This window comes from Mus caroli, unplaced genomic scaffold (genome assembly GCF_978045245.1).
Source record: "Mus caroli unplaced genomic scaffold, Mus_caroli_1 scaffold_8, whole genome shotgun sequence".
Taxonomy (NCBI): domain Eukaryota; kingdom Metazoa; phylum Chordata; class Mammalia; order Rodentia; family Muridae; genus Mus; species Mus caroli.
Window position 1 is genome coordinate 4,533,064 of NW_028227263.1, and position 70,287 is coordinate 4,603,350.

The 70,287-nt window shown below is 43.9% G+C and overlaps 4 protein-coding genes across 7 annotated transcripts in view; 2 read left to right on the forward strand and 2 right to left on the reverse strand.

Annotated features, from left to right (window-relative positions):
• Positions 1–4,241: 4,241 nt before the first annotated feature.
• Positions 4,242–7,119, reverse strand: LOC110298313 (5-hydroxyisourate hydrolase). Of its 4 annotated transcripts, XM_021167482.3 has the most exons (5): positions 6,971–7,119; positions 6,478–6,617; positions 5,347–5,482; positions 5,127–5,192; positions 4,441–4,527 (listed from the first exon to the last, which is right to left on the reverse strand). In XM_021167482.3, exons 1-4 carry the CDS (start codon positions 7,028–7,030, stop codon positions 5,151–5,153), a joined length of 378 nt encoding a protein of 125 aa, XP_021023141.1. In that variant the 5' UTR covers positions 7,031–7,119; the 3' UTR covers positions 4,441–4,527; positions 5,127–5,150. The 4 variants fall into 4 exon arrangements, with proteins under 4 accessions (XP_021023139.1, XP_021023140.1, XP_021023141.1 ...); XM_021167480.3 differs by lacking the exon at positions 5,127–5,192 and having other exon boundaries at positions 4,242–4,527; positions 6,971–7,118; XM_021167481.3 differs by lacking the exons at positions 5,127–5,192; positions 6,971–7,119 and adding an exon at positions 6,827–6,958 and having other exon boundaries at positions 4,242–4,527.
• Positions 7,120–19,387: 12,268 nt separating this feature from the next.
• On the forward strand, positions 19,388–33,334 carry LOC110298312 (uncharacterized). The gene is made up of 3 exons (XM_021167479.2): positions 19,388–19,534; positions 22,868–22,994; positions 30,776–33,334. The coding sequence occupies exons 1-3, from the start codon at positions 19,532–19,534 to the stop codon at positions 32,824–32,826; spliced, it is 2,181 nt and encodes a 726-aa protein (XP_021023138.1). The 5' UTR covers positions 19,388–19,531; the 3' UTR covers positions 32,827–33,334.
• Positions 33,335–52,053: 18,719 nt separating this feature from the next.
• Syce1 (synaptonemal complex central element protein 1) lies at positions 52,054–62,716 on the forward strand. Its single transcript, XM_021167960.2, has 13 exons — positions 52,054–52,165; positions 57,883–57,945; positions 59,016–59,075; positions 59,420–59,494; positions 60,029–60,076; positions 60,311–60,365; positions 60,533–60,622; positions 60,831–60,894; positions 61,382–61,448; positions 61,526–61,649; positions 61,713–61,823; positions 61,960–62,041; positions 62,225–62,716. The coding sequence occupies exons 1-13, from the start codon at positions 52,087–52,089 to the stop codon at positions 62,288–62,290; spliced, it is 984 nt and encodes a 327-aa protein (XP_021023619.1). The 5' UTR covers positions 52,054–52,086; the 3' UTR covers positions 62,291–62,716.
• A 2,250-nt stretch (positions 62,717–64,966) lies between these two features.
• Positions 64,967–70,287, reverse strand: part of Cyp2e1 (cytochrome P450 family 2 subfamily E member 1) — an 11,274-nt gene continuing 5,953 nt past the window's right edge. Inside the window, exons 5-9 of the mRNA XM_021166003.2 lie at positions 69,817–69,993; positions 68,936–69,077; positions 66,841–67,028; positions 66,197–66,338; positions 64,967–65,408 (exon numbers count right to left, since the gene is read on the reverse strand). Of these exons, the coding sequence (XP_021021662.1) occupies positions 65,224–65,408; positions 66,197–66,338; positions 66,841–67,028; positions 68,936–69,077; positions 69,817–69,993 (834 nt within the window). The 3' untranslated portion in view covers positions 64,967–65,223. The remainder of the gene's footprint in view (positions 65,409–66,196; positions 66,339–66,840; positions 67,029–68,935; positions 69,078–69,816; positions 69,994–70,287) is intronic.

The window sequence follows — 70,287 nt, forward strand, 5'->3', positions numbered from 1 at the left end:
ACAAGGCTCTCTATGAAGTCCTGGCTGCCCCAGAACTGGTCTCAAACTCTCAGAGATCCTCCTACTTGTACCTCCTGAGTGCTGAGATCAAAGGCGTGTACCACCATGCCCAGCCTCTTGTGAAAATTTTAGCATCATTAAAATATTGAGGGTATGGACCAAGTCCGTTTCTCATTGCTGTTAATAAGTTGGGACCAAACTGGCTTTGTTCACAGAAATACTCATTGTACAGGTCGTCGTCTTGTAAGAAGGCTGTCTTTTGAGCCCACGGCCATTACCACCTTCACGGGAAGCAGCTATGACTGTTCATGAATGATCCCCAAGGTTGGTCCTGTTGACATTTCCTCATAGACGGGTGTTGTGGGCCATCCAGCGGCTTTCGAGGAATGGGGTATGGCTGAAGCGGCAGACTCGGGCTGAAAGAGAGGGAACTAGATGGAAGAGAGAAAGAATGGAGCTAGGACAAGATTTTGATCAAAGCTCAGTTTTACTATTCGGAAACATGGGGTTATGAAGAAGGGGGGAGGGGCCTATTCCCGCCAAATCATCTTCAGAGTTCAGCTGCAGGTGACCACTTGAATACTCTGGAACAGCTAGGCGGCAGGTAGCAGCGGTGGGAGTGGCAGAACGATAGGGTGGCAGACTCCACCCCCCCCCCCATGATCTCCTGGTGATAACAGTCAAGCCTGATCAGCCAGATTTCAGGCTGGGGGGGGGGAGGTTACAAACGGGAAAGGGTGGGGTCCTCAAACCCTTGCCAGAGATCCCAGCTGCTCCTTCCTGTACTTCCCTGCCAGCTGTTTGTAACTCTGTCCTAATTGCATGTGTTCTTGTGCAATTCTTATGCAGAATACATAGCTCATGGAAGAGTAACCTGATGGGAAACCCCATCTATTCAGCTCTGGGGATGTCAGGATCTATGCTGGGCAGTGCCTTGTTGGTCAAACAGATGTTTGAGTCACCCATATTCTTGTAACTCCTCACCCATGTCCTGTTATGTAGGCCCAGTAAATTCCCTGGATTGCCAAGTTGAACTTGTGTGGAACTGCACTGTGGTCTGACATTGGCACCCCATGTGGGGTGCGTAGGTGTAGGAAAAGCTCATGTAACAAGTCTTGAAAGAACCTTTCCGGTAACCAGCACACCTAAAACTGCACTGGCAGTTGTTTATGGCTACCGTTCATACGATCATAACAGCTTGTCTCTAACGCAAGGCATAGCTTTCTGTGGCAGTCACATTTTGGGTACACTCACAGGCACCCCATTCTGACCAGCTGGTGCCACATTTATAACAGAGTACTGTTAAAATGAAGGAGACAGAGAGTCCACTGACTTAGAGCTCAAGATTCCCTCCACAGTGGCTGTGCCAAAAGAAAATAGCACAAGGCTAAGCTTCAAATCACACCTTTTGGGAATGGAATTCTGCATGGGATCCTACACCGCAGGGCTACTCATTTCAGTGGTAACGAAACTGAAGGTAAATTTACTCCAAGTCAACATTATATTCAAGTAACATACATGATAGAGGCTGATATCAAGAATGGCATTACAATTGCAGAGGAAAGGTTGGCTAGGGTTCTGTGAGTAGGTGGTGTGGTCTCAGTAGCCACGTTCTTGGTATGTTGAGCTACGGAGTCTCACGAGAAGATGCTCAAACTTCTTTCTGGCATAGTTTCTGTGCTATGGATCACTCAGGTGTTTAGGTTATTGTTTGATTTATTTGTTGTTTGATTTATTTGGGGGGGGTGGCATTTGGGACAGGGTTTCTCTGTGTAGCCCTAGCTGTCATGGAACTCACTCTGTAGACCAGGCTGCCCATGAACTCATAGAGATCCGCCTGCCTCTGCCTCCGTGTGCTGGGATTAAAGGTGTGCGCTGTTGTCCACCACCGTGGGGCTGGATTCACCAGCATTTGACGCTTTCAGGCTTTAGTAGAGGTTTCCTCGGTGTCTGAACACTGTTGTTCCAGCTCAGCAACCTGAACCCTACTTTGTAGAACGGGCATAAAAGACACATTATATATAAAATACTGAAAATCTGTTTTGCTAACTTTTTGAGCAGGTTTAACATAAATTTACTAAGGAAGTGTGAGAAAGTGCTCCCCACTGTCCGTGTATTGGGTGTGTCCAAGGGAGAAGAAATTCCTCCTTTGCTGACTGGACACTTGGTGCCTTTTCTTCAGAGAACTCCCTGGGAAGCGTGTGAGCCACAGGAGGAAGCAGAGAAGGCTGAAGTACTTTCAGAACCTTATTTCCAAATAAATTCTTGTCAGGGTCATTCAACAAACTCTCTCTCCTCACTCTCACTGACCCCTGCAGGGCCTTACCCTTCTTTATTTTGCCTCTCTTCAAAGCCCTCTGTTAGCTGCCATTCCTCCCCATCCTCATTTGGCACTGTCCCACCCCCATTACAGCCCACTTGTCCCCATGACCAGCCAAATCCTCTTGGGAACCAAAGTCAAATTCTCTCAACCTCTCCACACCAAGCCCCCCCAAACCTGTTACAGACCCCTCACTCTCACCGTCTGCTAAGACCCTATGCTCCTAAAACATCTCAGTTTCAGAACCCGTTTGAACCTCAGAAAAGACGATTCTGATGTAACAAAAGCTCTCAAATTAGGTTCTCCCCAACACAACCATACCCGGGTTTCAGATAACAGATTTTTCCCAATTAACCTTATGTAGCCAATCTCAATTTCCCTGGCTCCTCTAACAAATTCCCAGACAGACCCCAGAGAAGTATCCCTGCCACCCGACACCCTAGTTTTCCTGTCTATTGCTTATTCCAGAGGGTAGGATCATTCTGTCTTCCCTGGTTTTGGGACTCCTCTTCCCAACGATCAGAACCACAAAACTTGTGCATCCAAAATAGAAAAACCATTTCTAAACTCCTTAAACTTTACCTCCGTCCCTAGTCTGTCTGTTCCAATAGATTTCAAATCCACTATAGATGGTTCCAGTGACTCCAGCCATTTCCTCTCCAGCCATCCTGGTCCAGTCTTACAGACTATACTTTCCTGTGGTACACAACTGAAACAGCCTGTTCTTCCTGGCCTTGCCAGTAGCCCAGCTTCCTTGGGGGGCGGGGGGAGCCACTCTCCTGTCAGACTCAGCCCAATGGACATGCTGAGAGGGGAGCCAACTAGAGAGGCCTGGTAGAAAATAAAGACTCCAACTGCCTTATGCCAGGCTGACAGCTGAACACTTATTTCTCCTCTCTCTATTTTTTTTTTTTTAAAGTATAGAGTAGAGTTTATTCAGGGCATGGGGAGGGGAGTTAAGAGGGCAGAGAGAGAGTAGAGAAATAAAGGCCGGCCATGGCCACGAGCACATGGAGAGAGGGTTGGGGGAAGGGGAGAGGAAGAGCAAGAGAGAAGCAAGAGGGAAGCAAGAACCTCTCTATTCTTAATAGCTGTGAACTTGTAATTAATCTCCTTTACAGAGAGAGGCTGAGATAATAGGACTGAGGTAAAACCTAAGACTCACTGCCAGTGGAGAACTTCCTGCTCTTTGAAGGACCTCAGGGGTGGCCTGTTTCCCTATCCGTACCATGCCCACCTCTGCACACCCACTTGTGACCTCAGTGGCTTCTCATCAGAAGCCTCCTCGATTACCTGGTATGATGATTAGCGTTGTCAGTTTGACAGAATTTACAATTACCCGAGAGAAGAGCCTCTGGGCGTGCCTGTGGGATGCCAGCTTATGTTCATAGATGTGGGAAAGCACATTAATTTTGGGGAGGGCCTTCCCTGGGCAGGGGATCCTGAACTGTATAAGAGAGAAAGCCATGGAGTACTAGCAGTGCATTGCTCTTTCCTTATCTTCTCTCTCTCTTTATCTCTTTCTCTTTTCTCTTTGGCTTTTTGAGACAGGGTTTCTCAGTACAGCCCTGGCTGTCCTGAAATATTGTAGGCCAGCTGTGTAGATCAGGCTTGAATGCAGAGATCTGCCTGCCTTTGTCTTCCAAGCACTGGGATGAAAGACATGCACTACCAACTGCCTGGCATTGCTCTCTGCTTCTTGACTGTGGCCACAATGTGAGGGAGCCCAGCTCCTTCAGCCTTCCTTTCCTGTGTCTGCCCTCCCACAAAGAACTGTGACTTGAACTAATCCAGAGTAAAACCCTTTCTCAGACTGCTTCTGTCAAGAGTATTTTATCACAGCAACAGGAAAAGAAACTAAGACACTTGGAGCAGAAGCAAAGCTCCGACGTATTGTCCCTATCCCAAAGATAGGTTCAGATTGGCAGGTGTTGAAACTCTCTTTATTGACACCCAAGTCACAGCTTCCCATTATAAAACTCCAGGGCAGCTAGAATATCTTCAGCAAGAAGCAACTTCATGTCCTTTGATGAGAACAAAGCCCATGATTTGTGTGGGTGGCTAAGTCTGGGAAAGAAACAGGCAGATAGATGGCTTTCTTCAGGTAACACATCACTTTAACTCCCCCGGTAGGTGGTGTAGGACCATGGGCTCAGCAGCAGAGGTACGTGGAACTTCTGGGTCTCCTTTGTAATAGTGAAAACCACCTGTGAGAAGCAGAGAAGGTTCTTGAAGACACTGAAGATGGTGAGTCCTTCCTGCAATAGCCCCTGGGTCTTCCAGACATCAGGAGGTCAGGTGCCATGCCGGCTAAGAAGCGAGAGATGCTTATATAAGATCTGATGTTACCGTTTGAATAGTGTCTCCTATAAGAGATGTTAGTTGGTAGGCTTTGGGGGATGTGATTTGACACTGAGGGCTCTGCTCTGGTTGAATCAACTGGTTAAACTTTTGGGATTAACTGGATCCATCATGTGATACACTATTAGTAGGTATTGAAACTTGGAGGAAGGTCCCTGAGTAGAGTCCTAGGGGACATTGTCTTCCCTTGTGTTCATTTCTTCTGCTTGTCCCCCATGAGGTGACAGCTCTCCTCTTTTATATGCCCCCACTGCCGTAGTGAGTGTGTGGAGCCAAGAAATCATGGGCTGAGATAATGAGACCAAATAAATAATTCTCCCTTAAGCTGCATCAGGGCTGCAGAAGTTACTAACACACCCAGTGTTCCTGGGTCTGGGTTCCGATAAGAATCTGTCTACAAAGGAAGATGAGACACACTCAGCCTGGCCTCTTCCCTCCCACCCACCTGATCCAGGGGCAGCTCAGTGTGTCATCCTGAAGTATCATAGTGCCTCAGGTCCCTGGACACCTTCTGAGAGGACAAAACAGGTTGAGTTTACTCACTTGCTACCACCCTGGGAGAGGTGGGGCCAGTCTGTCCCTGGTCTGGAGGAGGCCTGGCTGCAGGATCTGGCTGTGGTCAAAGTGAATCAGGGTCCACCTGCTTCACCCACCCCGACACTCACCTCTACATAGGGGTAAAAGCTCTCTTGACCCCGCTCTTTCCAGTAGCTCTCTGTGTCGAAGAACAGCTTATAGGTGCCTGGCTTTATCTGGCTTGGTGTCAGGAGCCCAGGACAGCGACCATCCAGGTTTGTGTAGCTGTGAAGAGACGAAGTGGAGAGAAGAGCTGAGAAACCTCCCTCCCTAGCTTTTCTGATCCTTATGCCAGCATCTACAGATGACTCCCACAGTCTCACAGAAGGAGCACAGATGGGGCAGGGGGACAGCTCCTAAGGATATCACCATGCTGCCTATTTAGGAAATCATAAAGCAGAGAAGCAAAAGATAAAACCTCTCCAGGTTGGTGAAGGACTGAGCTAAGAGGGGGCAAGCCACACGCTGTTCTCACAGGCCAGTCAGAAGGAGATGTGTGAGCCTGGCTCCCTTAAATAGAACCTGCTTTCAAGGCCACAGACCCACCAGCGTTGGCTGGCTAAACCTGAAAGAGGCCCCCAACAAAGCATGTACCAGGGGCATGCCAGAGCCTGGCTCACTGAGGTTGAAAGGCCCAGTACTGGACTGGAGTGGAGTCTTGGGTTTTACCTCAGTCCTATTATCTCAGCCTCTCTCTATAAAGGAGATTAATTACAAGTTCACAGCTATTAAGAATAGAGAGGAGAAATAAGTGCTCCGCTGTCAGTCAGGTACAAAGCGATTGATGTCTTTATTTTTGACCAGGCCACTCTAGTTGGCTCCCCTCCTCGAAGCATGTTTTTGGGTTGAGTCTGACAGGCAAGTGGTTACCCTCCCAGCAGGCTCATTGGACTGAGTCTGACAGGCAAGAAGGACCCAACAAAGCTGTCTCAGACCTTCAATGACATTGTCCCAGCTATGCACATCTGGTGAAAAAGCTGTTTTGTCACCATTCCTGTTATCTCAGATGAGGAAAACAAGGTTCAGGGATCAATAGGGCAATGATCTGTCCTGCCTTCCAGCCCCCAGCAGCCACACAGACTCAGCCCTGCTCAGTGTTATCCTGGCCTTACTGCTCCACCTCAGTACCATGGTCTAAGGTCTTCCTTCCCCAGGTGGGAAGGTCACTGTGCTGCTGGGGGCTGGCACTTATGGATCCCAGCCCAGAAACTGTCTCCTACCTTGTCCTCAGCTCCATCCACTGCTGGCAGGGGGCCTCCAGGCGGGACAGCCGGAGGCAGAGGCCTTGGGCAGGGAGCCCTGAGGCAGTGTCTAGAACGTGAGTAGTCAGGGGACTGCTCTCGGTAGCCATGTTGCCAGCCTGTGCAGAGAGAATGAGAGTGATCAGCCAGTACGTAGAGGCCCAAGTGCGTCTTCGATCCAGTTCTGAGGAGAGCAAACAAAGGGCCGCACTGCCCCGAGACAGGCTGAACTGCTGAGCGGCAGAATTGGGTGCCAAGTGCTAAACAAAGCTGACCTGTGCCCTCCTTTGCCCCTGCCTGGACACCACCCCTCTCCCTTGTATGAGACCTTCAGTTTTAGCTGGTCCATGACTTTAGTGTCCCAGAACTCAGCTCTCCTGTGCCTCTGACTCCTAGCAACACCCTTGTTCCCAAGCTCCCACACACTCTTCGGTCTCTGTCTCCTTAAGTATGGTACAAGACAGCTCCTTACCTGCGGCCAGCCTAAGTGTCTCTGGAGCGTCATCAGCCGCGGGGCGGTCCTGGAACTCATGCCCTGCCCTGAAGCTCTGGTCTGTGCAACTTCCACAGGCAGTCGTCCTGCCAGCCTCAACAAGCTCTCTAGTCAGCCTGGACCTGCTCCACCCAAGGCCCCGCCCCAACTCCTGGGGCCACCTATCTGAACACTTCTGGGAAAGACACCTTTCCTTCTGCCAGATGAGCCCTGGCAGCCTGCTTGGTTTTTGGGCCTGAGGGGTGTTGATTTAAAGGAAAAGAATGGACCAGGTTGGGAACATGCTGTGGGGAGGAGTGGAAGGGCAAGTCTGGGGAAGGAGGGATACTGAGGGGGAGGGGCAGTTCTGAGAGGAGGGGGGCAGTGGGGCCTACTGCAAAGACTGGTGGAAAAGTGGTTAAGTGGCTGGGTCAGGGAGGGGGAAATAATTCAGTGGTTAAAACACTGAGGATGCTCAGAGTCATTTTGATTTGCATTTCCTTGGTGACTAAGGCCATAGAACATTTCTGGAAACAGCCTAGAAGTCCCTCAACAGAAGAATGGATAAAGAAAATGTGGTACATTTACACAATGGAATACTAACCAGCTATTAAAAACAATGACATCATGAAATTTGTAGGCAAATGGGTGGAACTAGAAAATATCATCCTGAGTGAGGTAACCCAGACACAGAGAGACACACATGGTATGTACTCACTTACAAGTGGATATTAGCCATAAAGTACAGGATAACCACACTATAATCCACAGACCTAAAGAAACTGGGTAACAAGGAGGGCCCAAGGGAGGATGGATGAATCTCACTCAGAAAGGGGAATACAATAGACATGGGAGGTGGATAGGGTGAGGGAACTAGGTGGGATGGGGATGGGGAGGGGAACAGGAGGGATGAAGTGTGAGGAGGGCTGAGGGAGAGAGAACTGGGAGAAAGAGCAGAAGGTGGTGGTGGTGGGCAGCTCCGGGATGGGCCACCTCTCCGGAGCCACAGCATGCTCCCCTGGGCTCCACGCTTTTCCTGTAAGTCAGCACCTCTCAGGTCCCAAAACTGAGTAGGTTTCCAAGGGCTCATTTGGCAGAAGGCGGCTTTCCCAGACACATTCAAATAGGGACAAGGGAAACTCCCAGGAATCTATGAGGGTGACCCTAGCTAGGACTCCTAGCAACAGGGGATGTCAAACCTGAGATGGCTACTTCCCATAACCAGGCAAGACTTCCAATGGAGGGATGGCGACACCAACCCACCCACAAAACTTTCAACCCAAAATTTGTCCTGCCTACAAGATGTGCAGGGATAAAGATGGAGCAGAAATTGAGGGAACGGCCAACCAATGAATCGCCCACCGTGAGACCCATCCCATGAGAGAGAGCCTACCCCTGACACTGTTAGTGACATTCTGCTGTACTTGTAGACAGGAACCAAGCTAGCATAACAGTCCTGTGAGAGACTTCACCCAGCAGCAGATGCAAACATGCAGAGATCCACAGGCAAACATTAGGTGGAGCTTGGGGAATCTTGTGGAAGAAGGGGAGGAGGGACTGAAGGAGCCAGAGAAGTCAAGGACAACACAAGAAAACCTACAGAATCAACTAACCTGGGCCATAGGGGCTCACAGGGACTGGACTGCCACCCAAAGAGCAAGCATGGGAAGGACCTAGGCCTCCTACACACATGCAACTCATGTGGAGCTTCCTGTGCATGCTGGTGTCTCAACAGCTGGAGTAGGGGCCGTCTCTGACTCTGCTGCCTTCCTTTGGAACTCTTTCCTCTAACTGAGATACCTTGTCCATCCTCAATAGGAGAAGATGCACCTACTCCTACTACAACTTGATAGGCCAAGGTGCCGTTGCTATCCACAGGAGGCCTCCCCTTCACTGAGGAGAAGAGGAGGAGAGACTGGGAGGAGAGGAGGGAGCAGAAGCTGTGATTGGGATGTAAAGTAAATTAATTAATTAATTAATTAATTAATTAATTAATTAATTAATTAATGGGTAGGGGGAAGCACCGAGGAGGAGAGTGCAAATCCTGGAACCCAGGAATTGTAACAGTAGAAGTTGAGAACTGACTCCACAAAGTTGTCATTTGACTTCAAGTGGCACTCCCCCCCCTCCCCCACCCCCCCACCCCCCGCCCTGGCCATACAACATGTGGTGTTAAGTTTTGAAAAAAAAATCAAGGCATTAGTCAGCCCAGGTTAGCCTCCCTGCTAACATTTGACAAGGCCACACTGAAGAGGGCAGGAAAGATTCCCGGTCTTGACGGCTGATGGGTCATGTGACCTTGCTTCAGTTTTCTCATGGGTACTGCCAGTAAGCACTCCCAGTATGGTTGGGATTCCAAGCAAAGCTCTCCGATTCCTCAAGACCCTCTGCCTAGTCTTTGTTTTTGGTGCAGTTGGGTGGGAGGGCAAGGCTGTCTGAACCTGTGACTTTACCCTAACTCCTCTGTGTTAGGGATATATATATATATATACTCTCTCTCTCTTTCTCTCTCTCTCTCTTTCTCTCTCTCTCTCTCACACACACATTCTCAAGGTATCATGTGATCTATAAAAAACAAAGGTGGGCTTCTGAGATAACTCAACAGGCAGAGGCTGTTGCTGGCAGGCCTGATGACTGGAGTTTGATCCCAGAATCCTGCAAGGTGGCAGAAAAGAACTGACTCCCCAGAGCTGTCATCCATCTCTCCGACCCCTGCTGCCTAGAGAAGAAGCTGAGAGGCCATCCTTAGAATATTCCCTAGAAGGACCAATCACCTTAGACATGACAGAGTAAACTGAGCAGGGTGTAAAGTTGGCAACTGATCACTCAGCAGACTTTTCTCTGAGGGAACCATGCTTGATTCTCTGGGGCCATTGAAATGCTCTCTGGGGCCATCAGAAAATTTGATAGGTAAACTCCCTGGGGCCAGCAGTAAACCCCCAGGGACCAGGGAAAAGGGTGAGGGAAAAATCACACACACATGCATGCACACACTTTGTGGATGAAGCAAGGTCCAACAGATGCCAACAACTTTACATCTATACACTACATACATTTGGTGGGCGGAGCAAAGCTTTTACCATTTTACACATATACATACATACATGCATACATACATACATACATACACACATACACATTTGATGGGTGCAGTGAAGCACCAACAATTTTATTTTTTCTCCCGCAGTTTATATAGCCCAGCAGAATCTTTCAGGCAGCACAAAAATCACAATGTGGTTACATTCTATTTTTCTTTAAGTGAATGATTACAATGCATATACATAAGAAAAAAAAAACCATGTTCCCCAATACCCTCACATGATCAAATGCTTTACTTATGGATAAAAAAAATCCAAATTATTCTCAAGAACTCACGTACATTTGTAACTAAGCAATTTGGTATAGATTAACAAAATATAAGCAAGCAAGGTAATTTTCTCAGTTTCTCTTACTGGCAGGCTGCAATTTGCAGTGACAAAGAAAGGGTCGATTATTTTATTACTCATCTTAAAAAGTAATCTTATAAAAATCTTAAAAGAATCACAAATCTCAACTTTTATATAAAAACCAATCAGCCGTCTCTCCCTTTTTTCCCTTTTTAAATATTTTTTATTAGGTATTTTCCTCATTTACATTTCCAATGCTATCCCAAAAGTCCCCCATACCCTCCCCCCCACTCCCCTACCCACCCACTCCCACTTTTTGGCCCTGGCGTTCCCCTGTACTGGGGCATATAAAGTTTGCATGTCCAATGGGCATCTCTTTCCAGTGATGGCCGACTAGCCACCTTTTGATACATATGCAGCTAGAATCAAGAGCTCTGGGGTACTGGTTATTTCATATTGTTGTTCCACCTATAGGGTTGCAGATCCCTTTAGCTCCTTGGGTACTTTCTCTAGCTCCTCCATTGGGGGCCCTGTGATCTATCCAATAGCTGACTGTGAGCATCCACTTCTGTGTTTGCTAGGCCCCGGCATAGTCTCACAAGAGACAGCTATATCAGGGTCCTTTCAGCAAAATCTTGCTAGTGTATGCAATGGTGTCAGCGTTTGGAGGCTGATTATGGGATGGATCCCTGGATATGGCAGACTCTAGATGGTCCATCCTTTTGTCTCAGCTCTAAACTTTGTCTCTCTGTAACTCCTTCCATGGGTGTTTTGTTCCCAATTTTAAGAAGGGGCACAGTGTCCACATTTTGGTCTTCGTTCTTCTTGAGTTTCATGTGTTTCACAAATTGTATCTCATATCTTGGGTATTCTTAGTTTCTGGGATAATATCCACTTATCAGTGAGAACATATCATTTGAGTTCTTTTGTGATTGGGTCACCTCACTCAGGATGATGCCCTCCAGGTCCAACCATTTGCCTAGGAATTTCATAAATTCATTCTTTTTAATAGCTGAGTAGTACTCCATTGTGTAAATGTACCACATTTTTTGTATCCATTCCTCTGTTGAGGGGCATCTGGGTTCTTTCCAGCTTCTGGCTATCATAAATAAGGCTGCTATGAACATAGTGGAGCATGTGTCTTTCTTACTAGTTGGAACATCTTCTGGATATATGCCCAGGAGAGGTATTGTGGGATCCTCCGGTAGTACTATGTTCAATTTTCTGAGGAACCGCCAGACTGATTTCCAGAGTGGTTGTACAAGCTTGTAAGTCCTCGGGGTGAGCACTGATTCACTAGCCACTCCTTATGAAATCATATCAGGAAGCTGAGGGCAAAAACGGATGCAAGAAATGAATCATCCCCCGATCACCAGCCCAGCTTCAGCAAGAGGCAGGTCAGGCGGCACCAGTTGGGCTGCCGTTGTTCTTGTTCCCTGACCTCAAAAAAATCCCTAGCTCAGCTATTAAGAGTGCATTTCTGAATTTTAAATTGTTCCCTAGAATTTTCTATGTCAAAGCCACTAGCAAAAATCTAACTTTAACGGCAATCTACTTCTCCAAATTCTTTCTAAGGGTGGCGGATGAATCATTAATCTGCTCCAGCCATAATGCATGAAAAAGATCAATCACTGTTATTGTGAGTGCCAATGACACTGCTCAGTGAGGGGCTGGAAACCCCTTAGAATGTTCACACATCTCACAGACGAGGAGGGAGCCAAGGGCAGAAAGCAGGGCAAAGCTTCATAGCAGAATGAAGTCCTCAGGGCATGTAGTCCTCGAGGCTCTGCCTCAGCAGGGCACATCCATCATGCTCGTGCTGAATGGTGGGTCACATTACAGGAGTTCCGAAGCGGTTTTGCTGCTCCTTTCGCAGGGATCCCAACACAGAAGGAAGCCTAGAAAGGTGGAAGCGGTGGCCATGGCCATGGCCACGATGAGTCTTTGTGGACTCTGACCCTTAGTTTTTCTCTTTGCCCTTTGTGCTCTTGGCCCCTTTTCTTTTAGATTCACTTATTTTTTATTTTATGTGTATGGGTGGTTTTGCCTGCATGCTATGTTTGTGTGCCACATGTTTACAGAAGTGTGTGATTGATCCTCTGGACCTGGAGTTAGAGACCACTGTTAGCTGCCACGTGGGTGCAGAAACCAAACCCAGGTTCTCTGCAAAACCAGCCAGTGCTCTTAGCTCCCGAGCCGTTTCTCCAGCCCCTCTTGGCACTTTTTCAATATGGTCTCAGCTCACTTCTTGTAAAGTCTCGAATGTAAGTAAACTACCAAACAGCAGTCAACTCTTTTTGAAAGTCTCTTTAAACACTCCCTAAAAGAGGCCTCATGTTGTCTACTTGGACCAGATGGTGTAGAATAGGGGTTGTCAGAACACCACAGCTGTTCTGGGCCTCCTGGTACCTGGCCCTTTTCAAGAATCAACCAGGTTCATCACACTGAGACTTCCCCTCTTTCTTACATGCTTGTTTTTTTTTTTTTTAATTTTTTTACTGTGCTCTTTTAAGAAAGGATTTATTTATTATTATATGTAAGTATACTGTAGCTGTCTTCAGACACACTAGAGGAGGGTGTCAGATCTCATTGTGGATGGTTGTGAGCCACCATGTGGTTGCTAGTATTTGAACTCAGAACCTTCAGAAGAGCAGTCAGTGTTCTTAACCACTGAGCCACTTCTCCAGCCCCACAAAGACACGTTCTCATACAGAGACTTCCAGGGAGGGTCTGCCTCCAAGCTTGCTCAGGTGTTGCAGGAATCTTTCTTGATAAGTACCCTGATACCCAAGAGAGTGGAATTGCGGGATTGTCATCAGCACAGGGAAGCCAGGACAGCTCTTGAGAAGCGTTGACAGGTCTAGTCTTATTCCTGTTTTATACTCTAAGACCACAAGGTGGGGTAGGCAAGCAAGCAAGATTTCACAGAAGCCTGTGTGGCAGTCATGAGATTGTTCACGGCAGAGATGCAGTGTTTTAGCTCTGTCTCCAGGTCATTTTGTTCCAGGTAGCAAGTGAAATCATGCTTTGCAAATAGTATAAGCAGCGCTTTAAGTAAATCACCACATAATTCGACAAACGGTATCTATATTTTGGTATTTTCTACCTTATTCTACTCCCCAGTTTGTTGGCAGGATTCATTTCCTTGTGGGTGTCAGATGGAAGCTTTCTGTTTTCTGGTTGGCCGACGGCTGGAGAGTGTCCTTGGCTCTTGCTCATGGCTCCCTCCACAGGCTGTTGATGATACTGGTACTTGTTTCTCCTGGCAGAAGGCTCTTGGGCTTCAGATGAGACAATCTTATATAACATCAGCCCAGAAGTGACATCGTGCCGTTTGTGCTGTGTTCTCATGGCTAGAAGCACACCCACTCTCAAGGAGGAGATTATGCAAGGGTTTGCCTCACTGGATCACCACACTCTCTGCCTAGCCATCCTCTTCCCAGCCATGCCCCCTTTCACCATCCATCCTCTGACAAGTTATGACAACAGGTGAATTATCAACCCTTGAAAACGGCCAATGTCAGGACTCTGCTCCTCAGCATCCATATGCATTTCCCAAAGAACCTTCTCATAGTCTCTTATAGTAGCATTTCCTCCCGTGGGAAACCGGACAGCATTCCTAATATAGCCCTAGTGCCTCTTAAATAGATAGCCCATCATTTAAAATTTTTATTGGTATTTTTTTTTACTTTTAAGATTACAATAAAATTACATTTCCCTTCCTTCTCTCTCTCTCTCTCTCTCTCTCTCTCTCTCTCTCTCCAACCCTCCCACACACCCTTCCCAACTCTCCAAATCCATGGCTGCTTCTCCCATGAATTGTTATTGCATGCACAAATGTGTATATATATATATTTTTTCTAAGTGTAATATGCTCAGTATGTCTAATGTTGTGTGTATGTTTTCAGGGCTCAACCATTAGGCACTAAGCAACCAACTGACATGCTGTCCCCTGGGGAAGACCTCCTCTCCCACTTTTAGCTTTCCTCAGTTGCCTGCAGTTCTTTGTGTAGGGTTGGGGTGAACGGAGGGAGGGAACTGGGTGGGAGAGCAGGTGAGGAGGGGGAGTGGGGATAGCAATCAGGTGTGGGGAGGAGTGGGAGGGCTGGGAGTGAGCTGGAAACCATAAAGGGTGTTTTAAAGTCATTCTCTGTGCTTCAGATATGTTGGAGTTTTCAGGGCCTGCTGAGGCAGGATAGCTGGCCTTTAGTGATGACATATGGCCCTGATTGTTGTTGATTGTGTTCTTTTCCTAGGCTTGGGATGATTAAAGATCTAGGTGCTGATCTCTGGATTTGCCTTTTTGGGTGGGTGTTTTGTTCTTTGGTTTCTGTTCCCTCTCTGGAGTTTTAGGGAGTGTGATAGCTACGTGTTGCTGTTTCCCTGGCCTGTTCAGATGGTGTGTTCACAGGCAATGCCTGCTAGTGTTGGAGGCTGAGTAACTGGAATGAGTTGGGAGAAGGATTATTGGAAGAGGCCTTTGTTATCCATTGAGCATGGGCTAGAGAGGAAAGGGAGAGTTGTGGACAAGACTGAGGGGGATTTGATCTTAGGAGCCGTAGGAGAGATATGGGTCTTCCTACAGCCAACTTGGTGAGGGGCAGCCCTTGGGCTAGCAGGGGGTGCTTGCTGGAGTCAGGGGCTGGTATACAGTGATGGGTTGAGGCAGAAGCTTAGGAGAAGAAGGTCTGTCTGTAAGATCAACAGGAGACGAGGGCAGGGTGGAGGGAGGCTGCAGCTGGTTTTCAGGTGTAGTATTAGAAAATCAAAAACAAACAAACAAACAAACAAAAAAAGAGTTGCCTTGGTCATGGTGTCACAGCAGTAAAACCCAAACTAATTCAGTATGACTCTTTGTGGTTTTTTAGACACCCTTATTGTTGTTTTACTCCTCTCTCTCCTCCTATATTTACCTCCACTCTCTCTTCCTAAAGAGATTTCCCATCTCCTCTACCAGGTCATGTGTATTCTGTGTTTCCTCTTCACAGTCTCTCTTCGTTAGGGTTTCTGTTGCTGTGGTGGAACATCATGACCAAACTCAACTTGGGGAGGAAAGAGTTTATTTGGCTTACCCATCTGAAATCACAGTCCACTGAGGAAAGCCAAGGCAGGAACTCAAACAAGGTGGAACTGAAATGTGGGATCTGAAACAGAGGCCATGGAGGAGTGCTGCTTATTGGCTTACTCATCTCATAGCAACCAGGACCACCAGCCCAGGAGGTGGCACCATACACAATGGGCTGGGCTCTCCCCCTTCTATCACTAATTAAGAAAAGGCCTTATGCTCTTGCCTATAGCCTGATATGGAGGCATTTTCTCAATTGAGGTTCCTTCCTCTCAGATGACTTTAGCTTGTGCCAAGTTGATGTAAAAGTAGCCAACACACTCTCCTACCATCTTCTTTATTTACCTCCCCCTTCTAAAGACCCCCACTTTCTTATTCCCCTGATTAGAACCCTTGTACTGTTATTCCTCTCTACTGCTTCCCACCCCCCCCCCCTTTCCTGGCAGTGGGTCCCTTTCTTCTTCCTGATGATTATATCAGGAGCTATAGATGCCAGAGTTGGAACTGCAGGACTTTATGTTTTCCCTGTGGGTTTTATTTTTGCTTTGGTTTGCTATGCTCCCATTCCTTTTGGAGTGGAAGTCTTATTGTGTGCTATTTTATACCAAAAGCATGTAGCTTAGTTTTGTTTGTACGGGGGTGGGTTCACAGTTAAGAGAGTTCCCAAGTCTGAGAAGAAGAGTCTGTTCCTACATTTCTAACAGTGTTGGAATTATTGAACACTATGAGGACATTTGAAGTTGGACTGGATGCATTTTTGCATAATGAAAAGCCCATGAGTCTCTAGGGGCAAGGATTAGAAGGTTATGGCTTACAAGCGAGCTATTTGGGTGTCAGGTTGATTTGTGGTGGTTAATATTGTTCAACGACTTGATAAGATTTAGGATCATTTAGAAGACCAGTCTCTGAGATTATCTAGACAAGCCTTTGGGCGTGTCTATAAGGAATTATGTAGTTTAAGTTAACTGAGGTGGAAGATGCATTTGGAATCTGGTGGTTCAATCCCATGGGCTGGCGTCCTGGAGTGAAAAAGAAGGAGAAAGTGAGCTGAGCACCATGTTCACCCCTCTCTGCTTCCCAGCCACAGACGCAGCATGGCCAGCAGCCTCACACTCTGGCTGCTGTGTCTTTGCCACATGCTCGTCTTCCCTTTTGAACAGTAAACCATCCCCCCCCACTTTCCTTTCTTAAGTTGCTTTGGTAAAATATTTTGTTGGAGTGAGAAGGAAAATAACTAATACACGCTGCTATTTATGTCAGGGTAAGGGATTGACATCTAGAACATCAAAAACCCTCAAAATCTAGCAGAAAAAAAAAGGAAAGAAGAAGGAGGTATGGTTAAAACACAGGTTTGCTGGCTAGTTTTATGTCAACTTGACATGTGGTATAGTTATCTGAGATGAGGAAACCTTGATTGAGAAGATGCCTCCATAAGATCACCAGCTCGGGCTGGAGAGATGGCTCAGTGGGTAAGAGCACCCGACTGCTCTTCCAAAGGTCCGGAGTTCAAATCCCAGCAACCACATGGTGGCTCACAACCATCCATATCGAGATCTGACTCCCTCTTCTGGAGTGTCTGAAGACAGCTACAGTGTACTTACATATAACAATAAATAAATAAATTAAAAAAAAAAAGATCACCAGCTCTTCCCTCCAGGTTTCTGTCCTGCTTGAGTTCCTGTCCTGATTCACTTCAATGATGAACTGTGATGTGGAAGTGCAAGCTAAATAAATTCTGTCTCTGTCTCTGTCTCTGTCTCTGTCTCTGTCTCTGTCTCTTTCTCTCACTTTCTTCTTCCTCTTCCTCCTTCTCCTTTTTTTGGTTTTGATCTTTTCAAGACAGGGTTTCTCTGTGTAGCCTTGGCTGTCCTGGAACTCACTCTGTAGACCAGGCTGGCCTCAAACCCATCTCGGAGAGTTCCGCCTGGCTCTGCCTCCTGAGTGCTGGGATTAAAGGCATGTGCCACCATCTCCCAGCCCGAAGTTACTTTTGGTCATGTAGTTGTATTACGGAGAAAGTAACTAAGACAATAGATTTAAATAGACACATGGAAAGAAGGCATGTAAAAGGTCAGCTTGTAAATGGAAAACAAAGAAACGCAAAACACTCAACACAAATAATCATCAAGAAGATGCATCTCAAACTCACAGTGGGATGTGACGTCACCTCACCCCACTAGAGATAGCTATAATTTAAAGAGAAAAGTGGCAAGTACCAAAGAGCATGTGAATAGAAGGGGAACTGTTCCTGCTGTAGGGTGGACTGCAGATCAATAGGAGTGTGATGCACAGTAAGTTAGTTCTTCAAAACAGAGCCATCATATGTTCCAGCAACTTTCCTGTGGGATATATAAACAAAGGAAATGAAATCATTGTGTCTGGAATATGTTTTTCATGGCCATGTTTCAGTTTTCTCCATATATGTGAGATACTTTGCTATTACTTAATTTTCAGATAGTTGCTAATGTAATAGCTATGAAGTTATGTGCCGTAGTGGTTTAGCCTTGACTTTCTCTAAAGGTTGTTTGTTTGAGAATCCTTTAAATTGACTGTTGGCCATTTGCCTGTTTCTTCTAATTTTAAAAATGTGAATAGGAGAGAATAGGAGAAACTTTAAACTTTACACTGGGCCTCACATCGTATGCGTGGTGGACATTCCTGCATTGAGGGACTGCCTCTCACGTCAAAGCTCAAGTTGCTTCCCGATAAAACCTGTACTCCCAAAACACTTTTATCAAAATAGTATTACTAATTTTTCACTTGGGTCCACATGGAGTAAATGCAGAGTAAATCAAAGCCTGGCAGTTCTGCTTTCAATTTGTATCCACACCCTTTACACATCGCTTAGCTTTTACAATGTCCTGTTCCAGCTCCCAAGCCCCACTGTTATTCTTTGAATTCTAGAAACTACAGTTCTGATAAATACCTCTAAGGAATAAAAATTACTTCCAAACAATTGAGGGGGCCTAGGATAGACCATCTCCACATGAGGGCAGTTGAGGTTCTACAGAGAAGCAAGAGTCATAATGCAAACCAGATTGGTCTGCTAAGACCGCCTTGCAGAACCCAAACTGATCATCAACCCAACCACACTTGACTACTAGGAGTGATTAATTATACACCCTGCAGTCTCCTCTCCCCATTTTTCTCTAGTTAAGCCTAAAGCTCACAAAGGCAGTCTTGAGGGACCACTGGAACCCTTATCATCTGGAAGAACAACCAGTGCTCCTAACCTATGAGCCATCTCTCCAGCCCCTTGTTTTATGTGAGTGCTCAGGGAATATGTGCACTTAAGTGCAGTGCTGGGGGAGGCCAGAAGTGGGCTGGAGGCATAGGCAGCTATGAGTCGGCTGGGTGCCAGAACAGACCTAAGGTCCTCTGGGAGAACCAGTCCTAATTCTTAACCTCAGAAGCCGCCTCTTCTGAGCTTTCTAACATTTACTCTCTAGGTGTTTACTAGAGCACTGTAACACCAGAGACTGGAAAGGTTTAGTGAATTTTAAAGATAGCGATCATTATATTCTTCTGTGTGAATATTTACAGATCATTTACATATCAATAAATTGATATGACTATTTAAAGTTAAATTAAAATGCCTTTTGATGGGCTTAAAGGTAACTATCATTATATTCCTCTGTATGAATATTTACAGATCATTTACATATCAATAAATTGATAATGACTATATAAAGTTAAATTAAAATGTCTTTTGATGGGCTATGTCCTCCTGGTGGAAAATTTGCCTTTAACATAGCTACTGACAGAAGTCCTGGGCTCAATCCACCCAAACCAAATTGAAATTGAAACCCAAACCCAATGCAAAACAGATCAACAGCAATCATTTATTGCCATCCTAAGGTAGAGGAATTGGGCCTGGAGCCCTGTCCAATCAGAGGTGTTGTTTGATAACTGTCCAATTAGGAACGTGGCCAGAGCGGTGGGCAGGCTCTCAAAACCTCGCGTGCTTTCGCTGGAGCTGGCCATCTTTGGCACCTTTGGGAGCTCCTGCTGTTCTGCTGCAGAGGCACTGACGTTGTTAGGTGCTTTGTCATCCTGCGATCTGGTCCCAGAGGCACGCGTAGGGGCCCGGGATACTATAGAAGCGAGGAGATGGTGAGTGTCTGCCTGACGTCCTGGCGGGATCCAGCCTCCACAGGTCTCCCTGGAGTCTGCCCCAGGGTAGCGGGGGTGGGGTGGGGGATGGGGGTGGTGTTCAACTCTCCTCCGTTTTGGGGCGGGGCTGTGCAGACAGTGGGGTCTCTGGGTCTCGTCTTTGGCAGGGTGGTGCTAGGCGGACAGTGGGTCCCTGGTAAAGCTGTTAGTTGCCCACCCTGCGTAGTGTGCTCAGATCCTGCTGAGCGAGCCATCTCTGGGCGGCTGTGTTCCTGCAATACACTTCAGATGTGCTGATCACCGTGATCTCAGGGAAGGATCCCTATTGGCTGGCTTGTGTGGTTTCCATCAGCAGCTGGGCAAGAAAGATGCTGGAGCCAGATGCTGCTTTCTGCCATTTTGTTCTACATAACTGATGAAAACTTGGTTAATGTGCAGTCGGCCAGATTTTCCATTATATCAATAACTGCTTTTTTCTTTATCTTGTGGAATTAACATTTTTATTGTTATTTTAGGTATACGCATGCACACACGCAAATGTGACGTGCTTGTGGATGAGCTCATTGTATCTGCTGATCAGGGGTGGCAGTTGTGAGTCACCTGTCATGGGCAATGGGAGCCAAACTGGTTCTCTGTAAGAACAGCAAGGGATTTTAAACCACGGATCCATCTCTCAAGCTTGGGGATTCCTTAAGTATCCTGCATAAATCATTATATTTGATTCAGAAGCTTTTAAACTTCTGTGCATGTTTTGCTTTTGGGAATGAAGGCTCACATTTATGGAAGATACTGGCTTTACTCGTGAAGGGCCTGAAGCAGACCTTAGTGGGCAGCTTTTCATTGTAGCACATTTTCTTGTCATAGATATACACTCCTTTCTTTTATTTTCAGGAAAATAATATCATATATTCCCAAGTGTCTTAAAAATCCAAAATATAGCTCAAAACAGATAGTTAATAAAGAATAGGAAAAAAAATTGAAGAAAGTGTAAGACTCAGATGTTGCTCTTAATTTGTGTTGTTAGGTGTGTGCATATTAATAGTGTCTGAAGAGAAAGCAAACCATAGTTTCAAATAGATTAGTAAGTTTATTTTTGACAGTGTATTTCTTTCTTTCTTTCTTTTTTTTTTTTTTTTGTTTTGTTTTTTCGAGACAGAGTTTCTCTGTATAGCCCTGGCTGTCCTGGAACTCACGTTTTAGACCAGGCTGGCCTCGAACTCAGAAATCTGCCTGCCTCTGCCTCCCTAGTGCTGGGATTAAAGGTGTGTGCCACCACGCCTGGCTGTGTATTTCTTACTTATATCAAAATAAAAATGTCTGGTCTTTCTCCTCCCAACTCCGAGACAGGGTCTCAGGGTGTAGTCCTGGCTAGCTTAGAATTCACAGAGATAGATCCACCTGCCTCTGCCCCTTGAGTGTTAAGATTAAAGGCATGCACCACCATCCTGGCTTGTCTGTTGTTTTTGATGTGTAGTTATTTTATATGGGTACATAAAATAAAAGTTTTATTATTTATGAATTTTGTTTTGTTTTCCTTATCTTTAAAACGTGTAACCATTTTGCACTAATTGTACAGATGGGCAGGTTTAGAGAGGCACTTGTTTACATGCATGTCACACTTTGGTCACCCTCTGGTCGCTTTCCCACACCCTCCCTTCTCCCTGGCTCCCTGCAGGCCCTGTGGGTCCCAGCAGCTTCAGGCCGGTCTGAGACAGAGATGTCTGCTCCTCTGTCCCTCTGTAGTTTCTACATGTGAGAGGAAGGGTGACATCCTTGCCCAAGTATGGCTTATTTTGCATAAACATTTTCTGGTCTGATTTATTCTCCTGAATATAGCTTGATCCGCTTCTTTTTTATGGTTGCATAAAGTCTTAGAGTGATTATTATTTTGAGGGGAAGGATATGAGGATAGGAATTAGCTCTTGGGCCACCTAGTTATTATTAATTATTATTAATTATTTTGAGACAAGGGCTCACTGTGTAGCTTTAGCTGGTTTGGAAGACCAAGGTATAGACCAAGGTGACCTAAGCGCACAGAGCTCCCTCCACTTGCTTCTGACTTCTGAGTGCTGGGATTAAAGGCGTCCATCCTAAATTATTTTTTTACATAAGCCTATAGTTTTAAAATTTTTAGTTTTGTTTTAGTTTTTTTTTTTTTTTTGAGACAGGGTTTCTCTTCATAGCCCTGGCTGTCCTGGAACTTATTTTTTAGACCAGGCTGGCCTTGAACTCAGAGAGATCCATCTACCTCTGCCTCCCCGGGTGCTGGGATTAAAGGTCTATACCACCACTACCACCTGGCATAGTTTTTTAAGATTTAATTTAAAATGTTTAATTCTGTGCGTTAGTGGATTTGTACATGTGATTGACTGTCTGTAGAAGCCAGAGAGGGACACCAGATCCCCCAGAGCTGGAGGTGTGCAGGTTGTGAACTGCCTACTCTGTGTGCCAGGAACTGAACGCAAGTCCCCTTCAAGAACAGTGCATGCTCTTAAGCACTGAGCCGTATATTTCCCCAGTCTCAAGCATATAGTTTTTTCATATTCCAATGATCTTATTTTAGTATAAAAATCTTATTTTATTATATAACTTTTTTATTATGCCAAGGTTTTTTATCATAATCTTTCTTTCCCAAAATACATTTTTACACTTAAAAACTTTTACTTTTTTTTCTCTTTTAAAACAGAATTTCACTGTATAACTGTGGCTGTCTGGAACTCACTATGTAGACCAGGCCTACCTCTTCCTCCCAAGTCTCAGTAAAGGCATTGCCGCCACGCCCAACCCATGACCAACCCAAACCTTTTATTTATTTATTTTTTTATTTGTTGCCTCCTTTTTGTGTTGTTTTGACTTGCTTTAATATTTTTTTTTTTTTTGAGGCAGCTTCTCACTATGTAGTCTTGTCTAACTTGGCACTTACTCTGTAGACCAGGCTGGCCTTGAACTCATAGAGATCCTCCTGCCTTTACCTCTCAAGATGAGATTAAAAGTGAGTGCCACAATGCCCAGCTTACTTTGGAAAAAGCACTTTACAAAATCTTTAAATTAGACAAAATTGTTTTTTCTCAATAAAAAAAGAACCTTAATTAGGGCTTTGTGTGCTGGTGTGTGCCTTTGATCCCAGGCAGAGGCGGTCAGTCTCTGTGAACTGGAGGCCAGCTAAGATATATAGACCCTGTTTTCAAAAAACCACCTAACCAACCAACCAAATTATTTTAATGAATAATTAAGGCCACTGTCACAATCAGTTCTAACACTCTTCATCTTTGACCAAATTAGGAACTCTTGTCGATGTTAAAATGGTTAACATATTATTTCTGTTTCTTTTAGGAGCCGATAACGTTTGATGATGTGGCCATTATTTTTTCTCCAGAGGAGTGGGAATGTCTGGACTCTGCTCAGCGGGACTTATACAGGGATGTAATGGTGGAGAATTGCAGAAACCTGCTGTCTGTGGGTGAGGACAGCTTTCCTCAGAGGTGTACCACCAACACTAGTTAACTTTCTTTGGGGAGCATCTCCTGCATACCTTTACACTGCATGAGTGTATTCCAGATCCTTGCCTTTTGGGAAGAAGTGAGGTATTTTTTTGGTATAAATAAAAATATTCATGATGTGCTTATAACCCACTCTATTTCTTGGGATAGTACACACCCTTTTTGTGGGGTAATAACCCTTTGTGGTCGTTATTAGGAACTCATTGGTTAAAAATACTGTGGCCTACATCCAAAAATACACTGTCTTCCCTTCACCTTTGATTTGGTAGTAGCTGGAAGTAGATTCCAGGATTTGCAAATTGGAATTCTTCTGTAAGTATTAGACCAGGTCTGAAGAATCAACGTTTGGAGAAACAGATTTCTAGAATCTTGTTGTACCTTTTAGAAAACAGATATTCATTTTATGTGTATGAACGTGGGTCTGAGAGAATGTCTGTGCGCCCTTATGTGCAGGAGCCCATGACGGTCAGACAAGGCCTGGATCTCCTGGAACTGGAGTTAGATGTGGTTATGAGCTTGCATGTGGATGCTGGGAACTGAACCCAGGTCTGCTGCAAGAGCAGTAAGCACTCTTAACTGCTGAGCCATCTCTTTAGCCCCATTGAATCTTTTTTTTTTTTTTGTATTAATCACATAACTGGAATAGAGATGTCATTACTTACTTTGAAAATCGCAAGCATCGTATTCTGTTTTCCCATAAGCAAGTCTTGCTATCTGTAAGCCGTACATGGTCTTTGCAGAGTGAAGGAAAGAGCCTTGGAGTGTCAAAGATACATGAGACAGTAGCTGTATGACCAGGTGACCTGGACCAGTGGGTCCTTCTTCAGTGACAGGTTCCTGAGAGAGAAAGGACCATGGAATGAGAGGGTAGGGAGGATAGAAAGCTGGGGTCAGGAGGTCTTGCATAAGCTGTCTTATGCTGGGCAAGTTTATTAAGAAGTACAGCGTCTTATGTACTTTTTGTAGGGGAGAAATGAGCCAAGGTCGGCAGAGAGCTAAATCACATGTTGGCAAAGAGAACACAGGATACCTCAGACACAGTAGCCTTACAATTGATAACCACAGCCCATTCAGGGGAAAAAGCCAGGTTCCTAGGAGCTGAAACCTTGACTCCAGCCTCAGACAGAACCTTACCAAGTTTGTTCACGGACAAAGAGGCAGAACTAGTGGTCTCTTTGTCCTCTCATCAGGGCCTGTGAGAAAGTCTGAGTCAGTCTGGGTGTCAACACCCAGGTGGGTAGAATTAATGAAGGAGGTGAGAGGCCCAAGCTAAAGAGGAGGCTGGGCTTACAAAGCGGTGGAGAGACTTTGAATGGCAATAGTGCTTCAGAGGTCTTGCTTTGGCCCTCCTGCTATTATTACAGAAGGGCATCTCTGTATCCTGCTCTGAAACCTTAAGTCTTCTCCTTTCTATGTAGCGATCGCCCTACGTATTCATCAAACCTCATCTCTGTGTTAATTACCATCTTGATTACTATAGGTTAATATGTTTTATAATGATGCTGGGATCGTATTATAACAGAGCAGGATGGTGCTCCCATGCTGTTACTGAGTTCTTCAGGGATCTTTGAGATCACATATGGGTTTTACAATAGCCTTTTCTAGATCGTTAAAAAAAAAAAAAGTGAAATTGGGATTTTGATAGCTGTTGCATAGACTCTCTAGATCAGTTTTGGTAGTATATATATTTTTATTAAAGCTTTCCAGTTTTTGAGCAAGACCTGTTTTTATTTAATTGCCACAAATTTATTGATTTTCTGATTTTTCTTTCATTATTGATTTCTTCTCTTTAGTTTTTATTTTTTCCTCTGCGGTTAGAAACGAATTTCAGCATGTTAATATCCATCCAGGCCATTTTGTGCATAACACTTGGTGTATCTGGGATACTTTGATTGGTTGTATATTTTGAATGGCCTCTTGTTTCCTGGTTTCCGTGCTCTCTGGCTTTATTTCTGCTACAAGTGAGAAATTGAATCCAATTATTAATGTGTTGCTTTTCATTTTATTTTCAGTTCAATCAGTATCTGTTGTCTATATTTAGAGTATATGACATTACAGATTGTATATGTGTGCGTGTGTGTGTATATATATATATATATATATATATATATATATACAATGTGTGTGTGTATAAACAATATCCTAGAAAATGATCCCTTTTATTATTTATAGTTTGTTTTATTTAATTGTAGCTTAATTTAGTTTAATTTTATTTAAATAAGGTATCCTTCTGTAGCTTGGGCTTCCTTGGAACTTGTGACAACTGTTTTGCTTCAACCTCCCCAGTACTAGAATCACAGGCATGAGCTACCATGATTAGCTTTCCCCCCTTATTTTTTTATTTTTAATATTTTTTTATTACGTATTTTCCTCAATTACATTTCCAATGCTATCCTAAAAGTCCCCTATACCCTCCCCCCCACTTCCCTACCCACCCATTCCCATTTTTTTGGCCCTGGTGTTCCCCTGTACTGGGGCATATAAAGTTTGCATGTCCAATGGGCCTCTCTTTCCAGTGATGGCCAACTAGGCCATCTTTTGATACATATGCAGCTAGAGTCAAGAGCTCCGGGGTACTGGTTAGTTCATAATGTTGTTCCACCTATAGGGTTGCAGATCCCTTTAGCTCCTTGGTTACTTTCTCTAGCTCCTCCATTGGGGGCCCTGTGATCCATCCAATAGCTGACTGTGAGCATCCACTTCTGTGTTTGCTAGGCCCCGGCATAATCTCACAAGAGACAGCTATATCAGGGTCCTTTCAGCAAAATCTTGCTAGTGTATGCAATGGTGTCAGCGTTTGGAAGCTGATTATGGGATGGATCCCTGGATATGGCAGTCTCTAGATGGTCCATCCTTTCATCACAGCTCCAAACTTTGTCTCTGTAACTCCTTCCATGGGTGTTTTGTTCCCAATTTTAAGAAGGGGCACAGTGTCCACACTTTGGTCTTCATTCTTCTTGAGTTTCATGCGTTTAGCAAATTGTATCTTATATCTTGGGTATCCTAAGTTTTGGGCTAATATCCACTTATCAGTGAGTACATATTGTGTGTGTTCCTTTGTGATTGTGTTACCTCACTCAGGATGATGCCCTCCAGGTCCATCCATTTGGCTAGGAATTTCATAAATTCATTCTTTTTAATAGCTGAGTAGTACTCCATTGTGTAAATGTACCACATTTTCTGTATCCATTCCTCTGTTGAGGGGCATCTGGGTTCTTTCCAGCTTCTGGCTATCATAAATAAGGCTGCTATGAACATAGTGGAGCATGTGTCCTTCTTACCGGTTGGGACATCTTCTGGATATATGCCCAGGAGATCCACATCCTCGCCAGCATCTGCTGTCACCTGAATTTTTGATCTTAGCCATTCTGACTGGTGTGAGGTGGAATCTCAGGGTTGTTTTAATTTGCATTTCCCAGATGATTAAGGATGTTGAACATTTTTTCAGGTGCTTCTCTGCCATTCGGTATTCTTCAGGTGAGAATTCTTTGTTCAGTTCTGAGCCCCATTTTTTAATGGGGTTATTTGATTTTCTGGAGTCCACCTTCTTGAGTTCTTTATATATATTGGATATTAGTCCCCTATCTGATTTAGGATAGGTAAAGATCTTTTCCCAATCTATTGGTGGTCTTTTTGTCTTATTGACGGTGTCTTTTGCCTTGCAGAAGCTTTGCAGTTTCATGAGGTCCCATTTGTCAATTCTCGATCTTACAGCACAAGCCATTGCTGTTCTATTCAGAAATTTTTCCCCTGTGCCCATATCTTCGAGGCTTTTCTCCACTTTCTCCTCTATAAGTTTCAGTGTCTCTGGTTTTATGTGAAGTTCCTTGATCCACTTAGATTTGACCTTAGTACAAGGAGATAGGAATGGATCGATTCGCATTCTTCTACATGATAACAACCAGTTGTGCCAGCACCATTTGTTGAAAATGCTTTCTTTCTTCCACTGGATGGTTTTAGCTCCCTTGTCGAAGATCAAGTGACCATAGGTGTGTGGGTTCACTTCTGGGTCTTCAATTCTATTCCATTGGTCTACTTGTCTGTCACTATACCAGTACCATGCAGTTTTTATCACAATTGCTCTGTAGTAAAGCTTTAGGTCAGGCATGGTGATTCCACCAGAGGTTCTTTTATCCTTGAGAAGAGTTTTTGCTATCCTAGGTTTTTTGTTATTCCAGATGAATTTGCAGAGTGCTCTTTCTAATTCGTTGAAGAATTGAGTTGGAATTTTGATGGGGATTGCATTGAATCTGTAGATTGCTTTTGGCAAGATAGCCATTTTTACAATGTTGATCCTGCCAATCCATGAGCATGGGAGATCTTTCCATCTTCTGAGATCTTCTTTAATTTCTTTCTTCAGAGACTTGAAGTTCTTATCATAGAGATCTTTCACTTCCTTAGAGTCACGCCAAGATATTTTATATTATTTGTGACTATTGAGAAGGGTGTTGTTTCCTAATTTCTTTCTCAGCCTGTTTATTCTTTGTGTAGAGAAAGGCCATTGACTTGTTTGAGTTAATTTTATATCCAGCTACTTCACCGAAGCTGTTTATCAGGTTTAGGAGTTCTCTGGTGGAATTTTTAGGGTCACTTATATATACTATCATATCATCTGCAAAAAGTGATATTTTGACTTCATCTTTTCCAATTTGTATTCCCTTGATCTCCTTTTGTTGTCGAATTGCTCTGGGTAGGACTTCAAGTACAATGTTGAATAGGTATAGAGAGAGTGGACAGCCTTGTCTAGTCCCTGATTTTAGTGGGATTGCTTCAAGCTTCTCACCATTTACTTTGATGTTGGCTCCTGGTTTGCTCTAGATTGCTTTTATCATGTTTAGGTATGACTTTCCCCCCTTATATAAGAATCTTCTCTTGTCTTATTAGAGCTTTAGTCTTGTAGCGTATTTCATCTTGTGTAAGAAGTTTAAAGTGTAATTTATACAATATAATTTCATCTTGTGTAAGAAGTTTAAAGTGTAAATTATACAATATAATTATAGCTACCTCTGCTTTTGTGTGATTACTTACTATGGGCAGTTCCTTCTTTATCCATTTGCTTTTGGCTTTTTTTTTTTTTTTTTTTTTTGGTCTTAGGTCTAAAGAGATTACTGGTGGCTCCTACTTAATCTTCATTGTACTCCATATAGAGCAAAGGCCATCAAAAAGAAGTTTACTGTAGATAGCATATGCTTAGACATTATTATTTTTATTTTATGAGTATGAGTATTTTACTTGCATGCATGTTTGTGTGTCATTTGTGTGTTTGGTGCTCATGCCAAAAGAGGGTTTTAGATCCCTTGGAACTAGAGTTCCAGATGGTTGTGAGCCACCATGTGGGTGCTGGGAATTGAACTCAGGACCTCTGGAAGAGTAGCCAGTGTGCTCTTAACTCCTGAGCCATCTCTCTAGCCCCATGATTAGTTTTTTTTTTAAAAGTTTAATTCCTTTAGTTAATTTATGTATTTTGATTGGGGATTAAATATAAAACAATTTTTATTTAACAAACTTACTGAAAAAGAAATTATTATTATTTATTTCTTATAATTGTTTTTCCTACCTTTCTTACTGTTTTTTTGTCACTGACTTTTTATTATGCCTTTTCTATTTCCTTTATCTTCTATGAATATTTTGCAATTTATAAGGGGAATATAAAAAGCATTTTAAATGTATAACACTACTTCAAATTGGTAATAAATTGACTTTAATCCCATGTAAAATCCTTAGCTTTTACTTTAAGAGAGCTACTTTACATTACATAGCTATTTATCAGTTTTTATGGTGGTTATATTTTTTCTTTCATAGTCTATAAAGGAGTTAAAAATATGTGCCATCATGAGAGAACTAGAGGATTCTATATTTATATAAGTATTTGTTTTTCTCAGAGAGCTTTAAGATTTCCTATGATTTGTGTAACCTTCCAGCATTAATTTATTCTTCAGTGGTCAGGGCTCCCTGGAATAGTCAAGTGTAGGACATCCCCTTCACTGTTGATGGCCATTTGCTGGCTACAGTGTTCTTGGTTGTTTTTGTTCTTTTAGCTCTGTATCCCTAGCTCTCCTTGACTGCATTTTCTGCCTGAATAACAAAGCAGTCACCAGAGCATCCTTGCAGATGGCATATTTACTGCTTCCAGTGTCTCTCAGGACTTTTTATGACTTTTGAAACTCTGGTTAGAATGTGTTTCATTTTGAATCTTTTTTCTGATAATCCCAGTTGGAGATGTTGAGGTTTTTGAATTTTGATAGCATACTGGTTCTCATACTTCCAATTTCATGGCCATTGTTACTTATAGAAATCTTTCTATTACACTTACGTGTGTGCGTGCGTATATGTATGTGTATATACATATAATATGTATGTGTGTATAAGTATATGTGAGCATGCATGTGTGCTGTGTGGATGTGGAAGCCAGAGGACAACTTCTCTCCTTCTGTCCTGCTGGTTTCTAGTAGGTCTTTTGCTCTCTACCCAGCATGTCCTTGGCTCAGCCATTAGTTTTTATTGAATTCTTTAGGTATATAATTTCTACTTCAATTCATAGTTGTTACCTTTCTGTTCATGTTCTCATTTTATTTCTTTTGTTGCTTTCTTTATTCTAATTTAGGTCATTTTACTTCTTTAAAGGTTGAGTTCTTTAGCTAATTCATAAATCAGAGTTTTCTTGAATCTTATTTGGCTTTCAGTTGAGCTAAGTCTCTCTGTCTCTTTGTATGTTGTTAATTTTCACTGAGATTTGCCCATTTTTAAACCAGCGAACAGTAGATTAGTGAAGTTGTGGGAAACAGTATAGAAGTTACTATACACACACACACACACACACACACACACACACACACAGAGAATGACCACATAATCTAGCAATTTCACTCCTGAATGTTTAGCTAAGGAATGCTACATCAGTATGTATAATAAATAGCTTTACTGCTGTGTTCAGTGTTGCATAAATCAATCTAAGTGGCTTTCCATGGATAAATGAATAAAGACGTGTTATATTATAGGAGATCACTGTTCATTCAGTCATAGCAACATGGGTAACACACAGGGTTTACATGAAGAGAAATAAGCCAAAGATCAAATCAGTTCCTGTATGATCTCACTCATGTGGAATTTGGAAACGGTAACCTTAGTGACTTTGCTCATTGGGAGACTTAGATTAAAGGCTACAAAACATTAATAGCTCAAATAGTGTCAGGAGTGCTGCTGTGCAGCTCGGTGAATAACTAAATATTAAGTAATTAAGTGTTTTCTCTCTCTCTCTCTTTTTGATTTTCATTCCAAGACAGCATGTTTCTGTATAGCCCTGGCTGTCCTGGAACACCATTTGTAGACCTGACTGGCCTCAAATTCAGAGGTCTGCCTGCCTCTGCCTCTCAAGTGCTGGGATCAGTATTTTGTCTCCTTGATAAGTGTTAATAGAGTGGATAGACAGTTCTCTAATCATAAAATGATAGTTGTGTGATGAGGAAGAGAGGTGGAGGTTGTCTCCCTGAGTTCACAGTGTTGTTTGGGGATTGGAAAGCTGTAGTTACCATAGTGACAGTCCCGGCTGCATGACCTCTCTAAGTGCTGAGTTCACCTGGGGTGTTCTGCAAGGTTTACAGGTAGATTTGGTTAGCATGTTGTTAGCTGTGGTAATGGATGCCTCGGGCTTGAATGGGCTTCTCTGTCTGCTGTGATCTCGTATATTGTATGTGCAAAGTGTTTTCACCTGCGTCCAGTCATTTGTTTTTATTTCTTACAGAGGCATCCCGTCATGGTACCAAAGGCTTTTCATCAAAGAAGGACATGAAGCGTTCCTTCCAAGAAGAGTTAAGCAGAAGACTCAGCAAGTGTGGCGCTGACATTTTCCATCCGAGGAAACAGTGGGAGAGTGAGAGGAAGACGGAAAGTCAAAAAGTGCTGTGCAGTGGACCGTGTGTGACAGCTAACAGTGGTACAGAGAAAAGTGTCTCTGCCAACAGAGATCAAGGACAGAAAATATCTCAGAAAAGGTCTCACATGGTGGCAGTGACTCACAAAGAGCCCCACCTTTCAGTCAGCAAACATTCCCAGTCACATTTGAAACTTACCTCTCCTCTGAAAGGAAAGCAGCAATGTCTGAAAGGGAGCCGACTCCACGACACGACCAGTAAGGTGATCGATTTAAAAAGGAGCACTGGATTGAACTCCTCCTCAAACATTGCTGTAGCTAGATTAGAATATAAACATATTTCTAAATGTGATCAGTTAGAGAGCTCTTTTACAAAAAAGCCATCGTTTTGTAGTAAACAAACAACTTGTGTCAAACTACACAGTGTCAATGAATGTGGGCAGAAGCTTTCTCATCCCTCACTCTTAAATAAAAAAAAAGGCACAACGATTCGGGACGCAGAGAGGGGAGCAGAGAGTGTGTGTGATGAGACTTCTCAGACCGTTCGCCAGAGCGGTATCCTGAATAACTCCCAGGATTCCTCTACTGGAGAGAAAACTTATGAATGTACCAAGACACACAAAAACTTCAGCGGTGGTTCAGATCATGGTAAGCAGGTTCCTTCTCCAGAGAATGTTTTTAGAGGGAACAAATGTGGGGATGTCATTCATCAGAGCTTAAAAGATCTTCAGAGTTCCCACCTTCAAGATGAGGCTTACAAGTGTGAGGAATGTGTCCTGACTTTTCGTCAAAAATCAGATCTCCGAGAACACCAGAAAACTCATGGGAGAGCCAAATCCTACAAATGTGGAGAGTGTGGTAAAGCTTTTAGCAGTTGTTCAGGCCTTAATGTACACCAGAGAAGTCATAATGGAGAGAATCCCCGTGAATGTAAAGAGTGTGGCAAAGTCTTCGCTAGTGGTAGAGGTTTAGCTTGCCACCAAAACTCTCATACAGGAAAGAAATCTTATGACTGTGAAGAGTGTGGCAAAACCTTTAAGAAGAGTTCAAACCTTATACAACATCTAAGGATTCACACTGGAGAGAAACCTTACAAATGTGAGGACTGTGGCCTAGCTTTTAATCAAACCTCCCATCTTGCTAAGCACCAGAGAATTTACGATGGAGAATGTGGTAGATCCTTTGTCAAGTGTTCCACCAGCAGACGTTGTCATAGCATTCATCCTGGATCGAAGCCCCACAAGTGCAAGCAGTGTGGGAAAACCTTCGCTGATATTTCAAAGCTTACTCAACACCAAAACGTCCACACTGGCGAGAAACCGTTCAAGTGTAACGAGTGCGGCAAAGCCTTTAACAGTGGGTTAAGCCTGAAATATCACCACACTGGAGTTCACACTGGAGAGAAGCCCTACAAGTGTAAAGAGTGTGAGAAAGCCTTCACGCAGATTGCAAAGCTTACAGAGCACCAGCGAGTTCATACTGGAGAGAAGCCCTATGAGTGCAAGGAATGTGGCAAAGCCTTTCGCAATTTTTCAGCGTTCAATTACCACCATAGAACTCATACAGGAGAGAAGCCCTACGAGTGCAAGGAATGTGGCAAAGCTTTTACCAAAAGTTCAGATCTCAAAAGACATCACAGAATTCACAGTGGAGAGAAACCTTACAAATGTAACGAGTGTGGCAAAGCCTTTGCCATGAACGCAAGTCTGAGAGAGCATCAGAGGGTGCATACTAAAGAGAAACCCTACAAATGTGATCAGTGCAGCAAAGCCTTCAACCACTACTCACACCTCACACTGCACCAGAGACTTCACACTGGAGAGAAGCCCTACACGTGTGAAGCCTGCGGCAAAGCCTTTTCCAGGTGGTCAGGCCTCAGATATCATAAAAGAACTCATACTGAAGAGAAGAAGTGTTCCTAATGCAAAGACTATGGCAAGCTGTGTGTGTGTGTGCACATAGGTGGACACATGTGACCATGTGTGGAAGGCTGAGGTTAATATTGAATTCCTCCATTGCTCTACCTTCTTGTTTTTTTAAAAATTACATTAAGTGCCAGGCAGTGGTGGCACACACCTTTCATCCCAGCACTCGGGAGACAGAGGCAGGCAGATTTCTGAGTTCGAGGCCAGCCTGGTCTACAAAGTGAGTTCCAGGACAGCCAGGGCGACACAGAGAAACCCTGTCTCGACAAAAACCAAAAAAGAAAAAAAAATTACGTTAAGCATGTTGCTTTGTGTGTTCATGTGTATGTATGTGCATGCATGTGTCATAGTTGGGGGGGGGTTGGTTACGTCCTTCCATGTGGTCTTGGGGATCTAACTCAGGAGGTCACAGGAGGTCACAGTTCCTTTACCTGCTGAGCCATTTTACTGACCTCACCTTATTTTTTGATACAAAGTTTAATTTTTTTTAAAAGGATGTATTTTATGTGTATAATGTATGAATGTCTGTGCATCACATACTGCCCACAGAAGCCAGAAGAGGGCATCAGATTCCCTGGCAGTGGAGTTACAGGCAGTTCTTAGAGCCAGTTGGTTGCCGGAAGCAAACCCATGTCTTCTGCAAGAGCGAGTGTGTTCTAAGCCAACTCTCCAGTCTTGTCTTCAGACATTTTTAAATAAATAACTTATTTATATACTTATTTATTTGTGTAAGCACACATGTCTGTGCTCAGAGTTAGAGGACGACTTGCAGGAGTTAGTTCTTTACCTGGTTGGTCCCAGGGATTGGACTTAGGTCATTTGGCATGATGGCAGGCATCTCACAAGTTCTGAGATAAGCTTTCTCAATGAACCTGGAGTTCATTGACTGGGACCAGCAAGCCTTCATAATATTAATTGTCTATACCTCCAGAGCTAGAGTTATAAAGTTGTGCTGTCATGCCTAACTTGTATTTATTTATCTTGTATTTATTTATTTATTTATTTATTTATTTATTTATTTATTTATTTATGATGATTTGAGACAGGTTTTCTGTAACTCTGGGTATCCTAGGACTCACCATGTAGACCAGGTTGGCCTTGAATCACAGAGATCCACCTGCCTCTGCCTCCCGAGTTCTGGAATTGAAAGCGTGTGCCACCATGCCTGGCCTATGCCCAGTTTTAGGTGTAGGGGAAGGGATTTGGATTTGGGTCTTTATGTTTGAATAGCATCTGCTATCTCCATTGAGCCATCTCCTCAGCCTGCATGGTGAGTTTTTTTTTTTTTTTTGCTTTTTAAATTAATTTTATTTATGTGTATGGAGGTTTTGTTTGTGCACATATCTGTACATTACATGTGTGCCTGATCCATTCCCTGCGGAGACCAGAAGAGGGTGTCAAATCTCCTGGACTGGATTGCACACAGCTATCAGCTGCTATTTGGTTGCTGGCTGCCAACTGATTAGTCATTTCTCCTGTCCTGTGGCAACAGTTTTATTCAGATATCAAACATTGTTTAATAAATAATTCATGCTGGATATATTATACATGTAATGAATGTGGGAGACCCTTGTCTAAAATATACATCTTAGAAAATAGTAAAAATGTTCACATTGGAGAATTTTTTTTTTTACAAATGTAATTACCTCTCTATATATGGGTGCGTGTGTGTATATGTGTGTGTGTATGTATGTATGTGTGTGTGTATGTATGTGTGTGTATATGTATGTATGTGTGCGTGTGTGTATGTATGTATGTGTGTGTGTATGTGTGTGTGTGTATGTGTGTGTGTATATGTATGTATGTGTGCGTGTGTGTATGTATGTATATGTGTGTGTGTGTATGGGTGTGTGTGTATGTGTGTTTGTGTATGTGTGTGTGTATATGTATGTATGTGTGCGTGTGTATATGTGTGTGTATGTGTGTGTATGTATGTGTGTGTGTGTGTATGTATGTATGTGTGTGTGTATGTGTGTGTATGTATGTGTGTGTATGTATGTGTGTATATGTGTGTGTGTGTATGTATGTATGTATGTATGTATGAGAGGACAACTTGGAGGACTCAGTTCTTCTTCATCCACATGGGTCCCAGGGATCAACTCAAGTTCTCAAGTTGGTGGCAGATGCCTTTGCCAGCTCACTCCAGCTCATTAATATAGAGCAACACCTTTTTTGAACTTCAGATCTTGGTGAAAAAGAATTATTAGAAAGATCCAATATAGAGAGGATGTGTGGCAGTCTTTAACTTGGTAGAGTTGTACATCATTAGTGGCATTCAGGGGGTGCTCACAGCTATAAATAGTGAAGATGACTCCTGTCTGAAAAAGATACTTTTTGTTTTCTTTTTTTCCAGGGTTTCTCTATGTAGCACTGGCTGTCTTGGAGCTCACTCTGTAGATCAGGCTGGCCTTGAACTCACAGAGATCTGCCTGCCTCCACCTCCCAAGTGCTGGGATTAAAGATGTGCACTGACAACAACCAGCAATAGATGGATTTTTTTTCCTTTTTTATTCTGTCAAGATACATTTTTTTTTTTAAAGTTCAAACTTCCTCTTCATGGAAGCAAAAACTTGCACTTAAATTAATGTATCTTGTTTGACTAATTCTGTAGAGCTTTTAGCCTTAGTTTATTTCCAAGATTTTATAATACTCTGATTAGATTGTGTGTGTGTGTGTGTGTGTGTGTGTGTGAGAGAGAGAGAGAGAGAGAGAGAGAGAGAGAGAGAGAGAGAGAGAGAGAGAGAAGGGGGTGGGCATACAGAGGAGAAGGAGAGAGGTATAGAATTGTGCATGTGTGAGTGAATTGTTCTGGCATGGGCATTAGACTACTGGAGGCCCCAGGGAGCATGTTGACAGCGTTGTACCAGGTAAGCAGATATCTCAAGTGATCATTTTCTCATTTTCATTAAAGCTTAAAATTATTGCTGGAACATTAATTATGGAGAGATATAGTATATAAACTTGATTTCTGAGTCTTCAGTGGTTGTAAAATTTTAACCTCTATTTTTATATGTTATGCTTTGAGTCCTATGATGTACACTTATTTTGGGTTTGTGCTACATTGAAATATATAACTATTATAATATAAGGATCAATTTTAGGACTAAGAAACTCATGGAAGAGATAAACAGCTCGTGCATGTCTCTGAGTGGATGGGTTTCGTGCTTACCTATCTTGATACGGTAATTACTGACATGAAAGAGAACGCAAATGACTTCCCACTATGGTTCCTTCAAGCCTCCTGTAATCTGAGGAAACAATGGAGACATCATCTTCCTGAAGTCTGTGTGGGATAACTGCGTGTAACCCAGAGGCTTAACCCTAGCTTTCCAAAGGTCCCGCATTCCACAAGAAAGACAGTCTCCTCTCCGTTCTTCACAGATGTCATTTTGATTCTGTGAAGTCCTCATCTTTAGTCTCATGGGCAGTAAAATAATTTTTCACTTGTAACAGCCCCATCTCTCTTCTAAAGGGGTTAGAGTTCTAACTATCTAGTTTATTTGCTAAGAGGATTGAATGAACTGCCCTTGGTTCTCAGTATACTTTCCCAGTGCTCAGTTCTGTGAGAGTACAGAAGGCAGGGCCTATGGGCTCCATCTGTCTCCTGACACTTAAAATGAGAGAGTGTGGGGGAGGGGCAACAGACAGGCGCTTTAAGGGAGTGGGCACAGATTTGTGAGGCACTGGGGCCTTGGACCTTCCAGAGATCAGGCTAGCACTCTGGGGACTTTTTACTGATTGGTAATTTCTCCTAATTTCTTTCTGACATTTCACATTCTGCCTGGGCTAGAGCATACTACAGCTCTGGGCTGTTGTCTTTTGAGTCCATCCTGTATTTTCTACTGAGTTCTGGGTGATCTTGCAGGAAACTAAAGAGTTGGGCAGGGAATTTTAGACAGATTTCCTTATTTACAGAATAAGCAATTGAAGGGTGGTATAATTCAGAGTTTGCCCTGGGCTGGGTGTGGCAGTTGTATGCCTTTAATCCTGGCACAAGGGAGACAGGGAGACATGCATGTCTGAGTTTGAGGCCAGCCTAGTCTATGTAGTACCAGAACAGTTAAGGCTGGTCCCCACCAGATCCCTCAGGCATCCCTGATTTTTCCATTCCAGGAAGTACACTACTTCCCTTCTCGACTTATCAATGAGTGGAAAGATGAGTGTGAGAAGCACCTTCAGTTTCAGAGGTGGGACGCTTCCTTTGGAAGCGATGCAATGATTTAAGGTCCTACCGTTTGCGGTGATGTAAACTTAGAGGGGAGCAGGACCCAAGGCATCTCAATCAATGGCCTGAAGAAATGATTAGCCAGGAGGAAGATGCAGGACCGATTGGCCAGACATGCACTCTGGAAGCTCCTGGTCAGCCTGTGAAAGTGTGTAATGTCCGAGGTGGAACAGACGGAGGGGCAGTCACTCCTGCTCTGCATCTCCTTATTTGTCTCTACCTCTTTGAGGTTGCAGAAAGGACAAGGAAGAAGATGGATCACATGAGGGAGAAACCAAAGGGTGTAGTTTGCTTTCAACTGATAATGGCTGCCCAAATATCTTTAAAGGAGGCTGTCTGTCTTTACTGGTGACAATGGAGACAGCCATTCTTCGTCTTCTTCCTTTTCCCCCCAAGAGATTGTGTTGTGCAGCAGCATCAATCACAGATCCTCTTGGCCGACCAGTGAGTCTGGATAAGCCCTGTCTCGGTGTCACTGAAGATCACTTACGCTGTAGGAAGGTGGTCTTAAGATCAGCCTCTTTAAGGCCAGTGAGGGAATCTCAAGTGTGGTTTTTTTTTTTTTTAATTTTATTGATTTTTTTTTTTTTGGTGTGAATTTCACTTCATGCGCCCAAGTCCCACTTATGCCTCTGTCCCTCTATATCTGCCTTCCGCCCTTACAACCGACCTTCCCAAAGGAAACCAACAACAACCAAAAACCAAAACAGCACTTCACCAGGAAGCTGCAGTGTCACACGGTGTGTCACACAGTATACCCTTATGTCCAAACAGCTTTATGGTTTGAGACCTCTGGCTTCTGTTACACCATCAGTACTGGATCCTCACCAGGAGTCCTCTGGGATATTCTGTTGTTGTCCTGTGACATGGGATCCTGCAGTGTTGGTTCTTCAGGACCAGACCCTTCTCATGATCATGGGGAAGACACTGGGGTGGGCTAACTCAAAGCCCTGGATCTGGGCCTGGGAGGTAGCTGAGTTAGTTCTTCAGCCTGCCAGCTCTCCTGTGCCACTAGGTCTCCTGCTTTGCCCAGGCAAGGGATGGGACCAGCTCTCCCATGCTTATACCATTTGGACCAGCTGTCACCTACGCCAGCCACCAGGGCCAGCTCTACTGTGCTGTCTAGTGGTGGTGCATGGCCAGCTCTCTTGAAGGCTGCAGTCATCAAGGGGCAGGGCTAGTCTGAGTTTAGGCCTGTAGGGGGAGCTAGCTAACCTTTGCCCGTGACAGTTACCCAATGGCTTGATTTAAAGAACTGAATAGTCTTGGCTGCTTTGCTTTGCTTTATTGATTGATTTAGATTTAGAGCTGATTACAAAGAGATAAGATCTCTTACTCTTTGAGAGTAATTACAAAGAGAAAAGATCTCACCACTAATGAGGAAAAATATAAGTAACAGAATAAAGAAAAATTCAGTCGTCTCTGGCGGAATGGGGATGACCAGGGTGTTTGAAACCTCAAAGACCACTCCTAGTGACACACTTTCTTCAACAAGGAGAAATCTTTCCTAATCCCACAAACTGCGGAGCAAGCATTCAGACATGAGCCTACAGGACCCAGCACTAACCCCAAACTGTGGAGAGCTCTTGGGGCCACTTCTAGGAAATTGGCAAGAATATTTGACATCGGGCTAGGACAAGGAAGTAGGCTCTAGAAAAATCAAGCTGAGGAATGTATTCCTTGTGTCTTGTTCATCTGGGTAAGTTCTAGAAACAGTGACCTTGAGACTTTTGTTTATCTCTTGTTTATGTTTTGGGAAATATTAAAAAATGGCACATCCCACGCTGTACCCAGCTACCCCAGGAGGCGGTCTTCCCAGCTCCGGTTTGCCAGCCTCAGAGCTGTTGGTTTTTGGACTACTTTGTTATGCCTTAGAACTGGCCATATTCTTTGCATGTACCTAGAATGACATAAAAGAAGACTGGAAAAAAGTTAAACCCGCTTCAGCATTTGCTGGAGTCATACTATAATGTTATCTAATCGTCTCATTTTTTCTTTAATCTTCACTCCCTCCCTCAAGACCTGGTTGACTGAGCTGGCTTGGTCACCAAACACTAAACTCCTAATCCTAACCACTAACCCTTACTCTAAGCCTCCGATCCTCTACTCCATTATCCCCACACCTGACTTATCTAATTGAAACATTAAACTTTGCTCTACAGTAATCTCTACACCTAACCCTTAATCCTCGAACCCTGAGCTGTTTAACTAAACCCTAATTCTAAGCATAACCCTCTGACCTTAACCTTAACCCTGAGTTGTATAGCCCTAACTAATTTAACCAATAGCCCGCCTCTAGTTTGAACAAGCATAGAAAGAGGCAAGAAGTGTATTCTGAGATTGGTAGTTTTTCCTGGTGTATGAAGCCCCAGAGAGGAATGGAAGGGAAGGTGCCAGAGACTACAAGGCCCACTGCTGTCTGTGCTGGGTGGGCGGTGGGAAGGTATTCCCACTTTGAAACAGTATTTGTTGCTGAAGGGGAATTTTCCCATGTATGTGCCAGTGCAGGTGGAAAGGACTGTCAGCAGAAGCTCTGGCAGAAATGGTCTTAGTTACGTTTCTGTCTGTGAGGAGACACTATGACCAAGGCAGCGAGCGTAGAAAGCATCTGACTTGGGGGCTCATGGCTCCAGAGGGTTAGAAGCCATGAACATAGTGGCGGGGAGCATGGAAGCCGGAAGGCAGTTGTGGGGTCAGGAGAGCTATGGAGCTGTGAGGAGCAGGTCTGGAGCAAGAACGGGGTCCAGTAGTGTCCAAATCCTGGAAATCTCATCCTGAGAACAGCTCCTCCCTCTCTGCTCTAAGCATGCACGTCTCCTGTAACCTTCTCCTCTCCTTATACAATCATATCCAGCACACGCCTGGAATTCCTTATGCAAATGAGGCATCCCCAGCATCCTGGCCCAGACCAATGAAGTACACTCATTCCATAGCTTCTACCCACTCCATAAAGGTTTAAATAGCCTTTGTTCCCTGTAGTGGAATGTTTCCATAATTGATTGATTAGGTAATAAAGATGACAAGAAGCCAATCGCTGGGCGAGGAGGAGGTGGCTGGCCTTCTGGGTCCGACAGAGGAAGGGGGAACACAAGAGGAGGGCACTTCATTTTTTGATGAGGTGGGAGCGAAAGCAGGCAAAGTATAGATCAGGGACTATTAGATATGGTGGCAAAATCCACCAGAATCTGCCACCAGAAGACTTCGAACATAGAATAGCTGAGTTTAGGATGATAGATTCTGTGTCCAGAGGTTGTGATAGATATCTGTTGTTTCTAAGCTAAGATTGTCTGGTGTTTTCCGTTTCGCTGAGACTCAGGTGGGCCAGGGGGAAAGAACACAGTCGAGGCGGAATTCAGCCAGGCTTTGGGATGAGAAGATTGGGCAAGGACTGAGCTCCAGAGGAAAGGTAACCGCAGCGGAGCCAGTGCAGGCGAGAGCACACCCACAGCAGCCTGCGGGGACTAAGAGAGCTATCTGGGAGCTCTAGAGAGACAGAGCCGGTGTTTGTGGGAGAGGCGTTGGCTAGGGGAAACATATGGTCGGTCTTGGGCCATGTACTGGGCTAGGAACAGACCGAGACCACTGGCCGGTGCCAAGCCGACAATAGCGTGGGCTGTTATTATTATATACAACAGTTCCCCACTCCTCTGCTCCACCAATTGAACAAGCTGTTCAATAAAGCCTTTCTGAGAAGTCTTTTGTGCTCAGTTTGCCATTGCCCGAGGCCTCCACCTCTGACTGTTTCTGCCTCCCACTTCTTCCCCTCAGGATCCCTGCCGCAGTCACCAGTCACAAGAGCCTGAACAGCATGCAGGCAGGCAGGCAGGCAGGCTGGCAGGCAGCAGGGCAGACACTGGAGCTGTGGCTAAGAGATCCCATCCTGATCTGTAAATTGGAGCCAGGGGAAAACTAACTGGGAATGGTGTGGGCTTTTGAAACCTCCAAGCCAAAATTCAGTGACTATGCCTCCTCCATCAAGACTATACCTCCTCATACTTCCCAAATTGTTCCACCAACTGGGCAATAAGCATTCAAATATTTGACCCTATGGAGTCTCATTCAAACCACCACAGAAGTGGAGACCCTGGTCCTCCCCCCTACATGGACCTGCCAGGTACACCATGTGTGGGATGTAAATGCAGGGAGTTTCAACCAACGCTCAGTTAGTGTGCTGTTTGGCTAGATTTGAGTAGCAGAGGCTGCACCCAGGACCTTTAAGATTGAAAATGGCTCATCTAAGCTTTGATTTGAACACTGGGTTGTATGGGTCCATAGCCTAAGAATAGTAACTTAGTTTTAAACTGCAAAGGGTAAACAAACAAACACCATTAGCTTTCATGGCAAGCAGTTAGGGTTATGTCCTTGACCTACAAAATTTAACATATTTACTATAGTATACAGGCCTGGACAGAAAAGTTGGCCTACCTCTCCTCTAGGCTATTTTATTTAAAAAAATTTTTTTATTGATTCTCTGTGAATTTCACACCATGTACCCCAATCTCATTCATCTCACCATATCTTTCCTTTGCCCTTGCAACCTCCTCCATGAAAGAAAATAAAGATAAAAAAAATCTTACTGTGGAAACTGCAGGGTGTCACAGTGAGTCATATAGTGTATTCCCCTTTGTGTGTCACATAATATATTCCCCTTTGTGTGTCACAGTGTGTCATATAGTGTATTCCCCTTTGTGTGTCACAGTGTGTCATATAATGTATTCCCCTTTGTGTGTCACAGTGTGTCATATAGTGTATTCCCCTTTGTGTGTCACAGTGTGTCATATAGTGTATTCCCCTTTGTGTGTCACAGTGTGTCATATAGTGTATTCCCCTTTGTGTGTCACAGTGTGTCATATAGTGTATTCCCCTTTGTGTGTCACAGTGTGTCATATAGTGTATTCCCCTTTGTGTGTCACAGTGTGTCATATAGTGTATTCCCCTTTGTGTGTCACAGTGTGTCATATAGTGTATTCCCCTTTGTGTGTCACGGTGTGTCATATAATATATACCCCTTTGTCTAAACAGCTTTACTTGTCATTGGCCTGGTTCAAGGCCTCTGGCTTCTGCTATGCTGTCAATACCAGATCCTCACTGGGACTCCTCTCGAATATCCTGTTGTTGCCCTGTGTCATGGAGCAGCTTTGGTTCTTCAGGCCCCGCCCCCTCATGCATGCCAGCAGTTCATAGATGTTGGGATGGTCCAGCGGAAAGCTCTGGATCTAGGCCTGTGTGGTAGCTGAGCTGGTCATACCACCATCTCTCCTGTGCTCATGTCTCTGGGGCCAGCTTTCCCACTTTGTCCAGGTGAGGGGCAGGGCCAGGTCTTCCACGTTCACACTTTTGGGGTCAGTTCTCCCTCACTGCCCAGTCAAGTGCCAGGGCCAGCTCTCCCATGCTCCGCCTTTGGGGTCAGTTCTCCTTCACTGTCCAGGTGGAGGGTAGGGACAGTCCTCTAGTACTCCTGCTCACGCCCTCAGGGGAGGCTCTCCTGGGCCAACACCACCATAGCAGGCTTTATTATGCTGCCTGGGTGAGGTGCTGGGGTGGGCGACTCTCCTGAGTGCTGTAGCCAGTGAGGGGTGGGGCCAGCTCTCCCATGCTGCCCAAGGGAGAGGCAGGGCGAGCTCTGTGCAGTCCTCAGATATTAACATGTCTCCAGGTGGCAGTCCAGACTAGGGACAACTGCGTGGCTTTTGATGGTAACATGGGCCATGGACATCAACACATAGCCCTGTAGTGGCAGGATCATGGATCCAGACATAGACCTTAGCAACAGTATAGGTCAGGACATCACCATGCCCTCAGGTGGCAGGTCAGGCTCATGACAGGCTGTGCCTCTTCACCCTCTCATCTCCAGTTCCTCCTCTCTTTCCAGTTCACAGCCATTCTGGTTCTTCTTTCCCATCTCTCCACCACACACTTTCTCATCAGAGTGGCGCCTGTCTGCCCACACCATGTGACCGAGGGCCTCAGGGTGTCTTTTGTTCTCTATCCTCCTCTGCAGCACTGAGTGGCCCTTACTTTTATTATTCTTTTACTATTAGCAGTAGCTGGCTCTTTAATGATATTGGGTATGAAAGGAGACTTTATAATTTACTCCATTCAAAACCTTATCTCAGCTGTTTTTACTACTCTTGTTCAAATAGAAAAAAAATGGCCCATAAGCTAATTATCAGAATTTCAGATAATTTATAAAATTGTGTGGATCTTTTCCTAAGTATTTCTGTGATGCTCCATCCCCAGTCAGCATCTTCAGTAAAATGACCACTTAGGGTCAATGTTTTAGAGACCCTAGCATTGTGGGGCACAGAAAGATAAATAGGTATGTGGGGCCTTGCGCTGTAGAAGTTTTCTCTTGAGCTAGTGGGACAGACATATGTCAGCTAACATCAGGGAGTATGGAGTACTGACTGCCATCCTGGTTAACTTCAGTGTCTGCGTTGAACCACTGTATCAGCTCTAGGGGCCATATAGGAGTAAGAAGAATGTTGATCTGACGTTGCTTGAAGAAGTTGGTTCAAAAGGTGCATGTGTGTGTAAATACACGAGTGTGTATATGTGAATACACATGTATGTATGTGTGTATACACATGTGTGCATGTGAATACATGTGTGTACACGTGAATACACGTGTATGCATGTGAACACGCAGGTACATATTAAGGTGGCTGAAGAGGTAGGTTCAGATGCAGCTTTTTATCTAAATCAAGAAATTACTTAAATGCTTGAATAATATTTTGTTGGGCCATGTGTGTTGGCTCACACTTGTAATTCCAGCACTAGAGAGATCGAGGATCACTGTGAGTCAGGGCCCAGTCTGGGTTTTAGAGGAAATTCTAGGTCTGCCTTGGCTAGAGGTGAGACACTGCCTCAAACCAGTAATAATGTCTTTATACTTTCTTCCTAGTGTGTTGACTTACACAAACATTTGAAGGAAATCCCCAGAGAGGATCTTTTCCTTGTCCTCTTTCTTTCCTCCTTCATGACAACTCTTAACTGGCATTAAATGTATGCTTAGTTGATGACAGTGAAATTGTGTTTCTTAAGAGGAAACGCTGTTGTCCTCAGATCCGGTTTGCTTTGACTGATTACCTGGAGACCTGTCTCTGTTCCAGTTAGTTGCTTCACAGTTCTTAGCATCGGGAGGAACAGTGGCACTGCTGCATCTTACAATACACACACATCTCTGCACCAAGATTTGCCTGCAGAAGCCATTTCTCATCCTCCTTAACTTTAGGAGTCATTTTATGCTTATCGCTTTCTCCCTGGGGAAGCCAAGGAGAGAGTTTAAGGACTTGTGTCACTATCTCTGGTGATAAGAATGAATAGGAATGTTCTTCTCAATATACTCTAAAGTGGCTTTTATATGGAAACAGAACATTTGATGTGAAATATGTTTTGTGTGAAATATAAACTTCAGTGCCAAAATGCTATCTTCATTGTTAACTTCTTCTAAAAATTGTTATTGTTATTAATTAAGTTGTTATGAAAGAACTCTATTTCTTTACAAGGCATAGGAAAAATTTTCTAGGCTTCTAAGGTTCATGTGGAAATTCCATTCTGCAGCCCACAGCCTGGATGGTTTTTTTTTTTTTTTTTTTTTGGTGTTTTGATTGCATACTTTATAAAAGTAATGAAATCAAAAGGTAGATACATAAATGAATTGTGACATTAGTGATATAAACTGTTAAGATCTAAGTTGTTTACTAATCATATATATTCATCCTATAAATTTTATTTTTTAGCTTACTCAGGTAGCTCTGAACTCAGGTAGCTTACTCAGGTAGCTTGATAGTGGGAAGCAAAAACTCCTGTTGGCTTGGCAGAGAAGACTGACTGTTTGCTTCCAATGTGAAGAGTGTTTCACCAGCTTTGAACAAGGGGTGGCAGATGTTCTTCTGTTGAGATTTGCTGGGCAGTGGAGGAAGGGACCCTGCTGATAGCACTGAGGAGCTATAGTAATTAAACTAACCAAACCACGGTATGGTATAAAGTAGAGAACTAGGGAGAGGGCTCAGTCAGTGACGTGTCTGTGCAAGCACGAGGACTTGAGTTAAAACAGGCAGAGTCAGAAAGATTGCTGGGGCTTACTGGCTAGCTAAGTGCACACCAAGGTCAGGAAGAGATTCTGCCTCCAAAATAACATAGCAACCGAGGAAGACACTTGCTACTTCTCTTTGCTGTGATAAAGCACCAAAAGTCAGGATCCTAGGTAATTCTAGATCCTTTCAAGTTAACAACACAACTTCACAAAGCCTTTGCTATGTTTTAATATATTTAATATTTTTAGGATAATAATTTATTTTAAATAGTATTTTATTTAACTTAAATAATAATTTTTTAAAAGATTTATTTATTGATTATATGTAAGTACACTGTAGCTGTCTTCAGACACACCAGAAGAGGGAGTCAGATCTTGTTACGGATGGTTGTGAGCCACCATGTGGTTGCTGGGATCTGAACTAAGGAACTTTGGAAGAGCAGTCGGGTGCTCTTACCTGCTGAGCCATCTCACCAGCCCAAATAATAATTTATTAAATGAATATTTAATATAAAATGCTAGCTCAACTGGTTGGAAACACTTAATACTCTTTCAGTTTTCTTAGTGTGAAATATTGTTTGTGGGGAGTCTAGAAAGTGGAATTTAAGGTAGAGGTACCCCAATTGGGTTCCCTTTAGAAGATTTAACACAGATCCTCGTGAGATCATGAAAATCTTGAATCTTTCCAATCTTGAAGATTAGGTTCAAATGAGGTAGGAGTAGTTCTGTGTAAAGAGGCCTAATTAATGAGAGCACATAATACTATTATCCTTATTTGTTTAGTTTCAGTAAAATAAAGAACATTACTAGCTTTATAAATACACTAGCTTCATAAATATACTTTAATATACTACGAGAAATTCTAAGTAGCAGAGGAAACCTTTAAAATACCTAAATGTAAAGTGATTTAAGAAATATGTTTAAAAGAGTAAGAGTCAAAGAGTTTTCATGGGAAAGAACTGAGTTACCAGGACACTAACTGGCATCACTTAAAATGAGCATAATATCACTTCTCTGATGCCTCTATGGGTATCAAAAGAAAGTGGCACAATTTTGAAGCTAGACATTAATCCAAGAGTTAATCACCTAAGGTTTTATAGCTCAAGATCAACACAATCTTAAAAGATTTAAGCACCTGACTTCTAAAATAAATCCTAAGATTACTACTCTAAGACCAGTTCTTATTCATGCGTATCTTCTGAATGTTTTCAGGAACATGACAAGGCTCACAGTCGATCTGTTGTGCTTGTCTTCCCAGCAGAACCACTAAGATTCTTTCAAACCCAAGATCAAGGTAGAGCATCATGCTTTCCCTCTAAGAATGGTGCATGTTGTTTATATTTCAGCTCCTGTTGCTGTGACAGCATACCCCGGTGAAAGTTATTTAAGTAGGGAAGGGTATACTGTAGTTCACAATGCAGGGTATAATCCATCATGTTTGATGTCAAGGCAGCAGGAGTCAAGGGAAGAGAATAATGAATGCCTGCATGCTAGCTCTAGCTCATGTTCTCCATTTTGTACAGTCCATGATCCTTTGCCCAGGAAGTAGTCATGCCTACAAGTAAGATGGGTCTTCCCATGTAAATTTGACATAATCAAGAAAATCTCATGGGAATGCCCAAAGGCACATCTCTCGGGTAATTCTGCCAAGTTGGTAAATATCTCTACCATATTTGACTGTAGGTAACAATGACAGTGACCTTTGGGATCTTTACAATCAGACGCTTTTAGAACTTCTAAACTAAAAAGAACGACACTACAATTAGCAGGAGAGGAAATAGAAAAGTAGGAAAAAGTGGCTGGGGAAAAGGCTGAGTGCTAACAAATCATGTGAAGAATCTGAACCCATGCTGTGAGGACAGGCCAAAATAAACACGCTGTCCACATGCCCTGCAAATAAAATAGGAGGCAATCCAACAACCAGCTCAGAATAAACAACTAGAACGAGTATTAGCCAAACCATACAAAGATCTGGCCCTAGAACAAATTTACTAGCATGTGCTCAAAAGTAACAGGGATGACTGAGCACAAAAGTAACACTAATCCATATTCTTTTCTTAATTGAGAAGAACTTTTTCATCATAGTTTCTCCTTTGTTTCCTCTCAGATTCCCCCTGCTCCTCGAGCCTCCAACTCCATGTCTTCTGTTTCTTTGTAGAAAACAAACAAGTGGTTCATGGTGGCCCAGGAAGGCCAGAAGAAAGACATCCAAGTGCCTGCCTTGGGTCCCCATGCCCCCACCTCTGCCCAGGGAGGCTTGAAGAAATATCCCCAAGCTCCTGCCACGGGTGCCACTATGGTGGGCTAATGTGTGATGGAGAGATGGTAAAGATGGAGCATGTGGTGAAGAGATGGAAGAGAAAGTGAAGCCAAGAGGTTCATACGCTGTGGAGAAAGGTGGAGTTGAAGAGTCAACCCGGCAGACAGATGTGAGGCTATGGTGAAGTCCTGGCCTGGGCTGCTACCAAGGGCCATGTCTGGGTTTGTGGTCTAGAAGCAGGGGTTCATGCTGATGTCTGTGGATTGAGTTACTACCAAAGGCCAAGTGGATGCTTGCACTCTGGGCTGCCATTGGAGACCATGTGGATATCTGAAAGCTGTGCTGCCAAGGCAGGACATGTTGATCTAAGTGGCCTTTGCTGCATCTCAGGCCATGAGGATATCAAGACCCATTTTGCTGCTGGGCCATGTTTGGATACTGGTCATTTGGCAGCCAGGGATTGTGTTGATCTCCCAGCCCCATGTTACCACCAAAGGCTATGCAGATGTCTCTGGTCTATACTGCCACCTGAGGCACTGTGTTTCTGCCCTTCTCTCACTCTCCTTACTAGCCATTACACTCAGGACAAATGGCTATGACCCTCATCTGGGCAGCAGTGTAGAGCTGACCCTGGTGGCAGGGGTGTAGGTGAGCTGGCCCCAAGGGCATGAGGTTGCCCAAGGGTGTGGCTAGCACCGAGGGAATGAGCACAGGAGAGCTCTGCCCCTCATCTGCCATGGGGTGGTGTGGGTGAGGGAGACATGGCCTTCTTCCTCCTCAACCCTTGCTGTCTGTGGCAGGTTAGTGAGCAGGCCCTGAGGTCATAAGAGTGGGAGAGCTGCCTCCTTGCTCCCATTATTGCTGCAGCACTTAGGAGAGCAGGCCCTGCACCTTGCCTGGGCATCACAGTAGAACTGGCCCTGGTGTTGAAGGCACAGATGAGCTGGCCCAGAGGGCAAGAGAGCAGGAGAGCTGACCCTGCCCCTTGCAGGTGCAGCACTGGGTGAGCTTGCTAGGGCAGTGCTGAAGAGCTTGCTCTGGTGGTGCAGGCCCAGAAAGGTTGGTGGGTTCCAGGCCCCAGATCCAGGGCTTTGGGTTGGCCCAAGTCAACATCTGTTTCATCTAGGATCTGCTGGAGAATGTGAAAGGGCTGGTCCTGCAGATCCTCAGCTGCTGGATCTCCATGACACAGGGCAAGAACAGGAAATCTGAGAAGAGTTCCAGTGAGGATCCAGTATTGATGGTATAGCAGAAGCCAGAAGCCTTGAACCAGACCAAGGACTCACAACAATGGAACATTTGCAAGTGAAGATGTGTGGACAAAAGAACGACTTTAGTTTATATCAAATATACATATATTGTGTGACACACTACAGTTTCCATGATGAGATTCTTTGTTTGCTGTTTTTTTCTTTTGCAGGGGAAGTTGCAAGGGCAGAAGGTGGATATGAAGGGACAGGGAGATGAATGGGATTAGGGTGCATGATGTGAAATTCACAAAGAATCAATAGAAAGCTAAAAATAACAACAACAAAAGAAAACAGAACTAGAATAAACTAACACACACACCCTAAAGTAAAAATACTTGAAACACATATTAATGCAGAGTCAACCCCCAACACAAATAAAACCCATAAAAACAAATATAGGAACCTATAATATACAAGCAAAAAATCAGTAAGGAAAAAAAATGGCCAAACAACGCAATTTGAGATGAAAAATCCTCAAAAATACGTGTGTGTGTGTGTGTGTGTGTGTGTGTGTGTGTGTTTGTGTTGGGTATACTGCTAGGCATGCAAGTGTGGTTTGTATATCAACTGGAGAAACTAAGTTTTCCTTTGCAAGTGGTGTTCATTTGGAGAGAGCTTCTTGGTTAGAGATGGGAGTTCATGTCCACTTCCCCTTCTCAGTGTTGGGGACCCAGTTTGGCATGTACCTGTGTAGGTCCTGGGCATGTTGTGACACTGCCAGTTTTTGCTTCATCTTATTATATTTTATCTTGTCATGTTTGGTTGTTATCTCTTAGAATCTTGTTCTTTTCTTTATAATATTATTATTACTATTATTATAAATACTAATTCTAATAATTTTGTTTCTGTGTATTTCTATGTACCTGTATGTTTGTGTTCCATGTCATGCAGGTGCCCAGGGAGGCCAACAGAGAATGTTGGATGCCCTAGAACTGGAGTTACAGGTGGCTGTAAGCTGTTACGTAGGTGCTGGGAACTGAAGCCAGGTCTTCTGCAAGAGCAGCAAATGCACTACGCCTCAGATCCATCTTTCTATCCAGCCCGCTCTCTTCTAATGAGAGATAGAAAGGGAGTGGACCCAGAAGGGAGGTGAGGAGGGGAGGAACTGGGAGGAGAGATGGAAAGGGAGACTATACTTAGGATATATCATTTGAGAAAAGAAATCTATTTTCAATTAAAAAAAAGGGAAAATACTCCATAGACATACCCACAGTCTTCCCCGATTGAAGTCCCCCTTTTCCATATGACTTTAGTTTATATTAAGTTGATAAAAGCTAACCAGCACAGGTGGGAAGACATGGCCATAGTCTTGGAGCCCTGAAGTGTGGTAAGAATGGAGCAAGGGTGCTGATGTAAGCATGCATAAATTCATCTGTTGCTCTTTGCTTCTTTACTGTAGATGTAATGTGGCATTATCAACACCTTTTTGCTGTGATAAAATCCTCTGACAAAAGCAATTTAAGGGAGAAAGGCTCACAGTTCCAGGGGGTCCATCCTAGTGGAGATAGAGGCCATCAGTGTTGGGGAAGAGTGCTGGCAGGAGCAGGACATTGTTGGCCACAGCACTGCCAGGGTCAGGAGGTAGAGGATGCTGGATATGTGTACTGAGCTCCTTTTCTTTGTGCTCAGTCCAGGACTTCATTACCAACTGTGCTTTCCGCATTCAGGTCAAGTCGCTTTGCAGTTAAACTTCCAGGAATGTGTTTCCATGGTAATTCTTTTTTTTTTTTTTGGTGCTGACATTTTTTTTTTTTTTAGATATTTTCTTCATTTACATTTCAAATGCTATCCCCTTTCCTAGTTTCCTCTCTGAAAATTCCCTATACCCTCCCCTCTCCCCCTGCTCCCCAACCCACCCACTCCTGCTTCCTGGCCCTGGCTATCCCCTATACTGGGGCATAGAATCTTTGCAAGACCAAGGGCCTCTCCTCCCACTGATGGCTGACTAGGCCACCCTCTGCTACATATGCAGCTAGAGACACCAGTTCTGGGGGTACTGGTTAGATCATATTGTTGTTCCTCCTATAGGGCTGCAGACCCCTTCAGCTCCTTGGGTACTTTCTCTAGCTCCTTCACTGGGGACCCTGTGCTCTGTCCAATGAATGACTGTGAGCATCCACTTCTGTATTTGCCAGGCACTGGCATAAGCTCACAGGGGACAGGTATGTCAGGGTCCTGCCAGCAAAATCTTGTTGGCAGATGCAATAGTGTCTGGGTTTGGTGGTTGTTTATGGGGTGGATCCCTGGGTGGGGCAGTCTTTGGATGGTCCTTCCTTCCGTCTCTGTTCCGAACTTTGTCTCTGTAACTCCTTCCATGGACATTTTGTTCCCTCTTCTAAGAAGGAACAAAATATTCCATGGTAATTCTTGAACCAATCAAGTTGATAATGAAGATTAATGATCATAAGTAGGAAAGGAGTGTGTGTCTATTTGCTGCCCTTTAAAATATACAGACATGTAACTATTACATTCTCACATTTATAATCATGAAAAATTATATATATAAATAATCACCTTCACATATATATGTATATGTATGTATATGATTGTGCTCTTCTAATCCTATCAATATATCAAATAATCAAATCACAAGGAGTGATTTCATCCCTTCTGAATTTGTAAAGATTTATTTTGTGTCCCAGGGTATAGTCTATTTTAGAAAAGTTCATATATACATACATACACACACACACACATAATTTTATTCTTGGTCTTCAATGAAGCAGAATGCAGAATTCTTAATATATATATATATATATGTATATATATGTATAAAATTTTAGTACTTATTACACATTGTATTTTAGTTTTGATCCTCAAGAAAACAATACATAATTCTTAATATATCATACTATTTATTTCCCTATGGCCACCTAATGAACTGCTGGAGTATTGTGGTATAAGAAATTCTGTACCCGTATCATAGATGAGCAAGGTGAGACCTCCCAGGACTGTGTAGAATGTGCCAGAAATGCTCAGACCTGGACTGTCTTGGCAAGAAGGCTTAGGCATAGCATGGATGGAGACACCCACAGGCTTTTTTGAAGTAGTGGTGAACGGTCTCTTGGCAACTGGGAACTGGGCTGTTTAGCATGTTCACAGAAGGTCCTTGGGGTTCTTTCAGCAGGCATCATGGGTCCGTTCAGTATCACTGTTTTGTCCCAGGGCAGAAAATTTCCACATTCTAACCCTAATTCTAACTTTGACGACCTAACCTTTGTAGAGGGTGAGTGAGGCCTTCATGCTTGTTCATGCACTTGCCTCCGAAACTGGCCAAACACTGCTTGGAAGTCTTCACTCCGACTATCACGTTTAAATCGGACTTGCATTTGGTGGTCGTGGTGGTGGTGGGGCAAGGCTTTACGCCTGCGCATGCGCAGCAGCTGGCCACGCGGTCCTCTCGAGTTTCCCCGCGCAGCGTACTGCGCAGGCGCAGTGTCTAACAGCCTGGAAGCTGCTGCGGCAGCTGAGGAAGTGGAGCAGTATGGCCACCAGACCGCAGCCGTTGGGTATGGAGCCCGAGGGCTCAGCAGACCTGCTCCACGGGCCTGAGGGGGCCAGAGGTAGTGGCTGAAGGGTGCCTGGGTTGGCCTGGTGAGCTGGCGGGGCTGAGCGGGCCGCCTGTTGAGGTCTGAGGAGATCCACGCGGTGGGCGCGAACCCCGGGAGAGGGCTGACTGGGATCCTGACTGAGGAGAAGCCAGCTTGCTGTCTCCCTGTGATGCCAGGCCTAGCGTGGGGTTGCTGTAGGTCACACACCTGTCACCTTCAGAGCGGGCGGGCCTGCACCAGGGCCTGTGGCACCAGGCCTGAAGTCCCGTGTCCCTACCGAGCTGCAGTCGCCCTCTTGCCGTCCAGAACTTGATGCCATCTTAGCGCCTCTGCCAAGGGGGTGCTGGGACCGCGGCCGAACAAAACTTCCGTTCTCAGAACTTTTCTGCACCTCTCTGTGTATGGGGCGGTAGAACGATATTCTTATTGTGATAAATTTAAGTTTATACAAAAGCGTAGGGCAAGGTGGGCTTACGCAGTGATTCTCCTGCCCAGCTTTGATGGTTAGGATGGTTTGTCAGTCCTCCCCCATCCCCATCACTCAGTCCTCTGTTTTATGACCGACCACCCCAGACAGCAGTGTCACCCATAAATGTCCCATATGTGTCTAGAGGACAAGTACTCCAGAAAAATAACAGTTGCCACAGCTATACAACAGCACCAACAATTCCTCAATCACATAAAGTATCTAGTTGCTTTTAAAAATCTATTTCTTTTTAGTATTATTATTATCTTTTTTTATAAAAGCATTTAGCTGGGGGCTTGGTTCCAGTCTCTACAGGGTCAGTACATTTGTATCATGGCAGGAATCATGGTAGCAGGCAGGCCATTAGGCCATAGTGCTGGAGCTGAGAGCTTACGTCTTTTTTTTTTTTTAAAGTATTCACATATTTAAATGTAATATGTTAAATTACATTTTACATATTACACTTAAATATATGTAATATATTTAAATCTCCGAGAGGATGCTCCCCTCCACCAGGGCTCCCTTCTCCCTGGGGTCTCAAGTCTCTCGAGGATTAGGCACGTCTTCTCCCACTGAGGCCAGACCTGGACCTCTTTTGCTATGTATGTGCCAAGGGCCTCAGACCAGGCCCTCTATGCTACCTGATTGGTGGCTCAGTCTCTGGGAGCTCCCTGGGATCTGGGTGAGATGAGACTACTGGTCTTCCTATAGGGTTGCCCTCCACTTCAGCTTCTTCAGTTCTTCTAAATCAACCATAGGGGTCCTCGACTTCAGTCCAATGGTTGGGTGTAAGTGTTTGTGTCAGTTTCAGTCAGCTACTGCTAGGGCCTCTCAGATGTAAGCACATCATAGCATCATTAATAGTGCCAGGCCTTGGTTCCCTCTGAATCCCCCATGAGATGGATCCCAAGTCGGGCTGGTCATTGGGCCACCTTTCATTTAGTTTATTCTCCATTTTTGTCCCTGCAGTTCTTTTAGACAGGGACAATTCTGGGTCAGAGATTTTGATTGTGGGTTGGTAACCCATTCCCCCACTTGAGGCTTGGTCTATCTACTGGAGGTGGACTCTTTGAGTTCCCTATTCCCACTGTTGGGCATTTCGGTTAAGGTTACCCCCATTGATTCTTGAGAGTTTCTCACATCCCAGTACTTTCTAGAGGGTCCTCTCACCTCCCATTCCCCCAAGGCTGCATATTTCTATTCTTCTGGTCCTCTGGGCTTCTTTTGTCCAACTTCCCATACCTGATCCTGTTCTCCCTTTCCTCTCCCTTTCCCCTCTTCCACCTAGATTCCTCTCTACCTTTCGTGGTTGTTTTCTTCCCCTCTTCTAAGTGGGATTGAAGCATCTGCACTTGGGCCGTTCTGCATGTTAAACTTCGTGCAGTCTGTGGGTTGTATCTTAGGTATTTTGTACTTTTGGCTAATATCCATGTATTAATGAGTACATACCATGTATGTCCTTTTGGGTCTGGGTTACCTCACTCAGAATGATATTTTCTAGTTCTATCCACTTGCCTGCAAAATTCATGATGTCCTCATTCTTAATAGCTGAGTAGTATTTCATTGTGTAAATGAACCACATTTTCTATATCTATATTCTTCAGCTGAGGGACATCTGGGTTGTTTCTAGCTTCTGGCTATTACAAGTAACTCTGTTTGAACATAGTGGAACATGAGTTCTTCTGGTGTGGTAGGGTATCTTTTGCAAATATGCCTGAGAGTGCTGGTATAGCTTGGTCTTCAGGTAGATCTATTTCCAATTTTCTGAGGACCTCCAGATTGATTTCCAGAGTGGTTGTACCAGTTGCAATCTCACCAACAGTGGAGGAGTGTTCCTCTTTCTCCACATCCTTGCCAGCATCTGCTGTTGACTGAGTTTTTGATCCTAGTCATTCTGGTTGGTGTAAAGTGGAATCTCAGGGTCGTTTTGATTTGCATTTCCCTGATGACTAAGGTCTTTGACCATTTCTTTAAGTGCTTCTTGGCCATTTGAGATTCTTCCATTGTGAATCCTCTGGCTCTGTACCCCATTTTAAAATTGGTTTAATTGGGTTTTGGAAGTTAATTTCTTTCTTTGTTTCTTTCTTTGTTTCTTTCTTTGTTTCTTTCTTTGTTTCTTTGTTTCTTTCTTTCTAACTAAGAGAGCTGGTGATTTTATTTTCACATTTCATAATATAAGTCAACACCGCACTTTTTTTGTATTACTTCTCCCTCCAAAAGTATTCTCTCCGTTAGGAAGGGAAGTTCCTTGTCATGCATCTAGTAAACACTCAGGCTCAGCACCAAGATCTGTTGATGAAATAGAACAAGAAATACAAAATGATAAAGAGCTCTTCTGCTCTCATCTGTCTGGCCAAGTAGGGCCAGGCCATATGGGCACCATCATAGGGTGGGCGGGAGGTCTCATCATTGGAGGCCCCAGCATCATGGGCATGTGGCCGCCTATGGGTGGTCTCATCCCAGGAGCTGGTCCCACAGGCATCATCCCAGGAGGAGGGGACCCATCACTGGCATCATGGGAGGGCCTCCCATGTGGGATGCAGGCATTATTCCAGGTCGAGGAGGACCTGGGAGATTCGGGGGAGGTGGGATCATGGCCTTTGCAGGCAGAGGAGTAGAGAATGGAGCTGGAAAGATCTTTGTGTGTTGAAATGCAGCCATTGTTTTGTCAGTCAGGCACTGGGCCAGTCTTCTGTCCATTTCTGGTAATAGTCTTTTACATTCTCTTTGTGTTTCTGACCACTACAGTGTGTCTTCTTCACAGACGGAGGATCATGGGTAAGATTCGTATCACAGTAGTCACAATAAAACTTAGGCATGTTGCTCCACTGGAAGTTAATTTCTTGAGTTCTCTATATATTTTTGGATATTAGCCCTCTATTTGATGTGGGTTAGAGAATATTTTTTCCCAGTCTGTAGGCTGCCAATTTTTCCTATTGACTGTGTCTTCTGCCTTACAGAAGCCTTTCAGTTTCATGAGGTCTCATTTATCAATTCTTGATCTTAGAGCCTGAGCCATTAGAGTTCTGTTTAGGAAATCATTCCTGCCCCTGTACCAATGAATTTGAGGCTCTTCCTACGTTCTCTTCTATTAGATTCAGTGTATCTGGTTTTATGTTGAGGTTCTTGATCCACTTGGACTTGAGATTTGTGAAAGGTGACACATATGGATGTATTTCATTTTTCTACATACCACCTGCCAGTTAGACCAGCACCATTTATTGAAGATGCTTTTTTCCCCCACTGTGTGGTTTTGGCTTTTTTGTCAGAGATCAAGTGCCCACAAGTGTGTGGTTTTATTTCTGGGTCTTCAAATTCTATCCTATTAATCAAACTGTCTGTCTCTGTACCAATACCATGCATTAAAAATATATATATAACTATTGCTCTGTAGTACAGCTTGAGGTCATGGATGGTGATTCCCTCAGAAGTTCTTTTATTGTTGAGAATTGTTTTCTCTATCCTGAGTTTTTTGTTTTTCCACATGAAGTTGAGAAATGCGCTTTCTTTGAAGAATTGTGTTGGAATTTTGATGGGGATTGTGTTGAATCTATAGATTGCTTTTGGTAGGATGGCCATTTTCACTATGTTAATCCTACCAATCCATGAGCATGGGAGATATTTCCATCTTCTGAGGTCTTCTTTGATTTTTTTTCTTCAGAGACTTGAAGTTCTTGTCATATAGATCTCTTACTTGTTTGGTTAGAGTTACACCAAGATATTTTATATTATTTTGTGACTATTGTAAAGGGTGTTGTTTCCCTATTTTCTTTCTCAGCCTGTTTATCATTTGTATAAAGGAAGGCTACTGATATGTTTGAGTTAATTTTATATCCATCTACTTTGTTGAAGTTGTTTATCAGCTGTAGAAGTTCTCTGGTAGAATTTTTGGGGTCAGTTATATATACTATCATATCATCTGCAAATAGTGATAACTTGACTTCTTTGCCAATTTGTATCCCCTTGGTCTCCTTTTGTTGTCTTATTGCTCTAGCTAGAACTTTGAGTATAATACTGAATAGGTAGGGAAGGAATGGGAAGCTCTGACTTCCCCCTGATTTTAGTGGGATTGCTTCAAGTATGTCTCCATTCAGTTTAATATTGGCTGTTGGTTTGATATATATTGTTTTAATTATGTTTAGGTGTGGGCCTTGAATTCCTGATCTTTCCAGTGCTTTTAACATGAAGAGGTGTTGGATTTTCTCAAAGGCTTTTTCAGCATCCAATGAGAAGATCATGTGATTTTTTTTTCTTTGAGTTTGTTTATAATATAGTGGATTACATTGATGGATTTTCATACATTGAACCATCCCTGGATCCCTGGGACAAAGTCTACATGATCATGGTGAATGATCATGTTGATGTGTTCTTGGTTTCGGCTTGTGAGAATTTTATTGAGTATTTTTGCATTGATACTCATGAGGGAAATTGATCTGAAGTTTTCTTTCTTCATTGGGTCTTTAGGTGGTTTAGATATCAGAGTAATTGTGGCTTTATAGAATGAATTAGGTAGTGTTCCTTCTGTTTATATTTTCTGGAATAGTTTGAAGTATTAGCTCTTCTTTGAAGGTCTGGTAGAATTCTGCACTAAAACCATCTGGCCCTGGTTTTTTTGTTTTTTTGTTTTTTTTTGGTTGGGAGGTTTTAAAATAACTATTTCTGTTTCCTTAGGGGTTATAAGACTGTTTAGATAGTTTACCTGATCTTGCTTTAACTTTGGTATGTGTTATCTGTCTAGAAAACCATCCATTTCATCTAGATTTACCAGTTTTGTCTAGTATAAGCCTTTGTAGTAGGTTCTGATGAATCCCTAGTCATCTGCCTTTTGAGTCAGGATTTCTGTGTAGCTCAAGATGGACTTGACCTTGTGACATAGGCTAGGTTGAACTCAAAATGATGATCTTCCTGTAATTTTCTCTAAGTTCTAAGATTACAGGTAGGCATAATTATACCTAGTACCCTAGTATCATACTTATGAGACCTAGTTTGATAATCTCAGCAGCACAAGAGAAATTAACTATAGCTCTGGCTTCACCTTGAGTTTTATGAAGAGAATATGTGTGGTGCTATTGTACCCTGTAGGAAAAGGCTAACCATGGAAGGGCCCAGTTCACTTTTTTGTACTATTCATTTGGGACAAGGATCAGTAACACTGCTCTGATTAGAGATCTGTCCTCAGCTAATCTCAGTATCAGCCTAGGTATTGGATCCTTCTGGCTGTTTTATACTGCTGAGTTTGAAATGTTTGGTTTTATTTCCACAGGGCAGTATGGGTCCACACAGAAAATTGAAGACTTAATGGACATGGTGAAAAGGTTGCAGAAAGGTCACGTATCTCTTACTCTGAGGTTTGAAGTCAGGCAGATATAGATTCATCTCCAAGCATTGCTATTCACAAAAATAAGAATTTATTTTACTCACATTAACTTGAAAACTTAAATTTGGATGTATGTGTGTAGAGAGATAGGCCAGTAGTTAAGAGCACTACTATTCTTGCAAAGAACAGATTTGTTTTCCAGCACTCATATGGTGTCTCACAATTATTAGTGAGCCCAATTCTAGGAGATCTGATGCCATGTGGGCACCAGGCACATGTGTGGTACATATACATATATGCACGCAAAACACTCATACACATAAAATAAAAATAGATGCTTCTGAACATAAGTTTTAATTTTAAAGAAAATTTGGTGTTTATGTATGTATGTATGTATGTGTGCAATGTGCATGCTCACACATACCATGTAATGACGTCAGAGGGTAGCTTAAGTTCTCTCCTTCTATGTGGGTTCCAGGGATCAAACTCAGGTTGTCAGGCTTGGTAGAAAATACCTTTACCCACGGAACCATCTCACTGTCCCTTAAATTTTAGTTTTTGAACTAAAAGGGAGCCATGATGATTCAAAGTTATAGCAGCATGAGAGTGAGCAGAAGAAGGCAACGTGTCTTCCCAAAGCACCGTCCCAGGTCTCCTTTGACTCCACAGCAGTCTGTTAGAGCCAGAGGTTTTTACCATAACCCTCTTCCACTTTACATCCTGCCACCTTCTACTTGATCATATGTATCCTGTTTCCTTCTCATTTCCTCCCCAGGGCACCCACCACTTTATCCAGAGAGCTTGAGGGCCTGCCTTCCTTGATGGAAGCCCTCCAAGACACTTTCCCATATCTGACCTTTGCCTATAGACCTCTCCCCTTGCTTCATTTCTCTTGACTGAAGTTCTACAGCTTGGCTCAGTATCTCTATGGGTCTGTTCCTCGTCCCCACAACCCTAGATTGAGACCATAATGTAGCACCTGTACACGGGAGATGCTTAGGAGATTTCTGTAAAGTAAAGGCTGCAGAATCCCAGGTAGACACACTCTGTCAATAATGAGCTTCCTTTTGGCTTTGCAGTGGGAAGCCTAGAGCCCCGGATTGAGGTCCTGATTAACCGTATTAATGAGGTTCAACAAGGTGAGCTCAGTGATTGGCTGCCATCCAGGACCAGCTACAAGTTTTAACTGGCCAGGCCCAATAAAAAGTGGACATACAGGGGTCCTTGTTAAAGTCTCTGTAGTTATTTCATGAGAGCATAAGTTCAGGGCCCTTCTGCCTGTAACCGCCATAGTCATTTGCCTGTGAACACAGCCCTGCTGCCACCCGAGCCTAGCAAGAAGGGCCAGGATTTAGAAAGCCTTGTTTCCTGCTTTGTAAAATCTGGGCCTCCTCTAAGTTTTCTTTGGGGGGAAGAGTGTGAAATCTCCTCATTTGTCCTTGAGGCTGTACTTACCAAATGTCTGTCCTCCTCTTTGGTAAAGCAAAAAAGAAAGCCAGCGAGGAGCTTGGAGAGGCCCAGACTGTCTGGGACAACCTGCAGAAGGAACTGGACTTACGTGAGTTAACTGAGAGTCGCTAGAGGTTTCTACGATGTCTTAGACTTCTCCTAATGCAGTCCTGCAAACACTGGGGCCATGACTCTTCTCCTTCTCCAACCTCATTTCTTCTAGCAGCCCCATCTTCTAACAGGAGGGGTGTGGAAATGCCTTTGAGGCCAGTTCTGCCCTGAGTCCTTTGCAGAGACGATCCTCCATGTATTGCCCTAGATAATACAAGTTATTGCCTCACACCAGCAGCTGTATATTACTAGAAATGTCTTTCTTAGTCATCTTGCATTACCTGATCATGTAGCCCTTTTGATTGATGTTGTTTTTCCCGGTCCCAGTGGTTGTTATACCCAGACATGGATATCTTTTGTGAAAATTAGGGTACATTGTGTTTACAGGAATGTGGATACCCATAGGGGTAGGAACTTATCTCAAGGAAACTGCATCTGGGTTAGGGTCACAGTTATACTTGCCTCTCATATGACTGCCCTTGCCATTTCTGTGTTTGGTCTCTAATGCCTGAACCTTCATCATCTTTTCTAGTACACGAAGAGAAAGTACGTCTGAAGGATATCTTGAACAGAAAGGAAGGTATTCCCATATTACCCATTTCTAGGCTTTGTGATACCCCATCTAAACCCACTCTCTCTAGTAGCTAGAAACTTAAGAACTCCCAACCTTGTGACATTCCTATGGCTTTTACCAGACCCAGAAAATGTCAAAATCCAATCAAGTGTCCACAGACTTGATGTGATATGTTTTTTTCTATTTGCAAAATTAGATGCCTTAGCAAGCACTCAGAGGGCACTGTTGTTATCCTTACAGAGACCCTGAGGATTATGCAGCTGCACTGCCAGGAGAAGGAAAGTGAGGCACAGAGGTAAGATGCCATGCCTGTAGTGGTCTCCCTAAGTGTTTCTGTTACCTCCCACACCATCTGCTCTGCTAGACACAGGCTTGAATACAGAGGAACAGAATAGAAGCCCCCAGCCCTCCCTCCAGGAGAGTCATTCAAAGAACATGGCTGAGTGTTGGTTTCCTTCCCAGGAAGCACAGCTTGTTGCAGGAGTGTAAAGAGAGAATTTCTTTCCTGAACTCCCAGATCGACAAAGAGAAGGCCAAACTAAGAAAACTGAGGTAAACCTCAAGGTGTGAGGCTTGGGCTGGAGACGTGCTATAGGTATAGTAATGCCCGGGATGGCCAGCCATAGTCTTGGATGGTCAAGAGGGTGAAGGTATTCCTGTGTAAGAGTGGACAGGAAGTCCCTGGGTGCTATATAGACTCAGACCTTGGCCAAGCTCTGTGGTAGTTCATGGCCATCATGGCTCTGTGATTGCCTCCTAGGTTGGATTTTGAAGAACATCTGGAGACTTTGATGAGTCAACATAAGGACACCTTGGAATTTCATGTGAGTCATACAACACTATGCTACCTATTATACTTTGTCCCTGTGCAAGCATTGGTTGGTGGTCCTGCTGTCATCGTAAATCCAGTCCCTGGTGACCACTCTTGAGGTACTTGGTGTCTTCAGTATTGATACTTCCCATTCACTCATGTTGCTGTGTCCATTCAGTGTTCTCTATGCCAGTGAGGAGGCCAGGAGGAGAGAAGAGGGGAAGAAACGCTAATACCTAAGTCTTCAGAGTGTCTCAAGATTGTAGTATTGCAGATTTTAGGGTTTCGAATACTTTCCCTAGAACCTCATTACAGGGTTAAAGGTCTAAGGAGAGGGAATGACAAGATCCATAAACCATAGCTGGCATACACCAAGGGGCAGGGTCCTAGGAAGTGAAACTTACTGAGAGGAGAAATGATTAGATGTATACAGGCTTCTCTGAAGCTCAGAGGAGCCAGGAGATCTGGACATATCTTCTTGTTTGTGCCCCCCACCCCAGAAGCCTGAACATCTGACAAAGGAGATGTGTGTTTTGGACAGCAGCAAGGAGCAGCTGCTCAAGGAAGGTGAGGTCAGGGCCAGAAGGGTGGCTCTCACCTGCACCAACCTGCCCTTACCTTCTTATTACTCTTTCTCTCTGTAGAAAAACTGATCAAAGTAAAGCTGGAGGATGTGAGACAGCGGCTGAGTGCCCTGGGTGGGCCTGAGGGTTCTCCCAGCCTCACTGAGGGACTCTTCCTCCGAAGCCATGAGGCAGCTGCAGCAATGTAAGAAGCAGGGTGGGGCAGGAGGAGGAAATGTCTAGCACTGACTTCTTTCTACACTATCAGGCAGATGTTCAAGGATGAGAACAAGAAAGCTGAGGAGTTCCTAGAGGCTGCAGCTCAGCAGCACGAGCAGCTGCAGCAGAGGTGCCACCAGCTACAGCAGAAACGGCAGAGGTAGGCACGGAGCTCCTGTGTCCTCATGTCTCCCAGGAAGGTGAATGGCAGCTATTTCCCCTGTTCTGCCAGTATGTCTCTTCATATTTTCTTGATTTTTCTGCTTTCATTCTTGTTCTTCACTCTTCCCGAACAGGCTTAAAGAAGAACTGGAAAAGCATGGGGTACAGATCCTTGCTCATAGTACGCAAAACGAAGAAGACAGCTCATGGAGGATGGTAAACCCGGGAACAGAAGGGAAGGAAAAAAGTGGTATTCTTCAGAGTATAGTCTGTGGAAAGGGCATTCCTCTGAGGAGGCACAGCTGAGGCAGAGGTGTAAACTCATGGTAGCATGGGCACAGAAAGGTAGAAGGGGGTGGTAGGAGCAGGGAAGAATGCCTGGGCCTTTACCTCCTACAGGCCAGTCCTAAACCTGTAGAAGTCCACGAGGAGACAGTCCAAGAGCGTCCATCAAGCAGGACCTAATACCCTCCTCAGCCCGGAGGACTTACCAACTTCAAACATCACTTGGGGATGTTTTGTGTAGCCTGCTTCATCTGAGGATGTGCTGAGTGGAAGAATGGGTGTTGGGGCTAAGCCCCTCAAGTCTTTGAACCTGGAGATGTCTTGGCTCAATTTTGATTTTCACCTAGCTTAGGGTACACACTGCAGGCCCTTAGTAAATGCTTTCCCTGTCTCTTGCTCACCACTAGTATCTGACACACTCTTCTACTCTTGAGCGGAGGATGCAGATCTGGACCTTCTCACAGGATCTGAAGCCACTTGGTAACTTAGTTCCCTCATGTAGGCCCAGAATAGCATATACTTTGAAACAAAAGGAAGACACACCGCCAGCTCTTAATTCTCACTATAAACCACCCCATTCTTCAAGCAAAATAAATGAAATGTAAGTCTGCATGTGGTCTATATTGTTTGCGAGCAATCCCAAACTGTTGCCAGGAGCATCTTAAACTAAAAATGCTCTTTTGGTTGGGGAGGACATAAATGGGCAGACCTTCCCCATTCATCTTTGGTTCTATTGGGTCCTTGTTTGGTTGCCATTTGTTTTGTGGTTTTCCTGGTAAGATGCAATTTAATGTATATTTACCTTAAATATGGAAGGGGACAAAAAGGAAAGATTCTGTCAAATCCAACTCAGTGAATAAATGAGTTAGCAGGGAGATTTACAAGAGCTATCTATATCTGGTAAAATTCTGCCTCAGTCAGGTTCTTTTTTTTTTTTTTTTCATCTTACAGGATTTAGTGGAATGCTAGAAGAGGGTTTTGTAAGGGTCTCCTGAGGGTCTTTTGATACTTCCCTTCCATGCAGAAGTGGCTGCTAACAGCCCTATTCTTAAAGATCCTGACGTCTGCTCTGTAGCATTGCCATGATTCAGGAACAGAGTTTTCTATAGGTTGCCACAGTTACTGTACTTTCAAGATGGGCATGGGCATGGGCATGAGCATGCCAAGCTTGGAGGAAATATGTACACTAAAAGCAATAGTAAGTTCCTTAAGGCCACACTAATTCTTCTAAAGAACTGTACTCCTGTTTTATTTGTTTCTTTGTTTTGAAACAGAATCTCATTTTTAGTCCTGGCTGGTTTGGAATTTGCTATGTAGACCAGGCTGGCCTCAGACTCACAGAGATCTGCCTGCCTGCCTTTGCCTCCTGAGTGCTGGGTTTAAAGCCATCGTGCTTTCTCTGCAACTGTATTTGTGAAGTTAATGCTACTTCCTCGAGAAGACAGCCAGGCTTGAACCATCTCAAGCTTTGCCACCGAGAGAAGATAGTTGGTGACTCTGCTGACCAGGTGTTGACCTTAGACAGTGGCCAGATGATGCTATAATTAGTTAATGGCCCCTAGAGCTACATACATCCTATCTTTCTTTTTTATTTTTTTTTTAGGTATTTATTTCATTTACATTTCCAATGCTATCCCAAAAGTCATCCCCACGCTCTCCCACCCACTCCCCCACCCACCCACTCCCACTTTTTGGCCCTGGCGTTCCCCTGTATTGAGGCAGATAAAGTTTGCATGACCAATGGGCCTCTCTTTCCACTGATGGCTGACAAGGCCATCTTCTGATACATATGCAGCTAGAGACACAAACTCTGGGGTGTACTGGCTAGTTCATATTGTTGTTCCACCTATAGGGTTGCAGACCCCTTTAGCTCCTTGGTTACTTTCTCTAGCTCCTCCACTGGGGGCCCTGTGATCCATCCAATAGCTGACTGTGAGCATCCACTTCTGTGTTTGCTAGGCCCCGGCATCGTCTCACAAGAGACAGCTATATCTGGGTCCTTTCAGCAAAATCTTGCTAGTGTATTCAATAGTGTCAGCGTTTGGAAGCTGATTATGGGATGGATCCCCGGATATGGCAGTCTCTAAATGGTCCATCCTTTCATCTCAGCTCCAAACTTTGTCCCTGTAACCCCTTCCATGGGTGTTTTGTTCCCAATTCTAAGAAGGGGCAAAGTGTCCACACTTTGGTCTTTGTTCTTCTTGAGTTTCATGCGTTTAACAAATTGTCTCTTATATCTTGGGTATTCTAAGTTTCTGGGCTAATATCCACTTATCAGTGAGTACATACTTTGTGAGTTCTTTTGTGATTGGGTTACTTCACTCAGGATTTCTGTAACAGTAATCTATGAAGTTGAAACATCTCTGCCCCCAAGTCAATTCAAAAAGGACACTTTTTTTCCCCTCCTGGAAGCAGTCTTGCCATTGTGGAGCTATGAAGATCCAAACACCTTCAGTAGGGTCACTGTCGTAGTATCTGTTAATTCTGGGTATAAGTAGCACCCCAACATAAATCAGCTGGACAGTTGGGTCAGCAGAAAGCTGCTCACATTATAATCCTAAGAGCCTAAGAATATGATACCTGTATGGTAAAAGAACGTTGACTGTATTGTTAGGTCAGTGTCTTATGATGGGCAGATAACCAGATCATCCATGCATATGCAAGCAAATTATTTTGAGAAGTCAGGGACAGATAGATTAGAAGATGTTATACTACTGGCTGTGAAATGCTATTCACTCACTGGGGACTTTCACATGGCAAGGGGACAAGGCTCTCATTAAATCCACAGCTAACATAGTTCATCAATATCTTATTCTTTTCTGTTTCATTTTATGATAGAACTCCATATGCTTGGCATTTTTTTAAAAGATTTATTTATTTATTAAATGTAAGTACACTGTAGCTGTCTTCAGACACTCCAGAAGACAGAGTCAGATCTCGTTATGGATGGTTGTGAGCCACCATGTGGTTGCTGGGATTTGAACTCCGGACCTTCGGAAGAGCAGTCGGGTGCTCTTACCCACTGAGCCATCTCACCAGCCCGCTTGGCATTTTTTTTAACAGTCATTTTGTAAGGGATAACGATGGGCATCAATGACAGCAGTTTCTAGGTCTCATGAACGAGGAATGACACAGAGTTTAAATTCGCGTGGGATACTGCCAAAGCCAATTGTAACAGGGCTGAGGTCGATATCCTTAGGGTCAACCAGAGACTTCAGATTAAAATGCTGCAGAATAGCAGACAAAAGCAGAAACAGTTCCATGCGGGCCAGGCCTTCTCCAACACACACTCGCTTTCCTGGAAGAGACAACAGTGCTGATGAGGTGCTGAGGGAGCAGAGCAGAGCTAACACTCATAACATTGAGGGCTTGGATGTGTGGGAGGAGGCTTCAGGCACACCACCTAAACCAGGATTCTCCATCCTTGCCCTTAGTCCCAGAACCCCAATGCCCATATGTCAGAGTGCATGAATGTCAGTGACACTGACTCGAATCAGCAACTGATCCCACTCGTTGAGAGCTCCACTGCATAAACAAGTAGTAGTTTAGGAAAATGGACCCAAACTGTATCGTCCATAACTCCAGGAGGCTGGGGCAAGTGAAGCCTATGCAAAACATGGACTGTTAAAATTATCGAACTGGCTGTGGGATCTCCCTTTACAGGAACCCGAGGTGAGGCCCTGCGATGGGACCATCTGGGAAGTTTGGATGCTTCCTAAGAAGAGCCCAGGTAGCTAATGAATAGAGTTTAGTAATTTTTGTTGAAACGTATGAAGAATTAGGTAATACAGTTCTGAGAGCTTTTTACGGAGTCTGGTTAGAGTAGAAGTAGTTTAACAATTAATTAGAAAACCATGTCCATTCTGTGATAATCCACCCAGAACTCTGATTTCCTGGGCTCCTTGTGAAATATGTCGATTGACTTCTCTGAACAGGGACGAATGTACTTGGGTTGTATATTACAGGGGCATAATGGAGTTGAGATGGTAGTCCTCATCTAGGACGGGGGAAGAGCACATGGGAAGGAAGTTTAGGGCTGAACAAGACAGTTTCCCAGGGAAGAGATAACTCCTGAACTCTGCTTACCTGCAGAAAATGCCTTGAAATAGTCACTGTACTTGAACTTCCCATTTTCATTCAGAAAATGCTCAGGTTTAAATGTCTCTGGATCTGGAAACTCATAGTTGTCAAATAAAAGGGAGTCCAGAGTTGGAATTACAACTGTACCCTGGAAGAAGTAGAAGTTCTATTAGTCAAGTTAACCAAACATAGGCTTTCTTTCATCTGGTGGAAGACCCTAGTGAAGAGGGCTGTTGGAATTTTACATATGGACGCTAGCATATTTTAAATTTGCAGTGTTGTTTATTTAAGGACTATGTAGAAAAAGAGACAGGGATCAGATCAGGTCTAAATGAAAAGGAAGGCCCGATATCTTTCATAGGATGGGTCCCAGGCTCGGTTGTGCTGCCATGGGATCTCAGTTTTAGAGTGGTTCACAAGTCCTCTGGACCAGTTGAGGTGATATTTTCCATTTCTTTGATTTCTTTGGTCATGAGGTTATTGGAGTGACTATGGGTGAAGCATTCTGTGGGGCAGAAATGAATGCTGGCTTGATTCCCACATCCAACTATACATGCTGGTCAAAGGTGCTCTCGAGTCTCCTGAAGGGCAACCTAGGTGATAAGCTAACAGGACAATGCCCATGGAGTACTTTCCAACTCATGCCTGACCTTGGGGATGACGTATCCTTGGAACACTGTGTCTCGGGTTGCTTCATGGGGCAGGTTGGAAGGGACAAGGTTGATGAATCTCTGAATCTCATGCACTACAGCATCCATGTAGGGCATATTCATCCTGTCTCTGACTGCAGGGGCCCGGCTTGGCCCAATAACCCTGTCAATTTCTTCATGAAGTTTCTCTGCCAAGATAGGAATAAAGTCAATCTCAAGGGTTAAATCTAGAATTGATGTGAATGTACCATCTACCCATATCATTTCCATCTGCCTGCTCACCTATTTACCCCTGTAACCCACCCACTTTTCCATACACTTACATATTCATTTACCCACCAGTATAACACCGTCCACATTCTTACCTACTCATTCTCCCTCTCATCCATCTATCCAACGACCCTGCAGTAGCTCCATTCACCTACATATCTGTCTAATTCTCCTTCCGTGTGTCTGCCAAGCCACCCAGTAGATGTTTATGGAGCACTTAACCCTGAGTTATATTATACGTTTATAATCCCTGAGTACTTTGAATTGCTAGATCATTTCCTTTTAAGTGCCAGTGAAAGCTAAGACCTGTGAGCTTATTCACAGTTGACAGGAAGTTTGGGCATCTATTGTCATAGTTTGTGATAGTTTTTCCAATCAGCAGTAGAGATAAAAGGGTCTTGGGAATGTCTTCTTAGAGGGAAACCTTTGCATTCTTTACTCTAGGACAGTTTACTGTTGTTAAAATTAGGAAGAGGGTGACAGACTAGTCCATAGTTAATGAAATTTAAAAGTCCCCATGATCATGACACAGGCAATAGCAACCTTTGTCAAGTTCCTTGGTCTTTCTGTGTTTGGGATTTACTATGGAACTTTATAATATGTGGAGTAAAAAAATGCAAGTTGCAATAAGTTGTGTATGGTATGGTATATTACTAAAGCATGCATAAAATAAAATATTAGTTATGCATTGATATTTAGTTAACACTAAATGTCCATGTCACACAGGCATGCTACATAGTGGACCTGAAGCACCACTGTATCTGGGGAGTGAGGCAGGGGAGTGTGAGTTAGTGGGGCCCTAGCTAGCCGTATAATGCTTCATTTTTTAAATAGCTCCAAAGCAAACATCACAAAATGTCAATAGATGTCCAATTTGGTAATCAATGTATAGATGGCTGTCACATTTACTTACTCCTTGACTATATTAGAAATCCATTATGTTACTAATTTAAAACATTTTAAAATTTATGTTTCCCTAGCACAGTAATAAAAGTTCTAGCTACTGTAATTTGTATCTTTCCCTCCTTGGACTTTAGTTATATTCCATTTTTTTTCTGTGTGGTGTGGAAAGTCAAAGGCATTGCTGACAGGAAGGCCAGAGCTCAGATCTTATACCTGGACCAGACAGACACACAATAATGTTCTTGGGAAACATTGCTTTCTATGCAGTAGCTGCCCAGATCTATGCCCAGCTCAGAGAATGGCAGGGTTTCAGGCCTTAGAGCACCTTCCCCTTAGTTTGTCAGCCTCCTCATTTTCTTTACTAAAGGTGAGCCCCAATGACTTACATGTAGGGATCCTCACACTTCCTCTATCAGGTAAATGTATGTATGACCCTCTGCATACTGGGTTAAGACCCCGTGCCTGCTTTAGGGACAGAATTCTTCCTGCCCAGATTTTGCTTCCTAAGCCGTGAAGAGGAAGTGAAATGGATTTAGGACAGCCTGAATTGCTTTTCTTTCAGTGTCCACTTCAGAGCTTCCTGGGGTAAGATGCTCTGGGATGACTCCAACCTGACTGGTATCCCTGTCTCAGCCTATAAATCTAGGAAATGCTTCTCAGGGGAAATTGGAACATTGTTTTCTTCATCAGAAATTATTTACAGAGCAGATCACAGACTCATTCCCCTTTGCATTTCAGCAAATGTAGGGGACTAGCCAGTCTTCAGGATACTAGGTCCTGGCACATACAAGGTATTGTGCTTTTAAAGAAGTTCATTTAGTGACCGGGCCACACAGAATGACAACTGAGGCCTGAATTGCACAGGGCAACCCTGACAGGTCTCAGATATGGTGTATGGGAGTTTGGCTTCTCATTAATGTACCTTCAATTTCTGGGTATTTCATGAGAATCAGGAGCCCATATCTCAGAGTTGTGCTGGTGGTCTCTGTTCCTGCAAAGAACAGGTCGGCCAAAGTCACAGAAATATTTTCCATTGTGTACATGGGTTCTTGGCTGTGTTTTTCCTGTGAAGTTGGAGACAGATAGGGATCTGGTAAGAAGGTGATGCCTATTGCTCTTTATCAGGGAGGGACCAGTTTTTGTCAGACTCCTTGTGTTATCAGGAAACAGCTCTTTCTGCCCCACGACAAGGGAAACCGATGCTTCCGGGAAATAGGCAAAGCGTAGGAAAGAGTTTCTTAACCAGGCCACAGGGACTTGCCTTGGTCAGTGGTGCCAGGATTATCTAATAGGGGTCAGTGCCAGGATTATCTGTAGGGATCAAGCTCAGCCTCTTTTCAGGCTCAAGACCGTGCTTATTGGACCAGGGGCAGGAGGAGGCTGAGTTGATTGCAATTGCTCAAATGGAAATTATCTAGAGGAAATCGGAGTAGGACTTTACATGTTTTCAAGCCATTACAGCAAGAAAGCTGAGAGGCTGCAGGAAAATGAAGGTGGGGGAAACCTAGAACTATGGAAGGTAAGCAAAACTGATTAATAAATACCACAAGTTTTCTCAGATAAGACTGGATTTCTCAAAGGGTTGCAGTTCATCTTGGCCTGGAGGGTGCTGAACAGAGGGCCTCTGCCATCCAAATGAGACCAGAGAAGAGAATGGTGGTCATACTGAAGCCAAGAGTGCTTGTGAAAAACCATGGCCATCAAGATGCAACTGTGGTGCTCAGCGTCAGCACCAGAGATTGGGTCATAACGTCAGACCTGGATGATGCACCCCTGCCCATCCCAGCCCATCTTGCTCTCTACCTTCTCCATCTCTATGAGGAGACAGTCAGTCACATCCCGGGCGCAGTTGATGTCCAGTGACTTAAGGTGCTCCTTGGCTTTTTCAAGTGTGTACTGTCTTATTTCAGACACATTTTTCATGATTTTTCTGTGGCTTCCAGGTAGGTATTGTAGATAATCCGAAAAGTAATTGTAAGCCTAAGGAGAACAAAACTATGTAACTGATAGGAGCCTCCAAACAATGAATTTATGGTTGTCTTTATCATACTGTTTAAAATTTTGGGTCCCATGGTGTCTTTTGAGAGTGCTGTTCTCCAAGTCGTGTGGGTAGGAATGTGTACACATTCAAGTATACACGGATCCTGGAGTGAGAAGCCAACCTAGACAAATGCCCTCCTGTATGTTCCTGTAGTTTGACTTTCTAGGTCGGTCCCTCTCATGCAATCTGAATTTTTCTTCCCTTTCTAATGGAAACAGTGCAACTGAAGGTTT

Coding starts and splice junctions, on each gene's coding strand:
- LOC110298313 (XM_021167480.3), bottom strand. CDS start 7,030: ATGAGTTCCAGGACCGCCCCGCGGCTGATGACGCTCCAGAGACACTTA. Junction 6,618..6,970: donor GACACTTAGGCTGGCCGCAG/GTAAGGAGCTGT, acceptor CTCTCTGCACAG/GCTGGCAACATGGCTACCGA. Junction 5,483..6,477: donor TGGATGGAGCTGAGGACAAG/GTAGGAGACAGT, acceptor GTCTCTTCACAG/CTACACAAACCTGGATGGTC.
- LOC110298312 (XM_021167479.2), top strand. Junction 22,995..30,775: donor CAGAAACCTGCTGTCTGTGG/GTGAGGACAGCT, acceptor TATTTCTTACAG/AGGCATCCCGTCATGGTACC.
- Syce1 (XM_021167960.2), top strand. CDS start 52,087: ATGGCCACCAGACCGCAGCCGTTGGGTATGGAGCCCGAGGGCTCAGCA. Junction 57,946..59,015: donor GGTGAAAAGGTTGCAGAAAG/GTCACGTATCTC, acceptor TTGGCTTTGCAG/TGGGAAGCCTAGAGCCCCGG. Junction 59,076..59,419: donor TATTAATGAGGTTCAACAAG/GTGAGCTCAGTG, acceptor TCTTTGGTAAAG/CAAAAAAGAAAGCCAGCGAG.